The 66,460-nt window shown below is 40.1% G+C and overlaps 1 protein-coding gene across 1 annotated transcript; it reads left to right on the forward strand.

Moving 5' to 3' along the window:
- Window positions 1–11,845: 11,845 nt before the first annotated feature.
- On the forward strand, window positions 11,846–50,256 carry prkx (protein kinase X-linked). Its single transcript, XM_036541023.1, has 9 exons — window positions 11,846–12,683; window positions 28,724–28,892; window positions 29,621–29,884; window positions 33,431–33,550; window positions 40,344–40,439; window positions 43,453–43,510; window positions 47,911–47,988; window positions 49,228–49,377; window positions 50,061–50,256. The coding sequence occupies exons 1-8, from the start codon at window positions 12,515–12,517 to the stop codon at window positions 49,351–49,353; spliced, it is 1,080 nt and encodes a 359-aa protein (XP_036396916.1). The 5' UTR covers window positions 11,846–12,514; the 3' UTR covers window positions 49,354–49,377; window positions 50,061–50,256.
- Window positions 50,257–66,460: the final 16,204 nt, after the last annotated feature.

A 66,460-nucleotide genomic window follows, 5' to 3' on the forward strand; every position in this document is an offset into this window, starting at 1 on the left:
TAACTATTCCCAGTACAAACTGCTGTTGATCAAGGCTAATAATCCTCCACCCACTCAAACATATGCGCACTGTCACTGCCACACAACCCAGGAAAACTTCATCTCTGGCCTCCTCTCATCACAAGCAGACTCCACTCTTGCCTTGGAATCTGTAACAATAACCACGGGAACATGACCAGTTTCTGCTCAGTTGTGTAAATCATGGCACTGTTGCATTGTCAAGACGACAGGATTAGAATAGAAGGCCGTAGCTAGTCATCTTGGCTACAAGCTTCCTTGGTTTGCTTGTTGACTTGCTTGTTTGCTTGCTTGCTTGTTTCTATTTCTGCTGGCTCCATTGTCCTTTCTTTTAAAATATTCAGAGCTCTTCACAGCAGCAGTTTGTGAATGAAGCAAATCATTCAATAAACCAATTCAAAATCCAGATTTTAAATCATCTCTTACAGTCACATCATCAATTTGCACATGAATGGAAAAATGTGAGCACACATGCAAACATGCAAACCATGAAGTACAAAAAAATATAAAAACACAGTGGAGGGAATACAATGAGCACAGGAACCAGGAAGCACAGCAAACCATAAGCATACAATGAAGAATTCAGAAAATGTTAAAATTTTGCATAAAACCAATAATAAAAACATTTCTTCCATATGAAAAATACCTAGCTTGCTAATGGTATAGCAGGTTGTCAAAGTCATAGACAGGTGCACTGTCCTGATTACCTACAGCTGTCAAATGTAGCACCTCCCCACAGCAGGTATTTGAAACTAGCCATGTTGTTTGATGACAAACTTGGAGATATAAGACACATTCATTCATGAACATTCAACTAAGTTAATGTGACATAGCCTCCCTAACATGCTCATTGGTCATATGTGCATGGGCACATGTACACAAATACCAACAAATAATGTCTCCTGTCAAATGGTGTTCTGTAATAACAAATCCCCATGTGCCCTATAGGTAGGCCTACTAGGCGTTTCTGATGTTAGTGAATTGGTGATAAAATATCAGGATTTCTTTGAAAACAGTGGCTGATTGTGGACACAAAAGGAAATATTTTTACCCCTCTCTGTTGTAATGGCAAAGGTGGACCTGACAGTTCACAGAGGGCAAGGTTGCGGCATGAGCAAATTTCTCTGCCTCTCTTCTAGATGGTATGGGGTTGTCAAACAAAGTAGTCTGTATCACATTATCAACGTGTTCAGCTGAACACAATGCTGATTTATGATGCCGGCTCTTTTTTTTCAGTACTTTTGTATTCCTGAAGTGACTGTGTGTTTGTTATAGCAATATAAAATGCATAGTCTAACAAAAACAATTGGGTGAGCCGAGCACAGCACTCGCACAGCACTCGCACAGCCCTCTTAAGTCTGAATTGGCCCTTCAGAGAACACCCCTAGATGCCTCGTAATTTCCACAATTGCAGTTAGTAGCTTTTAACATAATGCCAATACATTCCACTATAACATGTTGATAGGATAGTAATGCTAGTCAGATGCATTTTGTTTACACAATCCACTTTCCATGACACGCATTTCATGATGCATAGAAAATGGTGCCAATGTGCTGAAAAGGAGGTGATGTGTGTAGACTGGGTGGGCATTTTTGACAAGGGTTTTTCAGGTAACTCATACCTGGATCACAGGGACTACTACCTTCACTCCCCCTGCTTTTTTTAAACTATGTTTTGTAGACTGCCTATTTTTAATAAAAATACAAATCTGAATGTATGTCAATGCCAGCTTGAGCTGGTAGGCAATAGCACCGGTCCAGACTGGTCCTTGAGGTAACACAACATTACACACACTAGTTTTGCACATTCCTACTTGCGTGTTTTATGCATTCATCTATTCTTAGATTACATTGAGGTAGGTCAACTAGCTTTATTTATTCCTTATACAATACATCTTTGAGGCTAGAGACTGCAGCAATGTGAAAAATGTTTGTATTTTAAATACAAGAGCTGTTGCATTCTTCATGAAGGATTTAAACAGAAGTCTGAGTTACATTGAAGGAGGAGGACTCAGGTGCTCTCTCACAAAAGGACTAATTAATTTCTAACAAACAGGTGTCTTGAGTTTCTCACAGACCTCAGTAATGTGTTTATAACATTTGAACCATTATTAACGAACCAAAACTACAGACACAACCCTCAGGGGAACTTGAAATTCCCTTTTTGTGTGTTTCTAATAAATGTTTGAAAGATGAGGGTACATAGGATGTAAGCACTCCATCTGGCATTTGAATATTACTGTCTATGTACGTGTCAATCTGCAATCTCTCTTCCTAACGCAGATACTGCTGTGGGTTCCAAGAAATCCCAAGGATGTCAGTTGTAATTGCATTAATTATTACAGGGGCTGTCTGTGTTTGGCAAAAAGGAGTGGGTTTTGTTTTTCAGTTTTGAAAGAAATGATTTACCCCTGAGAACATCACTGACATGCCATATTCATACGGGACTAGCAGTAGAAAATCATCTTAATTAACTCAAATATGTCCCTTGGTATTCAGTAAGCATGGGCAAGTGCAGCAACTACAGCAACAAGAAGCAGCGAGACAGCCATAGTAAAGAAAGACCCAATGGTAACACGACACAAGAGCCAATTCAAAAGCAAACAATTGACAGAAGCTGAAGAGGAGCAACTACTAAGGCATGGAAAGAACGCAAGTGCTTGTTTGATTCATCTGTAAAGGCATACCATAGCAAACACTGGAGGAACAGTATGTGGAAAGGAGCAGCCAGCCATCTTGGTGAAATAGAAGTGAATAGAATGAATCATTTTATATGTCCCTGGGTTTATATTCTGCAATTAAAATCTCTGAGCTGGCTAACAAGAAAATGACATGCTTCATAATACTGGCAATAGCAAGTGCAGCCATTTGCTGAATTGGTGAGACATACTACAAGCTCCCTGATTTCAAAAATTAGGTTGTATATAAGCATTGATTCTAAGGACTCTACAGTAGCCAAAAAATATTCTGTGCGATTGCAGTAACATCTTTAATGTAAATTTAAGTGAATTGATGGAATCAAATGAACTGATTTGAACGGTATTGTGTTTTGGGTAACTATTTTGAGATATGCTCTCTGGAAATGCATTTCAAATAACATCTTATTAATAAGAATATTTATGTTGATAATAACATATCAACACAGTGTACACTTGCAAGGTAAAAATTATGAAGGTGAATAATGTGTTCAATGAAACAAACAGGTGACTTGAGCACAAGTGTATAAGGTAAAAGTCAAAGGTTATGTCTTCATCGTTGTTTGTCTGTGAATAGGTCTACTGTAAAATATATGAATGAATTTCAATGAAATTTTGTGAAATTGTTGACTGTGGGACAAGAAAGAAATTATTTGATTTTAGGCACCCAATATTACGACTTCTAAGGACAGTGGAGGTGTGCACAATACTGAGCGCTAATTTTTGTTAAACAAGGAACATACTATATTGAATACTTTTCCCTTAACATATAGCATAGATATAGCACATATAGTATAAGTTATAGCATAGTTGACAGTGATGAGCAGCTTTACTCACTCTTTTGTTCCAGTTATTATTCAAGGAGAAGTTAAACTGCAGACACATTTGGATATTGTATGTGTCTACAGCACAGCGGGGTTGTACTAATTCTTTGGCTCTAATTGGAACTTAACTTGAGTTTCATGTCACAGGGGTGGGGGGGAAACTTGTAATTATGCTATTTCAGAAACCCCCTGCTGTTCCTAAATGTGCTCCAACCTAGACTTGCATCATTTTTCTTGGAGGTAGGGCACAAGCCAGCTTATGTAGATAGGCATACGGAGAACCTTAAGAATTAAGACTTCAATGGAGTTGATACTGGTGATAAGAATTTAAGACAAGGGTATTTTATGAGAGTAACTAAATTTCAATGAATGCAACATGAAAAATGCAAAATAGTAAGAAAAACTAAACAGAATGCTGGAGTATATAGCATAAACTATTGAGTACAAATCCAAGGAGTATAAATAGTCTTTGACCATATTCAGCATACTGACACCAGGTTTGGTCAGCACACTTTAAAAACATATAGAAGAAGCTCTGGAAAAAAAGACAATCTGAACAGGGCAATAAGACTGGTCTTGCATATTAAATAGTGCTTAAAACTGTTTAGTCAAAAGGAGTTTGGGGGAATGGGAGTCATTAACATCATAAAATGAATTAATAAAGTAGACAGGGTAAGCTTTCTCAAATCAATTTCTAACAGCCGAGCGCATAGAGGGAAATGAAGTTCACAGGAAATTTATAACTTTCAGATGTGTTTCTTCAGATATCTTTAAGGCACGGAATATCTTGCCAGCATTACTGTTTTGAAACCCATTCATCCTTCGAGACACCTTTCACTTTTAGAGTGTAGTTCTTTCAATACAGATATGCTGCAAATGGAATCTACTTATTAATTTAATTATTAACTTAACTTATTAATTTATTAACTTAATTATTGTTTTATGGATGTCTGAAAGTGTATTATTACAGATTTTGCTTACTTACGTACTTACTATTATTGATAGATATCACATTATGAATCAACATGGGCCAAATGGAAGCAGTGTGATATAACAGTAAAATACAAGGATGACATGTTGAACCATTTCAAGGCTGCTTGTACATTTCCCCAGTGGGCCACTTATTGTGCACCTTTGGGATAGGTACTTAACCCAGATTGCGTCAATTAAGATTTTGCTGTATAAATGAATAATATGTTTAAATTGTAAGCCGTGTAAGTTGCTGTGGATAAGAGCATGTGCCAAGCAGCTAATATAATGTCTATAATAGTCTGTACTTACATTCTCCTTGTGAAGAAATATCAACAATTACACATTTATCCTGGGTGTCAGATGACTACTGAAGACTGAAAGGTCAGTTATAGAATGTTGTCAATTTTTTTCAAGCTGAAAAAGTTTAATGGCTGTTTCCTGTTGATGGTTTGCGATTGATTTTTATTTTAAACAAGCTTTTCTTAACTTTGATTGATTTAACCACTCTGTACTGTATGTGTTTTGTTGTTTGCCAAAATCAATCCAATCAGCAATCTATGAATTCTAATATATTTGTCATTAAATGGGTTGTTATTAAACAGACATTAAACAATCATACAAATGAAACTGAAAAAAAAAAAATCCATTCCAAAATTGCAGTTTCAAAAATATTTGCTGGGGGGCGACAGCAACCTTATCATGGATGGCCCTGATGGGGAAATCAACACACATCAACTTAATAGACAATACGACATAATGTGATAATGGAAATAGCATGGGGCTGACATTCTTAATAAGCTCAACGCACCATGTACACTCACCACAAAACATTCATCTACAAGCAAGTGTCAAAGTACGATTCATTTCAGCCATTTCAAGAGGTCCGGGGGTTTAGAATTTAAACTGATACTGATACTGTTTTACTTTCCCATGCATAAATATGGCTGACTGAATCATTTTCACATGATAATGTTATAATAATGATAAAAAATCTGATTGAGACTGTCTAATCTTCATGTGATTCGTCCCATTAGTATTTGCATTTTGAAAGTGGACAGTATAGTGAACCCACTCAGCAGCTGCTGGGAGGTGTTAACATGTGCTCCTCTCTATATTCGGAAGTTATAACAGCTGATATCCAGGGAAAGCGTTCCTAGTGCTTCCATGCTTCCCACAGCAGCCTTTTTATAAACCTCAGCCTATCTGGCCCAAGGTTGTATATCATTTTTTTTTTTTTTACTGTGTGTTCTTTCTTCAAGTCCCCTACTGCTCCAAGCTTCTATGTATCAATCCAGCAGCATATTGCTGAGCTACCTGCATCTGTTTATGGCTTCACAGCATAAATAACTTTACAGCAGGATTGTTATTCACTGTAGAGCGCTATTATTCTGTGTCCACAGGGGTGAGGATTTACGGTTCGTTACAGTGAACAGTGGTTTAAGGAAACAGCTTTGGAAAATAACATTCCAGTGGTCATACAGGTTTCTTTTTGCTAGAGCACATGTGCTACCTTAGAAGGAACCATCAGTAAGTGTCTTTCACTTGATTGAATACCATAAGCCACTCCTAGCACTGCTCCTGGGCTCTTACTGGACTTCAGTACAAGAACACAACATTCAAAATGGGGTGGAGGCATAAGCACTAGTTCTGTAGGTTCAAAGAAGCACAGACATCCCCTATATTTTTGGGGTGGATTCTGTTTTATGATACTACCGCCGAAAAACACATGGTAACAAATATAAATACATAGCATACAGATTTGATGTCACAGAAGACATGAGGTGAGGCAATGAAGGTGGGGTGGAGGTGGGGGTTTGGCTCAGGTGTCACTGACTGTATACTTTTAATCATTGATTGGTTTGTGCTGATATAAAAAATTGGCTTGTGATTTTAACAGAATGGCAAATTGTGGCAATCTGTTTTAACTTTAGATTTTAGATTTATACATATATATTATACATATAAAGGAGAGAGAGAGAGTTTTCAACTTTATTAAATATTGGGACACATTTTTAAAAAGTGTTAAAATAGTCTTTTCTATAGTTTTATGGGCAGTATGACCTGCTTGTACAATACCATAGCTAAATCAATTTAGAATTATAACCAGACAGCAATGAGGATGTGAAAAAACATGCAAGGAAGGTGAAAGGTCATGACGTTAACCGCTGGAATTTTAAGAGGAAGAAATTAATTTTGTCTAGCAAGAGTGATATGTCAGGATGGCAAAAATTCAAGTGACTGTTCTCACAGATGTACAATAAAAAACTTTTATTTTCACAATCTAGTTTGTATTAGCTAAGGGCATCTGTTACAGCATGTAATGTGACTCAGGTGAGAAGGAAGTGTTCTCCTTTTTCTGTATTACTATGCATGATCATGTGTCTGTTAAATTTTTCATCACGTGAAAGCAGCACACATCAACATACTCCCTTCAATTCCTGATCTGGACTGCTATATTGAGTAAAGGTCAATGGTTAATGTTGTAGAGTCTTTCCAAATAATAACTTTTTGGTCTCTTCCTTGGATTACATAGATGTTAAGGTCACATGTCAAACTAAAGATATCCATAACGCCTTGGTCACATGGTTGACAGCCAAGAGCAGACACTATTTTAGGAGTTTAGGAGCCCACTGGCTAAAATTATTATCCATTTGGCACACAACACTACAACTCTCTTGAAGTTTTGCATTGTCATACTGAATCTAATATTTGGTCTGTACAGAATGCACTTTGCCTTTAGCTTTGTGCAATACAATTAAGTTATAATTTATTTTAATACTTTCACAATGTTACAACTTGGATATTGAAACCTGTGCACAAAACCCAAAAAAGGAAACTTCAGATTCACTCAACCTCCGGGACAATGTGTATTGCTACTGGTTTGGATCCGGACATTAATTAGATAGTAATAACTTTTATAGAAGTACAAATTAATGATCTTTAATGTGTGTGTTTCTGAGAAAGAGTGAGTGGTATGAGAGGACTAGAGAAAAATACTGCGGCATCAGATACAGTTATTCAATCACTCGTTTCCAGTTACGTCACATAAATCCTGCCTGTAAAAGAAAACAAGCACAGAAAAGGCAACATTATCAAAGCTTTTTTTCCATTTAAAAGACTGAGGATGAATAGAAGATCTTTTATGTTCTCTATATGATGTACATGCTGTTCTGTTCTGAATAGAAAATGGAAGCACTACATTTTCATCTAGGAGTGGCTTTCCCGCTTCCCTAGGGGGAGAGCATCTCTTATGTCCCTGAATGACCTAACCCAAAATGGATGAACATTTTTGGAATGAATGAATGAATGAATGAATGAAAATAATATAGCAACTCAATGCTATGAAATTAACAGAACAATAATTTCTTCCATGAAACACACACAAATGCTTACATGATTTATTTACTGTACATGCATAGTATTCTTGTGCTACAGTCTTTGGCTAAATGTCAAATACCACAGCTATACTTCGATTAACAGCAAATTGGGCTTTTACATGTTGTGTTCTGTTGTAGTAGATTTTAATGTATTTATAAATTGAAATCCCACAAGAAATAACAATGTTTCTACAAGTGTATTGGTTGTGTTTTACAGAATTAAATATTCCAATACGCATTAAATACAACTCTAAACTCAATTACTTCTCACTCCACTGGTGAACAGGTTGAGGGACTGCTGTTCTATTAGGAATGTAACTACCAGTATTGTTCTGTTTGAGCCAGCTGAGTAAAGTGCTTCCATTTTCAACACCCCCGCTCTAATGTGATCTATTCTACTGAAATACCTAAATCCTCATGGATTATAAAGCACATATCCCTCCTGAGTACTTGGATGCTGTTTCTGGTACATTTAAATCATTTTTATGACCAGTTCAGTCTTAAACCTCTGGCATCTTTCCTGAAAATCTGCAGTTGACTTGAATGATGGTAAATGAACAAAACTACAGTGGTCACAAATGTGGATCACTGCTTTGCTGAAGTGAGATTCTTTGAAATGTTACAGACTTGCCTTAACAGTTTCTGACTGTATAATCCCAACCTAGGAGTGCTGTCAAGCTTTCTTAAAGCATGATTGTCTCTCATGGGGTTTGAATAAACCAAATAAATATCCAGTGTTGATTTTACTTGTTTACATTAATTCACACATGACAATGTCTTCAGCCTGAGAAACCAAATTCCAGCATACCATAATTAGAAGAGCAAATGTTTGCCCAAAATACCCCCAGTGGCAGCTGGAAGCAGACAATAAGAAAGTATGACATTCTGTTGTTTATGTTTGACAGGAAGTTACTGAGCAAGTCATTGACCAGGCACTCAATATCAATGGCAATGCAGTGTGGAAATGTAAAAATAAACATGTTAATATTGTGTATGATCATTTGGTAAACCTGATGCTGATTATTTATCTCAGATGTAATATCAAGCAAAGCAGACATAATTATTTACTGAATTAGCTTGAGATTCTGTTCTTCAAATTTATTGAGCCACAACCATCCAGCTTGCATCCTATTTAATGTTGAAGTTATCTATATCTCAGATTTTCTGCAGGTCCCCTCTGGTGTCTGTAAGCCATGCCCCAGAGTGTGAGCATCAAGTGCTGTCACCTGAAGACTAGCAACAGCTGATCACAAAGTGTATTTTAAGAGAGGTCCGCTATTCCTGTCCCAACAACACACAAAACAAAATAATAACGTTCCTTTAATGTACATGATAGGTTATGGTGATTGTTCATGATTAATGATAGCTGGATATTCTTTTAACTGTTATAGACTACTGTTTTTACCGTGACTGGATATTGTATTATTTTCAGAAATCATGCTGAAAGGGGAAGGGAAATTATAGTTTTCTACAGTACATCACTTTTCAATCAATATGTCCTTACATGTACTTATTACTTATCTCCCAATATTTCAAGAAATGTTCACTGACCAAACATTTTTTTACATAGACCTGAAATCAAACTCTGATCTAATGCCCCTTCTTAAATCTAGCCAACAAAACAAATGCCATGTAAACAAAAGAAAGAAATACTGTATCAACTGAAATTAAAGAAAAAGCCACAGGAGGAGATTGCTTTCTCATATTAGTTTTTGAACATTTTGGGGTAACTTTCTGCTTGTACACAACGGATCAAGTATCAATGAAGAATTATCTTCTAATAACAACCTATCAAGCAGTCATGTTGTAAATTTTCTATCAGACTGATTTTTCTCTTTCTGTATACAGGCAAGGATATCCCATGTGCCCGGTTTTCCCCATAGCTAGTGAACCCTCTGCTGAAAAAAGGAAGCTTTGTCTGCACCAGAAATAACAGGAGCAACAAGATGTATGGATGTAATTCTTTGCTGCTGATCTGGTTTTATATCTGGAAAACATTGACAATTTCATTTCCCAACCAAGAAGTGTTCATTATTCTCCAAAGTCTCTGGATGTAACATTTATGAAAGTAAATCTGAAATAATGGTTATTACTATTTAATCTCAAATGTATTACTGGCAATGCCATCAATGATCACTTTATACTACTCATTTCAATCTTATTAGGGAACTGTAAATATACATTGCACACCTACACAGCTATGAAAACCTGCTGTGCAATTGTTTCATCACTAGAGACCCTATACGTAAGTTTAACAGCATAGAAACAGATAGTTAATGAAATTTATGGAAGGGAACCTTCCATATCTTTCTGGGAATGCTGGAACATAGAGATAATTTGGTCTGAACAGAAAAGCTGTCTATCTTCATGAATTATGCAAATTACCCACCATCCTTTTTTGCTGACTCATATTTTTGCTCTCTTTCACTCCCCAACTTTTCTCTGATCAGAAAGAGAAATGGAGGAATGTTTTAAATGTCATGAATGTTGATTCAGTCGACCTTTAATTGATCTGCCCTCAAATTCTATTTTTATTTGTTTGGTGCACATGCTGCTTGGTTTTACATAGCAACTTTTCCATTCACATCAAATAATGGCAACAGAAATTCAACAAACACAAAGAGTTTTTATTTGATTTGTGGAAAACACAACCTTGCTGGATGAATTCAAAAGTAGCATCGGGACATCACAAGGCCACTTTCGCGATAAGTCTCATTCACAACTGGCACCTTTTTTGAACGGCTTATTACAAGTTGAACCTAGATTCACACTGGGCAAATTGTAAGTGAACTGAAATGATGAACCCACCAAGTTCAATATGGAACATCCTGTTATGTTGGTTTTGGCTTGTTTTCATTTGCCTCCTGGTATGATTATATTACTCTCAGTGGTTTTCACTCTTGTTCAAATGAGGAAATCAAACAAACTAGGTGTGAAAGAGATCAAGACCTTTGTGGAGCTTATCCATCTATATGTGACTGCTAAGTCATGGCAGCTAGTGCTGTTACAACAAATAACCGGTTATAAATGGAAAAAAATAAAGATCATCAGCGTGTGAAAAGCAATTATATATAGCAGTATGACTAGGCAAACAGGTAAAAATCGAGGAAACTAACCTAATGGAGTACAATGATCTGGAATTTTTTTAATACGCTTACCACATTAATGACAACCATAGTAGATTAATTGTAGTGTAATTGCATGTTGCTTAATATTTATCTTTTAAATAAATCATTGTCATCAAATGACTGATGTGGTACATGGATTGACGGTGTGGTTTATGGAACATAATTACATTAGCTCATGAATCCTAGTCATTCCCGTTACCTAATATTAACTTTGTACCACCACAAATCATTAAAAGAAAAGTGAAAATTTTCACGGACAAATGGTCTGCTGTTGTGCCAAGACCAAAACAAAGGCAGAACGTCCTTGGTCTGTGACTCCAAATTGTGGGACAACAAGCATTATTCACCAAGACCCTTAATTCCTGCTCAAACATCATGTTAAAAGCTCCCTTGGTGAATGCGCTTGTAACTTTTAAAAGTGAATCTCAGTTTTCCCATTTTGTTACGGTCACCAAATCCTTTCACCAAACTGAAAGCATTCGCGTTTCATTCTTAAATTGTCTGAGGGCTCAAAACGTCACATTCCTCCTTGGTGTATTGCATGACCTTAGAGCACACTGTTTTCCTTTGTGCTTCTCCTTTTCGTTCACACACGTGATAGGTTTCCTAGTTTTTTCCACTGTCAACTCCCAAGGTGTGGTACAGAGACCGCCGCGTCTCGTAAGCATAGCGAGGAACTGCACAGGAAAAGCGGGTTCTTCCACCGGCTATTCCTGCGCAGCTCCACCCTTTCAGTCAAACCATTGGCCGCCTCCCCCAGTCAAATACCTCGGTTATTGGTTTGTTTTCCTGTCATTTACAGTTGAACTTTTTTTTGTCTCTGCCTTCCTTGTCTAGTTAGCCTGCTACATGTAAAGCAGTTTGAAATCTTAGCTGCCTAACTAAAGGAAAAGCCGGAGGGGGGATATTGCGGAGAAGTAAATAATTGAAACGTTTCAAATAGCATAGTGGGACTGACACCATTTGCTAGTTACTGTAAAAGCGACAAGAACAACCACAGTGCTCCCGTAGGCTCCTCGAGGTATCAGACGGGCGAGTGCACTGTGTGTGGATTCGCCCGATTAGGAAGTTCAGATAGCTAGCTTACTCGCCTAGCCTCCAGACTGTGTGTTTCGTTTATTTTCTTTTATTCTTTGCTCGCCAGTTATTGACTTTTGTGGTAACTATTTTCACACAGCTGACCAACTAGTCAGCTAGCCGGCTAATCACTGAAGCTAGGTGTCGTTTCACACAAACGCCTTGGGGATGGTAGCTAGCTAAGTTAGCTGCCAGCCAAACGAAATGCAGTTCAGTAGGGGAGGACAACGGGGAAGATGAGTCGTTGGCGTTGCGGTCCAAACAAAGAAAGGCGACGCGAGATTGACAGAATCAATGTATGATACACCCGCAAGGTTTTTTTTGTTTTGTTTTGGTGGGCAAACACCCGTGTGTTCAGATAATAACCAGCAAGTACAGAGTTTGAGGTGAAGTAGCATAGGTTGACGCACCACCGGCGGAACATGGCAACAAAAGCCAAGTCTGGAGTGAACAATGAGAGCGGTTCATTTCGGGAGGGTGCCAACGCTGACAGCAGCACGGGTAGTCCCACACTGGCCGGTGCCGCATCACTGTCACTGACCAACAATAGGACCTATTCACTGGATGACCTGGACACCGTCGCTACGGTTGGTGAGTAGTAAAGCAGTTTGCATTTGATTTCTAACTTGCCTTCCAAACGAGAACAGCAATACAAGTTGGTAAATGATGAATAAGATAGGTGGCTAACTGCGTCCTCATTTGGGTAGCCTGCTATATACAGTGTGTAAGTTTTCGACCCAGTTCGTCTTAGATTGGTGTCTGAGCTGTATCGTTGGTACCTAATGAGGTTTTAACTGACTCGCTAAGAGTTCCTTTGCATCTAGTCTACCTTAATTCCTTCAAGGTGGGGGTTAGCTAATGTAGATAGATCTATAGTGAGATAACTGTCAGTTCTAAGTTTACCTCAAGCATCCCGTAGAGTTATTTTAGTTGGGATATTAACGTTAACCTGCTAACCAACTGTTTCCTTTCACTTTAAAGAAAGCAGTTGCTAGCTATCTCCTGAACATGCTGCAGGTGGAGGCAACCAAATTAGTTAGCTACCTGGCTAGCAAAATACACAGGTAGGTAGCTGCCCTCCGCCAGAGCCTTTCTTACCAATTGCTGTCTTCACATCTAGCTAGCTGCTGCTAGTGTAAAACTAGCTAGCTAATTCTTTGGGAAACTAAAATCTGTACTTAGTGAAATAGAGATTAATATCTGTCATAGTTGTTAATTGCAGACCGTTTCCTTATATTAACATTTACATTTACTTTAATTCATTTGGCATTTTATCCAAAGCGACTTACAAGTTAGGTAGAGTACAGGACAAGCAAAAAAAAAAAAAAACATATTAAACACAATCATGATTTGTCTGAAAAAAGTGTATGAAACAAGGGTCCTTGCCAACAGTCTTGTAAAATCTTTCTTTTGCTCTGGCCTTGGTTTATATGTTGCTAAAATAGTCCCTTTTTCCTCTCAGAAGTGCATATACATAATTGAACATGGTTCAATCCTTCCTTTTACCTCCAGTGGTTTAGAAGCAGATGCTAGAAATAGAAAAAAAATGTCATATGACCACATGCTCTCCTTGGAGGTTGTGTAAATTCGTATTGCTTAAAATGTTCACACATTTTAATTAGTCTTACCAAAGGTGTGTTGGCACTTTGTTGGATGTGTGAGAAATGGAGTATTTCTGGATGAAATGCATTGCTTGGAGGCTGAGGAGAGGAGAACGGAAGTGGCAGGCAATAAAGGCAAAAGTGTGAAGTTGTCAGTACGTGTGAATTGACTCTCAACGCTTTACTTTCATTGCAAGGGCAGTAGTCGTGGCCGTGGTCATTAGTGTCAACTCTTCAGGGTCAAAAATCAGATCTACTGACATCTATAAAGAAAAGTGATGTGCTACGTATCCAAGTATCCTTGTCTTTGAAAATAATGAGTGCTTTAGAAGGTTTTTGGTCAGACAAGATCCCACTGCCATATCATTTCATTCATAAAATCAGCCAGCAAGTGGCATTTGATGATTTGTCAGCATCGGTCCTGATGCAGCCTGTCATGACTTATAATTATTTCTGTGGTTTTATTGTTGACAAACTTATATTCCCTAATGTGCTTCAGGTCACATAGGTAACTTCCTGTTTACAAAAAACACTGAAAACACAGGAGAAGGAAAGACATTTTTAGGAGTGATACCTCAAGAGCTCCCCCAAAACTGTAAAGAAATCTGAAATGAGAGGAAAGGAAATTCTCCTGGTCTGTCAGGTGGTTTATCTCAATCTCTATTGGTGTTGGTCCAAAAAGTCAAAGCTCACTTGGTGCTCAGCTCATAGGCTTAACTATTATCTTAGTTTGTTTTAACATGTTCCTAAATCGGATCAAGTGCAGGTAGTTCCCAGAATTTCCGGTGTTGCGATGTCTGATGACATACACTCAATCTACCTGTGCAGTAAAAATTACAGCTTCTTGTATTATCGACCTACTGTCCAAATGGTGACCACAGATGGCCTTGGATCTGTGTCTGAACAGTTTATTAGGTGAGATGCAAGTTCAACATGTAGGATCAACTGTACAACGCTAAAAATACACAAAAGCAGCGAGGATATGTCTACGGTACATTCATTCCATGGCATGAACTTTTCTTCAAATCACAAACATTAACTCTTAACTAATCAGTTTTTGTAGTCTGTCGAACCACCTCATTTAATTAACATATGTGTCTGATTGGCTGAAAACTGGGAAGCACTCAAGGTTCAAATAGAAAGAGCGTTCATCCTTAGGCTAAAGCCTTTTTCGCAGCTGTTGCGGTATTCCTGCTGTCATACCGAGTAAGTAAATTGAAGATGATGGTCTTCCATGAATCGTCTATGATGAAGTCTCCTGAATGAGCTTTCTGTTCTGTCAGCTCGGTGTAAATATTTAATGCTGTTAGTTCAGCTGTACTACACAGAGAGGCTGCATAGACATGGGTTAGATGCCAACTGTTAACTGAGTTACTTGGGTACTGCAGTAGTGCAGAGGCATGACATAAAGCTAACCATTTGCGCTATGTCATGTTTACATTTTTTTGCCATGTCAAATGTTTTCAACATGTTTGCAGATTACTTAGTTTCATAGAGGGCTTTTTTTTGTAAAAGCCATTTTATGAAATCTTCTCCACAGGTAATACATATCTACTTCTATGGCTCACATAAATCAACCTGTAATTACATGTTTCAAAAGCTTGTAATCCCGCAGTTCTCCATGGTTTGAATGAAATCCAGAAGACTGGATCAAAATGGAGCTTGTTCAGAATACAGTACATCTGGGGTGATAGACACTCAATTTAGGATATCAGAGGGATTTCCTTTTCGCTTTATTATCATTACATAATATTTCTATTAGCAAGATACTCAAATTTAAAGGGTTTTTACAAATGTTACTACTCTTAGCCACAAATTATTCAAACTAATGTTGAGATTATTTGGAATCTATAATGTAAATATATCTATTTATTTGCATGCTATTTTTTGTTTCAGGGAAAAGATCATTTTCCCTGCAGAAAATTACATTTCATGCCATGCTACCACTGAAAGGATGAACCATTATAGGCCTGCCATAGAAATCCAATTTGCTGGATCTTTAGTGGGATAGAGGGGATTACTGCCCATTACAAATCAGTTAAGCTCTTATCTGGATGCTTTTATTATTTGAATTGTCCCTAAAATGATAAGGAAAGAACACATTTTCCTGAACACTGGCAGGGCATTCTAAATAAACACATAAGAGTTTTTGTTCTCCTACATTTTAAACTAAAATCACAAACATTTGTTAAGAGGACAAGCAAATGATATCCGTTAACAATCAATTGTGGTGGATGGTACTATCCACACATAACCCACTGATTGGTTACCATATTCCAGATCAAGTGCATGTATGAAAAGTACAATATCTGGCACAATCATTGAATGCATATTGTCATGACTTTTAATATTGAAAACATAATTGTGAACTGAAAGAAATTGGCATTAGGGCCCAGTTGTGCGTTTGATAAATACCCATATCTAATTTGTAAAATAAAATTTTACATTAATTTTTTTGTAAATGCTTTTGCCGTGTTTGCCTGTTCACATTTGTTGGCACCCTTGTTTGTTTTATGCAATAATTGGCAATTGTTTGTTGTATAAACACATTTACAACATAAAACACTGTTTTAGTAGCCAGAAAGTTTGTTTAAATATCTCTGCCACCCCCAGTGTTAGCCCAAGCGTCATATATTAATTTTAATACCCACAAGTGAATTACATAGCCAATAATAGCACCAAGTTACGTGTGATATGTGCATGTGTGGTCTGAATATAAAAATCTATAACTGCATATCCATATCCATAACTGCAATGTGTGGTAATGTAGGCCTGGCTATTAATTTATAGAAGTGTATCGTGAAAGGGACATACATTTATTATATGTTTGCAAAATTCATATTTAACATATTTAGCTGTCTTTGTCACCTCAAAACCATAGAACCCTCTGAAGTCTCAGATGAATAATTTTACCAGTAATAGGAATCACTTTGTACAGTTTTTATAGTGACCTGAGCAGATTTTTGTGAGTTCATCTATTTTTGCTTAAATACAGAAGTCACTTTCATATCATGGGTCTCCAAGCAGCAGTTTAATTTTCAAACCATTTATCAATTGTATGCAGTTTTACTGTCAGCAGCATTCCGCTTTAGTTGTACATGGTTCGATGTACATCTATATGCTAATTTTCCTGGATCTGACAAGTATCTGTCTAGTGTCCTCTAGCTGCCCTCATATTAGTTTGAGGAAGCATATTTCATGAGAAAGATGTATGGCAGTATGTCAAGTGAAACCCTACAGTTCTAATGAGTCTGTTTAGGACTGATATACAGAGCTTTTGATATTCACATTGAGAAAGTGGGTTTCTGTGAATTTCAACTTCAAATGATGGGGCATTCTGATGATTTATTCAGCCTGTAAAATGTGTTTTGGTGTCTGTAGCTCTGCATGCGGTCAGAGAGTTGCCCAAAGGACGCAATGACAGTATGCCTATGGGCAAGTACAGAAACAGCAGGCATGCAGTCTCTCAGGAATAGTAATAACTTTTTGGTTAGGAAATTGGAATTGCAATTCTTGGGAAATGTGTAGCAGTTGTCTGCATATTTAAATTAGCTGGTATATCATTTGAACAGTCTGTAACAATGTTGCATTGAATTTTTGAGAATAATCTTAATTCACTGTAAAGTTACTGCACTGTTAGGAATAAATAATTTTGGTAACAGTATTCAGAATTTCCCCCTTTGCTGTAGCTGTATTAATAATTGAGTATTTCATAGCTCAAGGTTAAAATCAAATTGCATTTCAACAGTCTTTGAAATTGTGAACCGTACAATATTTTGAACATGAGGTCTTTCATGTAGCCTAATCATATGATCATTCCCGGTTGTTTTATGATCAGACTCATTATATTTTCATTTTTATTTGCATTGCATGCCCTCAATAAGCCATCACCAAAATTCCTAACCACTTACAGTTTTACAATGTTTGTGTTAGTGACAGTTAGGGTTGTGCCAATGGACGATGACATTTGACATTGGTGACGTAGTGCTCAGTTGCCAGTGTTACATTCTCAACAGCTTTAAGGAAAAAAAATCTTTTTAACAAGTCACCTCTCCATTTTTTATGGTATTGGCTTATCTGGTATTGCCATACAAAAATTTTCACTCCTACAGTGTGCCTCTATTCAGAGTTAGTGAAGTGTGCTGTTAATGGTATGTATGGCATCATTGTAAAATATGTGAAAATGTCCGCTCCCTTGAGCATAGTTTGAACTTTGCACTTTATTATACAGTTCTGGAATGATGCAGCCTTGGTGGACCATTTCCTATCCGAGAGCTTATTTTGTCAACCAAAAGTTTTTGCCCTGATCCCATTCCTGCCAGTCCATCGGGTGATGAACTCCCAAGTAAATGTGTTATTTTGCCATCTTTTGCAGATACTTGCCTCTTGGAAAGATCACAGATAACACCAAGATCTTTGTTATTACAAACTAACATGTTTAGGTAATAGCTGCTCATTTCCCAAAACTTTTTAGTCATGTTATTTACATTACAAAATTGCTATTCAAACCAAAAGTTATTTCCATTCAGCATACATGATTTGTATCACATCTTACTGTTTTTGCTTATGTTTATCTTGTCTTATACATAACTCCTCTGGTACTCAGAAGTTCTATATCATGACATTGTTTGATTGAAATGGAACTGGAAATGCATACAGGACTGAAATTGTGCAAGGAATATTTTGGTTGCATGCACCCTTTGATCATGTCCAGTATGGCTAAGGAAAGGTTGTTATTGTGCATGTGTTCTTTTTCTGAGAAAGCCTCCTGGCGTAAACCTAATTTGGAATTGAATCATGCATAGACCCTAGGTAATGTTATTTAAATGAAGTCATTATCAAATGCAGTTTGTGGACCATGTCCTCATGGACCTTCTACAGCAAACTTTTTGGGACTTACAGAGATTTTTCATACTTACTGTATCTGTAGGCCTTATTCTGGGGGTACTGGGCACTAAGGAATGGTTGCTATGTCATGCTGCTTAGCTTGCATTCATATCAGTAACTATATTAACAGGTTCTAACATGACATTTTATCAGCCATTTCTAGCTTTTTGACACATGTTTTAGATGTATGTTATCATGCCAAACTCTACTACCTCACCAAATGTGCATGGGTTAATTATAAAAGCCTTGACCATCAGTACCTGTATTTTCAATAAGTCTATTAAAGCACCCCTAAACTGAGGCAAAAAATCAGAGAAAGAAATGTAGCCCACATTTTAAGTGAATTGCGCTCTCATGTCAGCGCATAGGCTTAAAATAAGTGTACTGAATTGAACAACATTTGTAGAAGATCCACACTCAACATCCTTAGACAATATTTTCAATAATATTAAAGCTAACTATACAAATGTTTTGGCATACTGCCTTCATCAGTGAAATTGTATTTTTTCCTAGGTTGGCAGTTGTTTTCCACATATAATAGCTTGTAATACATCAGCTTGCATTAGGTATTGTAGGTCTTAAACCTTCTTACACACACAAAAGCAGCTAAAACAGATTGCTAAACTGAGGCTCAGTGGTTTGTGAATGAACAAACTGAATTTTGTATTGCCTCTCATCCCTTTCAAGGCTCTTAAAGTGCTTTATGGTAACGAAGGTCACGCACACACCTGGTGTAAAATAAAACAATCTTCAGCTTCCCCTCACAACTTCACTGAAAGAAAACAAGGAACTACACGACAAAGACAATAACAAACTGAAAGACCCCAATGAAAAGTCTAACTGCATTTTTCAACTTAGCTTTCACTTTCACATATACACAGCTCCCTTTCTATGCCTTATAGTTAGTCCTCCATTTGTCTTAAATCTGTGTTGTGTGGATGAAAACGAGGACCCCAGTGGTGGGTTTTCTTCAACGTGATTCCCTGTATACATACCAAAACTAATTGGGGGAAAAATACACACACATGCAGTTTTGCATAGTGCTCTGACTTCCTTCATGAGCAGATTGTAAGTTAAGTGATACTGATACTGCGCAGTGCTCTTGAGCTTAGTACGTAACCTGAATATCCCTGTAAAATACACCTGCAATGATCAGTATGTAAAATGTAAACAGTTTAGGCCAATTGGACCTTGACAAGTCTGTGTAGAAAGGAAATAGCTGATTTTTGAAGGGTTTGTTTTAGCTTTGAACCCATGCCCTGTGATTCACCATCTTTTAGCCATCCACTAACAAAGATACAGTTTGATACACTCTTCGGGTTTGTTTACATATTCCAAAGTGTCACCTAGGAGACAAAGGATTTTATCATATTTGAATGAACAAAACAGTCAAATCCTTGTTGTTGTTGTCATAAAAAACACTCAATTTCAAATATGTTGTCAGCATTATATGTTGGCAGTGAAGTGAAAGACAGCGTGCAGTCTGAGACATTGAGTCGATACTCAGCTACTGTAGGAGGATAAAACTGTTTAGCAGAGAGAGGTTGATAAGTGTAAAGTGAAAAATGCAGTGTTATTTATCCGATTCTGTGGTGCACTGAACCTGTTCTATGAAATCTGTCGGTGTAGTGTTTTGTTGTGTTGAGTGAAACGCTCATCAAATGAGTTTATCTGCAAATCACAGGACTCAAGCTCACGCAAATCAGCTGAGGAATTTAGTAGATTGGAATTCCATGAAAATATTGTTTCCTCTCTACTTCCCCTGTGTTCCTAGCTCTTACTTATTGCGTATGGACCTGCTGTTTCTGAGTGTGTGAATCATTTCCTGGGTGTGGATGCTTGAACTTTTTTTTTTTTTTTTAACAGTTGACTGACGCGTTTCTGTGAAGTGCGAAATGAGTGAACTAAGTTCACGCAAACCCTGTAGTTTTGTGGCAGCTTGCTTATCATATAGTTGTACTTGATGAGGTCTGCGAATGAGCAAATGTAGTTTGGTTCCATTACAGCTCCACTGGAATTTTATAGAACACATTGCGAAGTCAAATGTGTTGGAATTTCTCAGAAATCCTGAGTTTACTTTATCTGGTTTCCTAAGTAACCTAGTAATGTATTTATCAGGATATACTCAAGTTGCCCGGATGTAACTCATTGCAACCAAACACATTCCTTTATTTAAACAGTATCCTCTACAGTGTAGGATGTATCCTATACAGTAAGTATACAAAATGGAAAAGTTGGGGCTAATTCCATGTCCTTTCAGTCAATAAGCTGACTGAATTGAAACAGAATTGACCCCACCCCCGTTTTGTCCTTGCAATGATGCAAAGACAGTGTGGTGAACAGGTATTTATTATAACTGGAAACTGTATTCTAGGTATTCAGGGTCCAAAATTAACACCTGCCAGAATGCAAATGCAGGTGGGTTTTCTTTTTGGCGAGTTGCAGTGTCACTAGCTCTTCTGGCAGGTGTTCTTTTGTGTAAAAAAAAAAAAACAAAACAAAACAAAAAAAAAGCCTAATAATAAATGAATGAATAACAAAAATGACCGTGGCCTACTATTTTAGCCAAAGAACACCTTGTAAGATGCAAAATATCTGAGTACTCATCTTGCTTGTTTCTTCTTGTGCTGTAAGTCAGTGGTAGGAACCCTCTGTCATTTTCCAGGTGTGAAATCTTGTTGGTCTTTTCTCTACAATCGCTGGTTGTCTAATTACAAGCTACATTTGACGTTTGAGCTGAGTTCTGGTCTCAGAGGTGGTTTCCCTTTGCCATGTCTATCACATTTTCTGATGGCTTGCTCTACTGTCGGTTTAAGAATGTGGAGACACCAACTACACTGAGTAAATAGACGGCAGATGAACGAAGACCATGTTCTCTATGGTACATGCCATCGGGAAAAAAGGGAAGACTCCTCTCTGATTTTGAGTGGCTGTGCGAGTTCATTTTACTCCAGATTCTAAACAACCAATTCAGTTCTTTCTGTACTTGGATAACGTCTGGCCAGCTAACTAACTAGTAGTAGTAGCAAACGCTACTATAATTTAGCTGTCAGCTTTAGCTGTACTGTTGTCTTTCTGGGTAGCTGTTTTAGCTAATGATATGCAATGTGCTCACCATAGATATGTGGACCTTGCAGGATCCAGTTAAAATGTAGCATGATTTGCAATTAATTATTTTGACTGATGTTTTTTTTTTTTTTTCCCCATTTGGACCAAAAAGTTAATTTTGAGCCATGGATATTACTCTATAATCCAAACACATTCTGTGTGCTGACTCTTTCCAAGGTCTATGTTAGTTCCAGGGCCTGGACACTTGATTTAGGTCACTAAAGTGTTTGTGTGTGTTCATTGGCAGGCCTCATAAATAGAGCTGTGACCCAGGGGCTAGTACTGGTGTGAGAATAGCTGTAGTATCCTGTTACTAGCCTAGATGAAAGAGCAACAGGCTCCCTGTATAGATGTTAGTTGCTGCAGCAAAGGGATTCTAAGGTTCACAACACAATCCTGTGTAAGGGGCCAATTTAATCTCCCACTGATATGTTTCATTTTATCATCAGTTCAGACTGTAAATTACACACCTCTGCATGAAAGTCACTTGACATTTGCTAGGTTGCCCTTGCAACTCATACAGTGTGAAGATAAGCTATAGAAGAATATATTCCTAAAGATTTTTTTTTAAGTATTCAAATTGTTGCAATATTATGAAATTTGCAGATTTTTTAAAGAGGCGGTGTTTTAGTGTGGATTGAATTGAAATGGTAGTTTTAACCCCTGGTATAAGCATGTTTAATGACAACTTTATATCTTAAACTAATGGTTTATGAAAACTTTAGTTTTAGCAGGTCAGTGATGTGACATAAATCTTTCCAGTGATGTAACAAAAGGAATCCAACGCTTTTAAATCTTCACTTGGGTTATGCCAATACTGACCTTAATTATAAAATTTAGAAAATTCTTACTGTGTAGAAGAGGTGTGTGTGAACATGTGTGTGATTTCATTATTTACTGATCCTGCTAAGCTGCCAAAGGAGGTTGAGCACTCCAGTAGTCCTTTATCAAGCAAATCCCAGTTTCACAGTTTAATTTCACATGAAACGACAGGATCATAATCAAGATCGTGACTGACCATCCTTTCATTGAAAAGATGGCACTAAAATTGGCAGGTAGATTTAATATGTTTCTGATCAATCTCTGCTGATTTGTTTTTACTCTTACAAACATGAACAATAACCTCCACTCCACACTTGACTGCAGGCCCTAATGAATCATGCAAGATATTGAAGGAGAGCGAGAGATAAGGTATCCTCAATGCATATCAGCGAGACTAATTGACTCGATAGGACTCTTAGGCAGATAAAGAGCAATCCAGGGAGCACGGAGTCGTGGAGCCGTGCTGCATTCCGGAACACACAAAATAACATATCAGCCTGAGCTGTGTCACAAAAGGCCATGAATTAAGTTCTGCGAGAGGTTCAGCTATTAATTATATTTAACGATGAGCAGTTTCATCAGGGAGTAAGCTCAGTCATGTGTGCAGTAAAAAAAGAAAGTTTATGGAGTGGGGTTGTGCCAGTATCCCTAGAGCATGGGTCCCCAAACAGAGATGGCTGGCCTGGAATCCTAGCACGGTGTCACAGGGTCGTCAGCAAGCATTCAGCATTAATTTTTGTTTATTTGTCAGCTTTGCATTAACTGCAAAAAAAAACAAATGTCCCTCTTGAAAATGGCCATTTCGCTCTTTCCTCAAAGTGCACAAAGTGTGTCAAATATTTGTATGGTTGGAAGAACAAATGAGTACAGCTGTAGAGAACAGCTAGCACTTAACTCAGGTTAACCAGGAAAGCTCCAACTCTTGTCACTGGTGTGTGTCTTCAGTGTAACTTTTGTTACTACTGTTTTTCCATGCAAAACCGTTATGAATGACTTCCTTTGAAATATTTGAGTCATCCTTTTCCTTTTTACAGCAGTCTACATGTCAGAAGTGCTATATAAATGTGATGTAATTGTTGGAAAAGGGGACAGGAAGGGACAGGAAGATACGGACTGTGAAACGTTGGGAACTTCTCAGAGATGAGTGCTGTCCTACTTCTACAGCACAGGTGGAGGCTGCCTGCACCAAATGCTCTTGTGCAATGAAGAGGGCCAGCGGCCCTCTCTCAGCTCTCCTTTCGAGTGCTCTGTCACACTGCGTCTTATCTTCTAATATCAATAATCTGCAGGAGGAAAATGAGTAATTCTAGCAAACACCGCAGGAATTGGAATTTCACAGTGCGTTGTTTCAAAACGTAATTTGTGTAGCCACGCTGGAGGCCTTCCAAATGTTCAAGGTGTCCTTGTTCTCACGGCGGGGATGGGCCCCAGTCTCGTTTGATCGCACATCGTGATGGATCTTCGCCCGAGCTGAGATGAGACAGACGGACTCTTTGCTGAAGCTGAACTGTGAGGCACATGCAGTAATATCTGCATTTCATTTTGTACCGGGCCGCCCAGTTTGGTCAAGTGTGTGCGTGCCCTCTAGGCACTAAGCAACCTGTGGCAACTGTGTGAGATGACACAGCTGGCAAGTAGCAGCTTTGCTGTGTGATTGCAGTGGCATGTACCTCCATCACCCTCGCCGTGCCTCATCAGTGGACCGGAAGGTCACTCCAGGGTTGCGGCCTGAGCATCGGCAGTAATTGTGTCCGAAATTGTTTGACTTGTAGCTCGTGGCAGACGTCGTGCCAGGTGAGACCTGCAGTTCCGGTGGATTCGTTTTGTCAAAATCTCCTCTCCTCTGAGACATCACGAACATTGTGGTGTGAAAAGAGGGTGAGAAAGCTTCTTTTTTTTTTTTTTTTTTTTGCTGTTGACTCATCATGATACACAGGACCAGGTCTTTTTCTGTAGACACCCCTCAAAGCCTGCACGTTACATCTTGCACCAGGGTTCTGGCATGCCAGTTTTCACTGTTTGGATGTTTACAACACTATGGTAACCTGTCAGTTCACCTAAAAGGACCTGTTGTTGTATTTTGCATTCTGCCCTACGTATCTGCCGTGTTTGAATTTCAAATCAGCTGCACCACAATATTTTAAATGAATCAGAGACACAGAAGTCTTTATAAACAGAATAGTCTGAAAGTCGTTGACCATTTCTAAAACATTTGATTCGAAAACTGTTTCACTTTATTCATTTGATTGTAGATTTGTACTTTGATTGCATGGTAATTGTGCTTTTTTAAATTTGATGTGCTGATTTGTCATCTTTGATTTGATATCTTGAACATATCCAGGCAGAGTGTTACAATGGTCCTGTGAGTGTAGAATTGCCATTCACATTTGTTTGGGTGGACCCCCCTTGCAACTGTGTGAACCAAAACTTGGTAAGCAGAAGTCAAATGCTTCCAGAGAGGGAGCATTGAGCCTCTCTTATGCCATTGTATTAATCTATAAGTACTAACCCGCAACATTGCAGAAATATACAATTAGTTAAGTAATGGGACTGAAATTCTTTACACATAAAAATTTGACACCTCAATGACTTGGCTATTACTGTTGCAGTTTGAGCCTAAATAAGTAGACTACTCAGCTGAGAAAAGTGATTCGGACTATGAAATGAAATGAGGGGAAAGATACTGATAAAATGAGAGGACTCTCATTGCTTTCACAGAGTATTTACTGCTCTGTTTGTTCTTCATGCAGTGTGAACAACACACATTGAGAGTTTAGTGGTATCTGGTGCCAGGAGCTACAGTTTTAATAGTTTATGGTGACAAGTTCAGCACTTTTATAATTTGTGTTGCAGGCTACAGGTTATTTTATATATAAAATTCAGTATATATGTATTATAATGTATTAAATTGTTATTTCCTGTTTGGTATTGGTATAATTTGGTGGGTATTTTCGTCTCTGGGATATATCATGCACAAATACAGTAGCTAATGATTCATTTGCCCTAACATGTCAATCCAACCAGTTGAGTCTCATACCACTGGTGATTGAGAGTTCCTACTTCCTGCTTCCTCCCTATAAAACTCTTCAAGACATATGCATAATGAAACCAAGAAGCCAACATTCAAACCACTTTTAATGCACTGAGTCACTATCAGATCCTGCACCTTCAGTTCAGTGTGATTAACACTTTATGAGAAAGAATTTCATTTTTTCCTCTGTATCATTTGTTCAATGGAACTGAGTGACACTGAGTAACAAGTGAAATGATCTGATCATCCCAGAAAGTTGTGGTAATGAACAGTGCCTTCAAGGTAATGCCTCGTATCTTATTTCATGATATAGACCTATTGCTCTGATGGTATATTTTATGAATGTTTATTTGTGTATCTATTTGACATTAGCTACAGTACTTGAGGCCATGTCTTTATTAGCTTAGCCACAGACATGTCAGCTCTGCAGGGGAATATTTTACAGTGAAATTATGCATGAGCCGCATACACTTATATTAGTCATAATATATGCTTATCATATTAAAAAGGTCATAAGCACAGAAGAAACACCTCTAGAATTGCCATACACAACTGTATGGTATAATGGCATTTTTCCGTGTCTATGCACAGATGGCAGCCACATGTTGTTGTATTACAGGTATTGAATAGCAACGGAATGGACCCCAGTGCACTTTGTGTAAAGGGAAAAGTGAGCCTGGGCTCATTAATCATGCATGAACTGAACTGCCGTTTGTAACACTGACCTTCTTTGGATACTTAAATTTGACCCCTGAAAAAATAAACAGTATCATACATTACCTTTGTATTCCTCTCAGTTTAAGGTTGCAAACACATACCATAATAGCCATATTTATGCTATCGTAGATGTAGGTTGATATTAGCTTATACTGATATCACTGTTTTAAATGGCAGAGATATTTTTGCATGTTTGTGACACTGCCATATCGTTGGTTTATTACTTGCATTTATGAGTAACCTGGTACGTTTGTATGCTGAGAGCACTGTCAGTAGAGATACCTGCTTTGAGTGACACCCCTACAGATGTGTATTGTATTGACCTGAATGTGGCAGAAAAGTTTGTAAGGACCCTAGGGAAGTTATGGTTAATTGTGTCTTGTATTGCAGCGCTCTGCAGGTTTGATATATACCCTTCTGACCTGTAACTTGGCACATGGCATATCTGTCATCCCTGTCCTTTAGTTAAGCATGACTCTTCTCAGATATGATTAAAGTTGAGTTGAGAAGCTACATGTGCTTTGCAGACATGCTTGTGAAGGATAATTAAACTTCCCACAGAGATAGGCTGGCCATTGTCATAAAATTGTATGGATGTGAAGGTGTGAGGGCCCAGGGCACTGCTCCTCTTGGTGGATCACATTGAAGCAAAAAGGAACAAAGGGGCTCAAACATAACAGCTTGTCAATCTGTGCCGGCACTCAGGGCCTTCTGTGCCTTACCGCTTTAATGAAACGTGAACAATAAAGTTTAACTGAGACGTTTAACACGACACAGTATTCCGTCAAGAGTGAGTAGAGAGGTGTTTAATGACTGGAGATGAATTCACACTTTACCTTCCCCCTCTGGTCTGGCCAAGGAGTTTAGGAGTTTAGCATTATTGTGGAATAGTGCGCGTTTAGTTTGTGAAAGGTAATATTAGCCAAGTTGACCGATCTGCTGTTATGTAAAGAATATATTGTGCATGTAACTTAACATTTTATTTGTTTTTGTTCAACGTTTCATGTTGAAATATCTTCTTTGTACTGTGCATGCTGTATTTCTTTTGAAAGATACTGTTCATATTAATTTATGAAGCACAGTCCAATTCAAACGTTTTGTCCCATTTAGTATTTTAAAATGATGATGCAGAAAGTGAGAAATGCCATTGTGATATCTTTTTTCTCCCCACATATCATGACTCTTGTATATTACATCTCCAGAAAAAATGCTTTCAGCTTACAAAAACAGGAGGTTACTCACATGTGCTTACTCTTTGTGTCAGTAGAAACTCTTGCAAAAATTGGTCTGCCATTAAAATGATTGATATCAAAATGAATCCAGGTTACACTAAACCACATGGGTGTGATTTTGTCTCACAAATTGGACAAATATTACTCCAAAGCAAACCTAACCAATTCTTCCTAAATTCTTTCATGTGACTTAGTCATTTGTTTTTCTCATCAGCTATTTCAAAGAGAGCTCATTTGTCATCTCTGTGAAGTCACAGAAAATCCGCTAAATGTATTTCTTCTTACATGGAGCAGCATTGCAATGTAAGAACTGCGCAAATGTTATTAATTTATGTCACCATGAAGATTATATTATTATCCAGGCCGGGTAGAATTTCTGCAGCATGTGATGACATTGGGGGGGGGCTATCAAAAGAACTGTTGCAAACGCAACACACCAGCAGCCTTACAGTGACCTGATCACTACACACTACACACTACACACTGCTTGCTGCATTTGGCAGAGAGAAGAAAACTGGAATCACATGTAAGTATTCCACAGTGTAAGATCTGGAAAGGTTGCTAAAGCAATCCCAGACACACAAAACCTGCATACTTTTGGCCCAGTGTAAAAAGCCAAGTTGCAGGTGAAGACCCATCCAAGTTGCTTGGAACATGATACTGTTCAACTGCTGTTGTGTCAGAAAGGCCACCAGTTGAAAACATCAGGGTCTTTGTCACTGTTGACTATAATGGGAAATGGTGGCTTGGCTGTATTATGGAGGTTTACCATGACACGTCTGAAATACAAGTAGGCCTGAGCTTCCTGCATCCAGTTGGACTAGGTAGCTCATTCTTGTATCCAAGACGGTGTTATTCTAGTCATTTCTAGACCGTATTTTGGCCTTTTAACAGCAACAAGAAGACTGTATCATATGTCATAAGAAAACATGAAAGAGTCAAACAGGTTGTGCAATAGGACAGTAAAAAGGATGAGTTCACCAGAATCCTGACATAATGTCCACTTGATAGTTTACTTTTTCAGACTGCTGCTTATTTTTTCTTTCTTTCAGTGAAATGTGATATTAGGCACTACAGATCACACTGTTTGAAGAAACCCCATGTATTTCTTGGCTGGATCTATACCTAATCCTCTCCTCTGGTCTCTTGAATTTTAACTCCTTTAGCTTTGCTGTATAGTATGACATATCAGGTGTTAGGTAGCTAAATGTAAGTCACGTTTGTCTGTTGCAGGGACTGGTACGTTTGGCCGAGTGTTCCTGGTCAAGGACAAGAAGACCAGGGGCTACTTTGCACTGAAGGCAATGAAGATTCCGGATGTCATTCGGCTAAAGCAGGAGCAGCATGTTCACAATGAAAAGGCAGTTCTGACCGAGGTCAACCACCCGTTCCTCATCAGGCTGTGAGTGTGCGCTCTGTGCTGTTCTCTTACTGGGAGAACACTGTTCATTTGCTTAGAACACACCCCCGTTTTAAACACGCAAACTCAGCTGAATCATTTCCGGTCGATGTAGTAGAATATCAGCAGCACATAATAGCTGTATTCCCTGCGCAATCAAACATTAACTAACGTAATTTGTAGAGCGCAGTGGTTAAGCCTGTGTGTATTTGTGGAGCACCTCGCCACTCAGTCCCGGTCATGCAGGGCCACAGTGCCTGCAGGCTGTCGTCCCAGCCACAAAAGTCTAATCATTGTCTCAACTGAACCGGCTTAGTTGCCTTTCCCTGCGCGGGGGATGTTACCGGTTTGAAGAGAGGCAGAGAACCTGCTCCATTGTGGCCCTCCTGGGCAGCAGCTGAGTGGCTCTGGTCTGGGTGGTTGAGCACTGGATTACAGAAGAATGGGTCAGAATTGATGAGAATCGAGGAGGTGCTGGAAGGGAGGTAGAGACTAAGTGGCAACATGTATTCAACCTGATTCTCCACTAGTGTCGCTACAAAAGCCCGGAAGAGAGTCAGACAGATAATGGAGGTATTTTACATTTTATTTCATCAACTCACAATATGAGCCAGAATTTCAGAGATGACAGGTCCATCCGGCACAGCTAGACATTTTGAAAGTCTCTGTTTTCAAATTCATGCCCGCCTGTCACGTTTTAGGTTGACTGATTCTCTGGTTCCGCTTCCCAGATTTTGGACGCACCACGACGAGCTCTTCCTGTACATGCTGATGGACTATGTGCCTGGAGGCGAGCTCTTCAGCTACCTGCGCAACAGGGGCAGGTTTAATAACGCCACCGGACTCTTCTATTCTGCCGAGATCGTGTGTGCCATCGAATACCTGCACTCCAAGGAGATTGTTTACAGAGACTTGAAGCCTGAAAACATACTGCTGGACAGTGAGGGCCACATCAAGCTCACGGACTTTGGCTTTGCTAAAAAACTTGTTGACAGGTACAGATCACCCTCCTCATTTCATTTAAGGTACACAAAATGGATGCCAAATGAAAATGCTAAGAAGGTGCCGGTGCCTCTATATTTTGTGTCTTCTGACGGAGAATGGTTAGTTGCAGAGGTTTTTTTTTTTCTTCTAGCTGAAGAAACCTTCTGTTGAAATGGCATAGTTTCTCCAGCTGTCTTTATTGGCAACCCCTGAAATGTCCCGGCTTCAGATCAGTGATCTGAATGCAGGGCATTCTGAAACGAGAATCTCTGATTGTCTGATGAGGTCGAGACAGACATGGTAACGCTTGAGGACACAGCCTTAGAAAACCTTGACAGTCTGTCATACTGACAAGGTACCTGGAGATGTACATGGCTAAAAGTGAAACCGAGTTTTGGCTCCTCATCTATTTCCTCTCCATCACTACTTTTCACTCCCAACATGAAATAAAAATGAAGTTATTGATTTGTAATCAGAAAGAAATAACACCTGACTACTTATTTTCTCATTTTATTTGAATAGCAGAGACTGTAAGCCAAACAAAATGGCACAAGCAGGAAAATTGTATTAACACCTTGTCTGAAAGGTTTAAGGTTGAAACTCTCTTTCACTACAACACACTGCAGTGACTATTTTTTATACAGAAAACAATCAATCTGACCACTCTGAAATGTAAACTTAATGGCTTACATTTATATTTCCCCTGTGCTAGAGAGAGAAAAAATACATTTGCAGCAGATATCTCTCAGATGCACAAGTGACCCACTTATATAAATGGAAGGAAAGGAAATTGCAACAAATGCTGTTGGAAGACAACTACTCAGACATTAATGGTCCTTTGGTTGTAGTTTCAAGAAAAGAGCCCAAACACAGCATCTGTAGTGGTGTATACACAGTGCCATCTACTGGATAGATTGTGTAGTGTCTCATCTTTTCTGTTTTTTTTGTGTGTGTGTGTGTGTGTGTGTGTGTGTGTGTGTGTGTGTGTGTGTGTGTGTGTGTGGGGGGGGGGGGGGGGTAGGTTGTTTATTAAAACCAGTAGGTTTTAAAGTGTCTCCTTTTTCATGAATCTGTGTCTCCTTGAAATGACACCAACAGAGCTGTCATTATTTTGTTTGGATTTGTAAAGAGGAACAAGGCATCTCTGTCACATGTTTTGACAGTTTTAGAGCTGAGTGGCATTTTATTTGAGTCTGCTGCGTGTAGGTGTTTGTAGCATCTGTAGTTCAAAGATGAGTTATCATGTGGCGTGATTCTTTAGGGTGTAAACCTGTCCCCGGCTGATGAAAAAGTAATACAAATGGAAAGTTATGGAGTTCCCTGGCAGTATTACCTCGTTTAACAGGTGGGCTGCTTTAAGTGTTTCAAATCACAGTACAACGTGGAACTGAGCAGAGCTCAAGAGCTTAACTGCACTCATGACCACCGGTTGTTGGGTTAGATCCTGGATAGTTCCGCTGTTCCCTTGTACAGGATTATTTAGTGGGATTACCTTGAAAAACCCAGACATGTTTGTATCTGAGTTTCACTAGGTTATGTTTGGAAGCACAAGGGAATATTAGCCCAAACGCAAAAATAGATTGTTTGAAATTAATCAAGGTCAGTCACACAAAAGGCTTGTCTCATACTGAGGCCCACCTGGTTTCTGTGGAATTAAAGACCTGTGTATTTATATTTCTGAGCAGTAGAAACAAGAAGTAAGAAGTGTGAGAGAACTTGTGATCCCTGCCTTGCCTTCGCAACAGAAAGCGCCGGTGTCACAAAGGCCCGAGTCGATGTTTTCGCAGCCTTAAAGGGCTGCAAACAAGAGAGGAAGCCGCGACTCGCTGACAACTGGGAGCCGGGCGTGTACAGTACCATGGAATCAAGAGGTCCCCGGGAGCTTAGCACTTTACAATAGCACTGAGTCGAGAGTTCCCTGGGAACCCGGCAGCGCGTCATTGACTCCTGCTGCCCCGCGCCACAAACTGTATCTCCACCTCAGTCGGCGGAAGAGATCACAGAGCGGATTAGCTTGCGTGCCAGGGGACACTTTATCCGGAGACACAGAGAGGAAGAAGGAGTGCACGACTCGGGGACCGGCACCAATGCTCGCACACACACCGGCGAGCAACCGGCACATCAGACCTGCGCCGCCACTTAATCATCCCCCAGGCGCCACGGAGCACCGCAAAGGCAGCCGGGTCTGGAGTGGGAACGGGACCGAACCCCGCGTCGGAAGAAACGGACAGGGCTCGTCTGAAGAGGCTCATCGATCAGAGAAGCAGGGTCCCGGAGGAGAACAGGCTGTTTTTGCAGCAAATGGAGTGTTGATCCATCGCGGCACCCTGGGCATTAACAGTTTCAGATGTGCTTGGCTGTTCCAAGCAAATTAAACACTTCTTCTTCCAAGTTACTGTTCATACCACTGCCAGTGGGTGTGATGAAGTTTTAATTATATCTACCCTAAATTTAAGCTTTAACCCACGCTTGGCACCATAGTCAGCGCTGTTGATGGATCAATATTTTATAGAACCATGTACACTGTGATACGTAATAAGCCTAAAACACCTCCGTGGCAGTGAATTTGCATCTTTAGGTTGATTTGCATCGCTAAACACTCATATCTCTGTTATACAGACAAACATCTCGTGCCACCACAAAAATGTTTCTTTAGGCACTAAATTGTTTGGACCAAAAACAAACCATTTGAAAAAAAAAACGTGCCAGTGGAGTCGGGGAGCAGTGAGTCCCACCATCTGTCCGTCCAGCGGTGGGCATTCGAAACTGCCATCACCACAGCAACAGTCACGACAGACAGAGCCGCCAATCAACGGAGCGCCTGAACCCAGCGCGGAAGCGGTACAAGGGTGGAGCTCCAAGCCGAGAGATGAATGCACAAAGAGATCGCCCTCATAGCCGGGGGCATGGGCGCTCCAGCTGGGAAGCCTGCCCCGGCTCCTTTACATACGACGCGGGAAACTAATATTTATGAAGCTGAAATGATTCTGGCACAGAGCGGGGCAACAGCGCGTAGAGGCTTCTCTCTGGAGAAACGCTGTGAATAATCACGACACCGATTGCCAAAGTTAATTTGCCAAATTGGTTAATGCAGATGCAGTTGAAAGGGTCACCGTATGGTTTCCTCCGCTCAGACCTTGTCCCACAGGGCACTGGGCAAGCTGCACTGCACTCAGTCAGGCTACCTCATGTAGTGAATAGTATTTTGATGCTAGTATCGGTTTTCTGTATTGAGAGCTACTGCTGTGACAACATCATCTTGTATTGTAACAGTCTCTGGTGTAGCATAGCGTAAGTGTAGCATAGTGGTAAGCAGCAGGGCTCGTAACCAAAACCTAGATCCTTGGGCCAGGTACTTAACCCAGAATTGCCTTAGTAAATATCCAGCTGTATAAATGGATGGCATGTAAAAAATTGTAATCTATGTAAGTCGGTCTGGATAAGAGCCTCTGCTAAATGCCAGTAATGTAATGTAATTCCTCTGTGATAGGGTTGTTCTGTTGTAACACAGCTGTGCCGCCGCAGTGACAGGCCACATCTGTCTGTGTGCCCTGCAGAACCTGGACTCTGTGCGGGACCCCGGAGTACCTGGCCCCAGAGGTGATCCAGAGCAAAGGGCACGGCCGGGCAGTGGACTGGTGGGCCCTGGGGGTCCTGATCTTCGAGATGCTGGCCGGGTAAGTTACCCCCTGTCACTTCTGCCAGGTAATAGGCAGTATGTCTCTCACACTCAAGTATTCAGTATGCAGCAAGCACTCAGTGCCAGAACAGTAAAGATTCTGCCTGCTGAAATCAAGCAAACTGGCCAATATTGGCCATGCCAGCATGTCTCCACTGCCGAGCGTGCTTTCTCCATGCACGCTCCAGAGGCAGGAGAGGGCCCAGACAGCGCTAATAAATGCATCCCAGGCTGGCAGGGTGTTCCCCAGGGAAGCTGCTCCTAGGCGTAGTGGAGTTTCAGCTGAAGAGAGAGGCTTCTCACAGTCCTGTGAAGCCCTGTGCCCTCATCCACAGTTCAGTTCTTACAAGACATAGCAACATGGCACACACATCTCCCTCCACCCTAAAACCACAGTCTAATATGCTGTTAATTATATGTAAAATATTTCAAACCCATCTTTATTCCACAGAACTAAGGTAAAAACCATTCCACTAATGTCATTTCCACAGATTGTCGCTTCTAAATGAACTGTTACAGTTAACATTAGAGTACTGTGGAGAGGGCACTGGCTCATTAAAGATCTCATATACAGGTTGCGAATCTCAGCCCTCTGCAGTTCTCTGTGTATGTTTTTTGTCTGTGGAGAGCATTTTGTTGTGAGGTTGCTTTGGCTGAAAGCAGAGCTGCAGTACCCTTCCCTAAGGTCAGCACACGTGTTGTGTCCTCTCTCAACTTTTTTATCCTGCATCTTTTTCCTCTGCCTTTCAGCCGGCTGGCTGCAGGCAGGAGTCGCAGCTCTGAATCACCGCTGAGCTCTGCTTTATTCCTGCATATGGCTGTCCGCTATTATCTTTTTCACCCTTAAATAAGCAGTCTCTTGCAATTTCCTTTTTTTGGGTGATAATTTTGAATGGCCCTGCATGAGTTTCCAAGTTTCTGGGAACCATCAGGAAGCTAGGGGAAAGGATGCACAGTTTCTGCTTTTTTTTTTTCCCCTCAAATGTCCTCGTAACCTTGTTGCTGCAAAGTGCTTCATAGTGTCCCCTTATTGGGTGCTCAAACCCAAGCACTTCTTAAATCTGCAGGGCTTTGTCAAGGTCAGCCAAAGAATGAAAATCACACAACACCTCTATGCTGATATGTCATCCCAACAGGAAGATTCACTGAGCTCTCAAACCAGCGCCGAACCCATATGGGTATTTAAAGTCCAATAAGAAATATTCATGAGGCCAGCACAACTAATGGCAGATAATCCAGCAGATGTGTGCTTTTAACTGACACTGAAATTCCCAGGAATACGGATAATGAAAAATCCTCAAATAGGTGCACATCAGGAAAGGCGCATGAAGCTGTCTTACTAAACAGATCAGAAGTATACAGATTGAGTGAAAAAAACTGCTTCAAAAAATGATCACATCGATTTCAAGAAACACTTAAATTTCGCAGACCAACTGTAAAGGGGAGAGTCAACTGGGAGTCAAAAGGCCAAAATCAAGTAGGAATAAAGGAGAACAATTTAAAGCGCATTATTGGCTTCATGAGAGCCAAATCTGCTAAGTCATAGAAAGCCATTTGTCTTCTCGTGTTTAACAGGGATATGATATATATTGGTTTAGCGCAATTTCCGATTCTGGAGCAGCTTAAAACACAGCAGAAGAACCATTAAAGACTGAAGGCTGATATATCAGCCGGGTCTCCAATCACACACCATTTTATTTTCCTCGATGCTGCACACAGATATTGAGCCTCTGTTTGTTCTGCTGAAACCTGGCGCAACATCTCCACCATGTGGTGGTCTGCCTGTCTCACCAGCGCACTGCCTGGAAGTGGATTAGACAGGTTATTTGAAGTCCCAGAGGTACCATGGGGACTTCGCAAAGAATATTGCGCTGCTGGACATTTTGGTCAGCGCTTAATGCATTGCGCATAATGGCTTCCCCAACGTCGAATGTGTACCTCTGTTCTATTTCTGCACTAGACCCAAAGGAGCGTGATTTCTAAAGGATGACCGATTGCTGACAGCACTGTTGGACGCTGCAGCTTTGAACATTTGCAGTTTGTCTGAGCGCACTCGGTCAACATCGTTCAGAGAAGCGATTTATTTTATGCATTATTTCAAATTTCACTAACAATCTGTCAAGGAGGCTCAAATGCAGTGATTGCCACCTTTTGGGTTGTGTACAGCCTGAACGCAGTGACGAGTGAACAGTGGTAATCAGGGCCTGGGGTTGGCGGTGTGGGCCGATTGCCACTAGAGAGCACTAGAGTTTACTGCAGTTATGAAGTGGAGCAGCTTTGAGGGGTTTGGTTCTGTAACAGATCTTTCTGTCTGGATTGTGTATAGAGGAAGTCAGAGCTGAGTGGGTGGTGCATTCCCCACTCTGTGTGTCTCTAATTTACTAAACAGAAACGCGCAGTGTGTGACCCATAGTGACGTTATCAGCAAGTAAAAGGAACAGTGGCACAGTCTCTGCTGCATATGCAAATTATTGTATATAGTATATAGTTTCTAGTGCTAGTTTTCTGTAATTGTAAACAGAATAGTTACACTGTTTTCCTATAATTGTTTGTAGCATTTATAATTGCAATAAATTCTATCCAAAATAAAGATCAGCCATACAATAAGCGACCTTTATTCCCTCCAGATTGGTTGCGGATGTTTGGAGAAATGTGCTTATCAGGATGCCAGTGGTAATTGGTTTGGGAGAGAAGTGCTTGCTCAGAGAAAGGCCATGGTACAGTGGGTGCAAAGCTCTCTCTGGTTTTCTGTAATGTTACTGTTTATTCCTCTCTGCATTCTCCACGGAGAGGGACTTACATGGGTTTTGCAGTTTCACCCCAGAGGTATCTAATTAAACAGCCTTCAGATTACAGCAAAGCCATTCCAAGGCCTGTCCTCCTACCGATGGCTAACAAGCTATGGACATTGCAGCCACCCCAAATTTGTCTTCTGTTTAAAATAAGTTGTTTCTTCTGTGCTCTGTGAGACTGAAATGTTTGGCCAGCGGGGGCAGCCTTGAGCAAGTGTGGCATTATGCTGGAATGTGGGGATCCTGCTGTGTGGTTAATATACCAGTACAACTAATCAGCCATTAATTGGCTATACTGCTTTTAACTACGCATATGGTTTGAAGCCGAACTGTGCTTGTCTGCCAGGACTGAACCAATACTTGAGGCAATGAAGAGAATGTCAAAGCTGTTATGGGCCTCTACCTGTGGTTGAGCCAAGCACACATCCTTCATGTATTTGTTGCCGCGTAAAGTGAAATGGGAGCCTAACCCCTGGCCTCCAAGAGGGGGTTGCTTAACATCCAGCCACTGGAGGCTAGGAAATGCAGTGCTCGTACAAATCCCCTGACACCCTTGACCTCTGAAATTGAAAGTCACCTCTTCTGAGGTAGGAGACGGCTTTTTAGATTTCTGCCATCATTTATACATGTCACCACAAGAACCACACACAGTGGATGTTTCACTCACTACATCTTGTTAGACATAAAATGGAAGCACCTACATTACACAGAACAAACAGAGCTCCACTGCCTCATAATCTGCTAGGGTTTTGATGCAGTGAAATTTTGATGGCTGAATTTAGCCTGCTACTTAAAGGCTCATTTCTTGATATGGTTGCTGTCTGGCTAATTAATAGTACAAAAGGTCTAATTCAAGGCCAGGGTCTTGATTGAGAGTGCAGCAGCCGTGTCCTCATTTGGGATTTAAACCTTTTAACCCCTTGGTCCTCTCCCCTACCCCCCGCCCCACGTGGTGCGTTGATGATTCTGACTCTGGTCCCAGCAGGCCCAGGGGCTCTGCGGTCGCCCTCCTGCTCTGTGTGTACCTTTCACAGGGCCCGAGGGGTCCTCTGACCCCTCTCCACCCGAGCGCGGCCCATGTGTGCAGGCGGCGGGGCAGGCTGTTATCGTTGGCCTGCGTTCCCGCTCGGCAAACGCTCAAACAGGAAGGAAGTTTGGCTTTCCACCGTTTACTCTGCCCCACAAGCAAATAAGACGTCCCCATCAGACAAACGAGCGGCGCTTCTGCACCAGTGTGAGAACTATCAACTGGAGGCGGGAGGAGGCGGAGGCTCTTGGCCCATCTGCAACACTGCCGTGCAAAACCACGCTATACTGTGTCTGGAGCATCACTTGTTGGGACAGCAAACACAAATGGTGGGAAATTAGATAATGAAAACACATTCAATCGATTTCAATGCCTGCATTGTTTAACACTGCATTGCTTCACTTGTCTGTTTATGCTAGTTGTCTAGATTTAACTTGCGTACTTGCAGGATTCTGAGTGAATGAACTACAAGAATAGGGAGGCTGTCTTGACCTCATTCTGCTTCAGATAAGTGTATGTAGAGTTTTCCTACATCCTTAGATAGACAGAAAATACTATCCACCCTGTGGAAACATAAATCAGGCACTCTTTGAAGTGTCCTCTGCAAAAGTGAATGTCCTTTGCCCCCATGGACTGAACCACTTAGGTTGCTCACGAGCCAAGACAAATGTTCCTTTGAGTCTGGAGGCCTTAGGAGCTTTACGATTGCGTGCTTATTTTGTCAAAGGTCTTGCGCACTTTCCTTTTGAAAAAATGTAGCAAGGACTTCTGAAAAAGACCCCTCTCGGTCTCTATGAAGTGATGTGAATTCTCTGCTCCAGTCAAGAACCCTGCCGTATTACATAATGACCTGCATCTGGGTCACCTGCAAGCTTTCTGAAAGAGCCCAGATGTAAAGTGTTTTCCTCGACCACTCAACCTCGAGGTAGACGCATGGTGCCATAATTGAAATACCGTGTTCATTCTTAACTTGACCGACTGCAAGTCACTGCACAATTTAAGCTCGTCTGACTAATATACGTCCATTCTGTGAAAATTTAATGGACACAGCTGCATATTTTACAGTGAGAAAAGGATGTTTCACAGATTGCAGCAAACCTGATAATCATGCATCGTTGGTGCTTTTAGGTAAAGTTTGCGACTGTCCAGTCCAGTTTTGAGGGGTCTAAGTGTTTATGAGCCTATTTTTCCTAATGGTAGAATATCCACGCAACCAGCTGTTAATTCACCCTCTCGCAGCTCCGTCTGAGTGGAATCTTGGCGGGGCCTCAGGTGTTATATAAACCCACGGCCGCTGTTACATAACGCCAAAGTGCCGTTACCCCATCTGTTATGAACCGCCGTACGGAAGCCCATTAGCGGTAACCAGGGCAACCTCGCCCCCGCGCCCACTGTCATCATCCGGAGCGAATACAGGCGACAGTGCCCAGACTGCGCTGGCGGGCCCTGGACGACCCAGCTCGGGGGAGGATCAGACACACTTGACGGGTAGCCTGCCTTCTGTCCACGGCCCCTGCACTTTCCCCTTTTCAAGTCATGTGCTCTGGCCATCTTTCAGTCTGTGACATAGTGCGCAGAATCACAGGGATTTGGCCTCCCAGGGGAATCGCTGTGCTCCCAGGCCCTGTGTGCACCATTGGGCTTGCCCTGGCCAGCCAATTACAATACAATACCAAGGCACGCAAGGCCTCAGATTCATTCAGCTCAAAGCAAATCATGTCTGCTTGAACAGAGGTCTGCTTTTTTTCATGTTCTTTTCTTTTCAGTTCCACTTCCAGACTTCCTGCAGGCTGCAAGGACAATTATGACATTCTGTGTCTTGGAGTTTTCTAATTGTTATAAAAATATGGTGCTCTAAAACTGTGATGAGGCTTTCACAAAAAAGTCTTATGTTTACTTTCAGACATTCAAAGCTAAATGAAAATGTTTAGAAAGCTCGCACAATTTTCCAGCCTCACAATTTTGTTGTGCACCATGGTTAGAATGTGTAATTGTAATGACACATTAGTGTATTTTTGCCCCTTAGTTACATTTCATCAACATGAAAAAAAAAACGCCTCACAAATTCCATTTCGTTTGGAGGGATTAATGTACTTTTTCAGATTTCATAGTCTGTCAGAGGATGAGGAATGTGCACTTGCCAGTTTAGACACAACACTCAGGACATCCAGCATGCCCACGCTTGAGTATCACTGTTTAAATTTCCCCTTAGAAACTGCAAACGATTGACTTCTACAATTTCAAGTCTGGCTGGGTAGATCTGTCTGAAGCTACTCCAGCATGCAGGCTGTAGAGTTTCCAACACCCTTTGTATCTGGTCAGACCAGACACCATCCTATTTTATCAGCTTACCATTTGCAGCCTTATATAATCCCCTTCCACTGATGTGTTATGCAGGTAATCGCTTGTCCAGTCGCGGACGATGCTGGGGAATCATTTAGCGCAACCCTTCGTGCCATCAAACTGTGGCGCAGGGAGGCGTTGCATCTGAGTGAGGTAGCAGAAGAGGAGTTCAGGGTGCAAAGGGAGGTCATGAGAGAGGAAGCAAAATGAAGTCGTGGGGGTGGGGGGGTGCTGTTATACCATCGTGCGACTTGCTGTCCTCGGGTATGTGCTGTGGCAGTCGACCTCAGCCCCTAGTAATTGCAGTTCATCGTGTAGTCATAAAGCCATTTCCCCCAGGGCTGTTTAAAAGGGGATACTCCTCTTATCCACGATCGCAGATTTTTTTTAAGACAGTCTTTACAGTTGACAGGACTCCAAGTGCCATTTTGTAAAAGCTGGGATTCAGGCCCTGCATTCCAGCGCCTTTCATGTGAAAGAGCAGTTTTGAAATTCAATTGTTTTCAGTTGTCTCACAGAGCCTGACACCATAATGTGGAACCAGGCATTCTAATCTTGTCAAAAACATATCACTTTAGACATGATGATGAATTGCTTTTTCTTTTTTTTCTTTCCTCCTTATTCCCCAGGTATCCTCCGTTTTTTGACGACAATCCATTTGGCATCTATCAGAAGATCCTTGCTGGAAAGCTGGACTTCCCCCGGCATCTGGATTTCTACGTAAAGTAAGGAAAGGGACTCTGAAAACTTAGACATGAGATGCAATTAGTTTGATTTCAAGAGGCCTCCCTCTTAACAGTATGATATTGTTTGTGGCACAGAGTTATTACGTGCTATTATTCCTTTTCGAGCAGAAAAGCCTAACACCATGCTTCTGTCAGTTTAATGCTTAAAGCATGTATGTCTACAAGTGGTGAAATCTTTCACCTGATTGGTAAATTAGTGCCCTCACCCAGATTTCCCTTAGGATACTTTTCCATGTAAAATTCCATATCATTGGCTCTCTTGACTTGACCCTTTAAAACGGACTGTTACTGTCAATGAGTCTCAGGTCTTGGTGTATGGTTGGGAAGTGACATTCAGAACCACATGCTAAATTCTCGACCTCACAGTGTATTACTTTGTCTTTCCCTGGAGAAATATTCACTTGCTTTGTGATCAAAGAAACCATTTTTTTCTGTACATTTTGTAACAACCCCTAATGTTCACAAAGCAAAAAAAAAAATGTCTCCTGTTACTTGTACATTTTTCCATCAGAAGGCATTTCACCAGAATATGTGCAGAGATCCCCTTGTGTTTCATTTCAGGTGCTTGTGAGTGCATTGGACAACACAAAGTCAGTGTAAAAGGGTTAGCAAAAGAATTAATAGTTTCCTGCTCAAGTATAAGTCTGTTAGCTTGTAAGAGATGAAGTAGGAAACAGGCATGCACCACCATAGCATGTTTAGCTGTTTTACATCTGTTCTTAAACCATTAGACTCATGGCAAACAGCAGCTGGTTTGATTCAGGAATGCAAGCAGATTACAGGCTTTAAGGTGTTTTTGCACACTAAATCAGGAACTAGAACGGGTGCCCTGCAAAGGTTAAGAGCAGCCTCAGCGCTCACTTTTATGACCCGACACGCAGACATCTCAAACTTTAGTGGCTACAAGTTTCGCTTTCGGCCCAGTATGCACATGGAGAAACAGAACTCGGACTGTCTAAGGAGGACATGTTCATATATTATGGGAGCGAGATTAAGGTCACTGGGTCTTCAATAACCTCGGATTTGTTAATCTACTTCTTTGGCCCACCTACTACTTTGACTGCCTTGGCCCTTAATCATCACGAATCCCACTTGTCAGGCCACCCTTGGTTATTTACAAGTAAACATTAGGATTATAATGGCCATTGCAATAGGTTAAATGTTTAAATTTACAGACTACTAGGTCCAGTCTCATTTGTCATTTGAATGTCTTTTGGAGATTTGGTGGCGTAATCCAATCCCCTTACTGGTGCACTTGTTAATGTTGGAGACCATATTATATGTGAACCACATAACACCAGTACAGTTGGCTTGTCCCATATACAGCATTTTAGCTTCCTGCCTTTCATCACCTGCAGCTGAATCTGTTAGGCAGTGTCAGAGTCTGTGCACAGTGCTATGTAAGCTGCTGATGCAATAGAATAAGGGGTGTGTGTGTATATCACCCCAGCCCAAAAGCAGGAGGGACGCCTCGGTCTCCAGATACATGAGGCTCATTTATTGAAGCGAGGCAGCAGCAAGTCTGATGGGTGGAAACTGAGGGCAGTGTCTCTGAGCCCAAACACTAAAAACAATAATGGATGAAAAAGCTACTACAGCCTGGGGGCTTCACAGGTACAGGAACTAACAAATCATGCACCACGCGATCCTTCCCACGCTTGAGTGTGATGTGTCGCCCCATCATGTTGCCAGTGGTGTTGTAGTTCATGCTGACATTAGAACGCCACAGGAGCACAGTATCAGAGCGATTTCATTGTTTGTATGGTAGTATGCCAGTGTTGCAACAGTTATATTGTATTTGATTCATGTACTCTGTGTGAAGCGTAAATACGTTTACACAGCATGGAATTGCCTTAAGTAGATGGTGTGAAAATTTTAATATTAATATTTCCATTACTTCCATTACTTCACAACTGTAAAGGCCTTTCTATAACTGCTGCTCATGAACAAGTTACCTAATTATGATTTAGACTGAAACACTCCTGTAGGCCTAATTGTAACATATTGTTGAATAAACTCCCAGGGTGAGTGTTGACTCTACAAGTGTTGAGACCAGACGCTGTAAATTCAAGAAACCATCTGGAATGCAGGAGACACTGAAACAGAAAAGACTGCAAGGTGTTCAATGTCACAATTAACTATTGAATAAATGTGTAAAAAGTCAGCCCTCACATGCTCCCGACATCCCTGTCCATCAGGGCTGTGGGCTGGTGGTGGTTTGACAGAGGGTACCATGTTGTCATTACCTCCAGCATACCAGCGCTCAGTCAGTGCTGTTTTATGAGGAAAATAAAATGGAGCTCAGATCGTTGAAGTGTGCTGTGAGGGGCTGCTAAACTTGGTGCTATGTGAGGAGCTGCTAAACATCATTTTCAGGGTTTCTTCCATGTTGTGGGGACAGGTAGTGAACCACACTTTTGACTGTGTCCATCAGAAAGCTGTAGGTTTTACTGTGGCCATGATGAAAAGTGATGATAGCAAGCCACCTCTCGCCATGGAGAAAAGAAGTTATACACGTATGTACTGTGCAGGGCACACTTGTGCCTGAGTGCCAAACAATCTGCTTCCTCCGGGAATTTAAAAAAATTAAGACAAGTGCCTATGGATACTACTTCCTAGCACCAGTACTATGGATAATAGTAGGGTAAAATGCTTATGGTACAAAAATCCCTTGGTAGAGAAATTCAGTTGTGCACACTAATTGGCCTCATTTGTCCTCTGCACTCTCCCCCACCTCTAATGAATGGGGGATGAAATCATATTCCTTAGTCTCCTCTGATATTCCGTCCATACAGTGGTCAGTGATTGTAGGCCTCTTATCAAATCTGAATGGCTCACCTCTGTTAGTCCCTATCCGCTCTAGCTCTGTGATGTGGGCCCCTAACGCGGAGCAGAACTTCACAGGCCATCTGCTCTGATGCGGATGATAGCAGTGATAAATACCAGTTTTTATTTGGCAAGATGTGATGTGTTCCACACTCTCTTTCTCCAGAGACCTCATCAAGAAGTTCCTGGTCATCGACAGAGCGAGACGTCTGGGGAATATGAAGGTGAGCAGAGAAAACTAAAGACTTTTTTCTCCCTGATTTTTTTCATGCCTGGAAAGCCATCATCACAACCTCTGAAGACTACAGCTCATTGCTGTAGTCTGTGACACATTTCTCTGTGTGCTGCCGATTGAGCGTCCTTTTCTTTTTCTATGTTCGATGTCAGCACTATTAGAAGCATCCAGTTGGTGTTTTGTTAATGCCTTGTTATGTTGACAGTCAAAACAGTATATTTGCACTTAAGTTGAAAAAGGTTTAATCTATCCTGTGTGTCATCCCTCCCACTTGCAGAATGCTTTCTTGATGGAAGGTCAGTGTAAAAAAAAAAACACTCAAACCTTAGCTTAGTTTGACCATGGTGGTATGTCAAGGTTGGTTGTCCCCTGTAGTTTAGTAAAGTATAGCCTTTCCCCTTTGTGTGACTGCTGTCTCTCAGTTGAGACCTGCTGTTTACTGAAGCTGGGGAGAAAAAGGTGGGGGGTTTTGCAGCTGAGCCAAAGTCTTTATTGGCTTTACAAGGTGAAACCTGCTGTCACAGGCCCAAGAGCAAAGTCTTGTGTTCACTAGTATGACCATTAACGAGCTCCATTTCTGACGGAGGTTGAGTATCGTTAACCTTTCCCAGAAGTGTATTGGCCCTATTGGAACAACACAAAGCCACCAAGGGCTACATTTTATTTTCTGGGTTCAACCATTTACAAAGTATATCCATAAATACTTCCAGGAGCAACTTCAGGCAGAGGTGGCCATTAAATAGCTCTTCTAGTGGTCAGAGTATCAATAGTCACATGCTCTCCACCCTATACATATGAAGTATAAATATAATACTGGTGGTGATACGATAGATAGATAGATAGATAGATAGACAGACATACATACATAGATACATAGATAGATGGACACAGATGGATAGAGTTAGGAATTTCAACAGTTGCTTTCTGCTTTAAACCTGTTTATTTTTCTTCCGCTTCATTTTTTCTGTTTATAATTGACCAGAATTTTCCTCATAAATGAGATTGTGTACACAAAGGCCTACCATGTAGACTTTATAAGGTCTTGCAAATCAGTCAGAATCATTCCAAGTAGCCTTTGGGTGGTATGGCATTAACAACAGTTGTACAACATTTAATTGGTAATGTATAATAGCCAAGCTCGTGGCACAGCTTTTCATGACTATGATTTTATTTATTTTATTTGATGTCTGCATTGATGTCAAGTTTAATTGAATTTGCTCGGGCCTATTTCTTAAATGTGAATGCCAAGGCATTTTATATCCCTGTGTTAGTACCTGTATTTAATGTGTGTTCACTATTCTTCCTCCTGCAAATATTTTATTGTATTCCTGGGACATTGGGAAATAATAAAGTACTTGTTCCTTGTTCCATGAAGAATTGAATCTGGACTAGCAAAAAATTTGGATAAGGCAGTTGTTGTAGAATTGTGTTACTGCATCAAGAAGTTATACAATTCTGTGTTCATCTGTTTTCATCTATGTTCTTCTCTATGTTCAACTCATTTACGGTGGAAAAAAATATTTAAGTGAGATTGCTCTCATCACCTGATTTTCAAGGCATTGTGTCCGGAGCATAAACAGTTAATGTAGAGAAACTTTTGCAATTGACAAACCCATGACTGGATGACCCAAAAAAAAGCTACAGTTACCCTTGTTGTGGTAGACCGAGTGAGTTACAGCATGCCAGTTTTGCCTGCTGACTGGGCAACAGTCATGTCCCCAAAGAGGAGGATGTCATTCCATAGAGTGATGCTGTGTCTGTTATGTACCCAGCTGCTTGAAGAACAGCAGAGGTCAGCTGCAGTGTTTATCTTGGTCGTAACACACCAAAAAGGTCCTTTCCAAATCCTCATTTTCAGCAGAGAACGTTTAGAGGTTGGAAATGTGTGGGATTTGAATGTTAGAGTAATCACATGGGACGTGTTAAATGTGAACCATGTGCTGCTATGAATCCTCGTCATTGATTCTGTGTGGGTTTCTTACATCACACACTGGCATCATTTGTGACATCATCTCTTTTTCCTGAGAGCCCGCTTACTCAGGAAGCTAACAGAGATGAAAGGATGCTGCCCAGATTGCAGTGTGTTGGCAGCTCTACAGTCTGTAGTGAAATTTAAGAGACCGAGCCAATGAAACGGAGCCACTTCTTTAACAGACAGATTACAGCACAATGCTACAACACCTTCTGAAGTAGGTCGTCTTCAGTCTCATGGCCCCTGGCTGAAACCCCTTTGACAGTAATAGGCTTGAGGACAGAGGCTTAGTGGTAGCATTTGTTTCCAGTTAGTGGAGCACATCAAGGCGTTTTCACCAGGGGAGGCTTCACCCTGGAGTGGCCTGCACACTTTCTTGGCTGATGCAGTCTTACCAGTTGCTGGCATCTGCTTTGTGTCCCCTGTCATTGCTGGGGGTGTCCCAGCATTTGCAATAAGCTTTTGTAATGACATGCCAACATGTCAAGAGAAAAATACAAAACTGTAGCTGCAGCAGCCTATAAACCTCACTGGAATTGTTTTAACTCGCTGCGTCATAAGTGTACCATTCTAACTAGGCACTTTATTTTGGTTGTAATATACCTTTGTGTTAGGAACCCCAACAAACCTCCATGTTTTATGGGCATTATAATGAGTGTTATTTGTAATCCCAATGGCAGTTTCTTCTTGGTGCCAGTGTGCCAAGGGACTGCAGCCCAGCCAGCAGCAACCTAGATAACAGGAGCCAAGCAATTTTACTTCAAAATCCCTGAAGCAGACAGAGGAAGTCTGCATTCTTTTTTTAACCACAACACATTCACAGATTTGAGTGTGTCGGAGCATATATTTTGCTTCGTTATTTCAAATTCACAGCGAGTTCCTGATGGATGCCAACACACTGAAAAGATCCCCAATCTCCGTGGGTCTCCACATCTGGTGGCGGACCCTTGTTTGTGTCTGCCCGAGTGTTGTCTTATCCTGTCACTAGGAAAGGAGTCCTCTGCCAAGTTGAGAGAGACAGCATCATGCTTCTTTCTCAGAGATCACATCTCAGAGTGCATGCAGTGCTCCAAATGCGAGATAACAGCTGTGTTTGTACAGATTGCTGTGGGGGCAGCACTCCTAGCCCTCTCCACTACAGTTAGACTCTGCGGGTCACTGGCGGGAACCATTGATTCAGAACAGTGATGCATCGCTGCATTTCTACACCGAATGCACTTTTACACTCTCATGGTGTATTTGCTCTTGTCACAGAATGAGCTCTTCAAAAGGTTGAAAGTTGTCTAACACAAGTCTCATAAGTCTCTAGAGGACTGGAGATAGGTGCAGGAATGCCGCTAAGGGAATAAAAATCTGGAATTTTATCATGCTTCATGTTTACTTTGTTTCCTTCAGCATGTGTCAAAGACCTGTGTGCCTTCAGGTAGTTTCTGTTCCAGCAAGAAAAATGTCATAGTTTTACAGTGATGTGCTAAATATGTCACCTATGGGTAAAAAGTAAATGCTATGTGACAGGTTCTTTTGCTCTCTATGATTATTTTTTATGTGTTTTACTGCACACCTCTCTCTTTCCTGCAGAAATGTAATCAGCACAAATCATATTCTGGGGCACTTTTTGATTGTCCTTTAAACAGAGCTCTCATATTATTTTGAGAGAAAGGGGAAGGAATTTTCTGAATTAATGATTTGTGAAGTACTCAAATTTCTTCTGCGGTTTCACTCATTAAGATCAGAGAGGCCTTTTCAGAGGCTTTTAGCACTAATAAAATTCAATGCAAGCCCATTGTTCTCTCTGCTAATTTTCCCTGCTCACAAGTGTAATGTGGTCATCACCAGACCAAGGCTAAAAATAAAACCCCTTTTCAGAGACGAGATGGGTGTAGATGGGTAGACAGCTATCAACGGTTAATGGAAAAGAACGAGAAAGCTAGGAGGCTACTTTATCGTAGTTCAAGTCGCGCCTCTCTCCCGTGATCAGTCCTCTGGAAACACAGGCAGGAATTGGCCGTAGTGGCAAGGCTTTGTGGAAATTCGGAAGGTGAGCGAAGGGACACGCTCGTGAATGAGATTCCCATGAAAGCCCTTTGTGTTTTTCCCTGAAACGAACAGCAGGCCTTTTGTTAGGCCGGCTTCTCAGACCGCACGTGACCTTCCGAAAGCTGTCTCGTATTTTGGTCATCTTGTCCAAGGAAACCAGCCAGCATATGAATGTTTTTGAGGTAAATGTTACAGTATGAAAATGAGCTAAATTAAGAACACAGCGATGAAATAATTTATTGATCTGGCCTTGTCAGACAAGGTTGGCACACCAATGTGTACAAGTCAAGTAAAATTAGGAATTAAGAATCAGTAGTGTCAGCATTAGCAAATCAAATAAATCAAATCTGTCAACAGCAGTGTTTTTTTTTTCTGTGCAGAATGGAGCAGAGGATGTGAAAAAGCACAGATGGTTCAAATCAATAGACTGGGATATTGTGCCCCAAAGAAAGCTGAAGGTGAGTCCTATCGTCTCACGCGCACTACAGCATAAACTGACCCCTGGAGTTACCCGGTTTACCATGCGTTAACATGAAGAGGAGAACCAGCAGTAAACCAACAGCCCCATGAAGTCAGCTGTCTCTGAACGGCGCTCTTGTGTATCTGCCCCCGGAGCACATGTGGATTAACAAGGTTATTAAAAACACAGCGGAACAAATAAGCCCTCATTGTTTCTTTTTTCTTTCATTTACGCTTCTGTTACTCAATATATGTTTATGTTCGGAGCATAACTCCGCTCCTTTTGGCAAGGGTGAGCCATTAAACACAAGCTTTTATTTATTCGCCTGCAGTAGAAGAGCTGCGATTTGCGGTCTTTATTTCATTGTTAGCTTGTCATTCTCTTTTAATTATCCCAGTACTCTCTTTAAACTACATAGCATTTTGCTGTATGTATTTTAAAAGATTACATTGCTGTGTTAACTATCCCATTAATTCATTTCTGTACATTGTATGGCCTTAGATTGACACACACACATCTCAGATGAGTATGTGGGCCTGAGGGTTGTGGATTCAAAGCTATGATGGGATAGTTGAAGCACTCTTAGGCAGGTTATAGAACATGTTGGTCAGTGTTCTTTTATATAGTTTAGACCAACAGTGTATGTGTGTGTATGTTTAAAATACCTAAGTGTTAGTAAAATTATAAAATATGTGAATCTCTTCAGAGGAGGGCATCAGATAAAGAAAAAAAATTGGAGTGTAATGTTTGGAATGTAATGTTTTTAAAAACTGGAAATCAAACGCATTGCCAAAGTTACCACAGCTGAAAAGCCCACCAGGTTAGTATCTAAATGCTGAAAAAGAGGAAATTAATAAAATTGTTTGATTTGAATCAGTATGAAGAAACATACTAAATACTTCCAGATGTCCAACTCAGGACAAAAACAGGAGGAGGTGCATTAACGCTGAATCATTGAAGCCGTATAAAGGAGAGTCCACCATTACAATGCTGTGACCCTCCCCTGCCTCCCATTTAGGCCTATGTTGTACATGTTGTATATATTGTACATCATATTTGTACATACCATTTGATCATAGTACTTTTGTTGTATGTAATATGAGAAAGGTGTGTAGAACTTAACTGAATGGTAAAAATGTACAAACAGTCCTCTTTGAAACCGGATTTGAAGACTTGGTTTTTGGTATCTTGAATAGAGACTGCCAACTTTATCTCCCTCTTCCTGTTGTTGTCCCAGCCTCCAATAGTTCCCAAAGTCTCTCATGAGGGGGATACATCCAACTTCGATGCCTACCCTGAAGAGGAATGGAAGAAGGACACACCGGTTCCTCCTAAGGACCTGGAGATCTTCAAGAATTTCTAAGAAGGGTTGGGAAACAAGCTGCTGGTAAATACAAAAAACTCTCCTTGTCCAGGAAAGGGTGTGTGTAGGAAATGTAGTTAGATTTTATTATATCATGTAGAGGAGGTATGCACTTGTAGCTCATGGATGTTTGATCAGTTCCCTGGGTCCTGACCGAGTGTAGATCCCAGGCCAAAGCCTTGAAATATTAGAGCCTTAGAGCTGGTTTGTACTGAAGCTCGTAAGTGGCTGCAGTACAGCTCTCTGTCTGTCTCACTGTCGAACAGCCCAGATCTGTTACATCCTATAACCAGCACAAAATAAGTTCCACTGCAATCCTCCAGCTGTGTAAAAGGTCCTGTGTCTGTTAAAAATGTAATTTCCATTTTACTGGAGAACTGAAAGGCAGACATTGCTGGGGATGAGTTGATATTTGATTTTCCGGTTTAAACCAACACATATTGTTGGGAACCATTATGGAGTATAGGTTTTAGTCAGAGTGTGCTGGACATATGACCACAGAATTGTGGTTGTGAATTCATAGTGTGAGGTGGTTTATCCAGTCAGATCCAACAGAGGCCCAGAATGTGCTTGACGTTGAACCTGTGAGAAGGAACTACACATGGCACAAGGCGTGTAAACACAATAAAACCAATGTTGTATGTTTGTCTGCTTCTAAAAAAAGTGTTACCAGTATAATTCTGTTCGTGTTTTCTTTTTGTTAACAGTTGGAGAGCAGTGTCTAATGGATGAACTTGAAGTGAAGAGTGGTCAGCCAGTGGTCTTATCCTTACAAGGCTACGCACATTATGCAAGCATCAAAAGTCCTCCTGCAACTGAAAGACATTTTCACTCTCAGTGCGTGTGAAACCACAACAATCAGGTGTTTTTTTTTTTTTTTTTTATTAGGCTTATCTTTTCAGATGATTTTACTTACTGTTGGAAACAATTATGTAACATTACCTCTGAGATTGCATTGAACTTTACAACAATATGTACATACTTGAGGGGGGATGGCATGCAAGTACACGGATAATGGCCTGAGGCCTGACTAATAATTGTGTACTTTAACTCGTTCATATTCAGTTTTATGTTAGACAGAATGTTTCCCAACATAAACCTTTGTGTTTGAGCTAAATAATTATTTGCAGGTCTATGTGGCAACAGGGTACTGAATCCTCATCACGCAAGTCCTGTTTCAGTCATAGTGTGGCGTGTACACGTTTGTGTCGAATTTAACCATTTGCTGTGAAAGGTGGCCTTACGTCATATGAATATATGGAAATGTGCTTTAAAGGCTACAGGCAAAAAACTGAAACACACACTTTTGTATAATACACAAACAAGATATGTGTAGATGACAAGTGAACAGTGATGTAAAATGATTTTTTTTTTTTTTTTAGGAATACATGATATCCAGTTCTTCCTTTTTGTTAAGTGCATTGAGCTGCAGTCTCTCCAGAGCGGTGCTGTGTTCTGTATCTGTAATCGTTTAACTGGATGGTATCTTCTAGGCTTTTTGTTCTCCGGGTTTAATAAGGCTATCACTGACTAATTATAAATAATGAGGTCCAATAAACAACTAACCAGGTGTTACTCATTTAAAAAGGTTGTGTCAAGCACCCGAGGCATCCAGAAGGCCTGTCGGGGATCAAGGTGAAGATGTTTCCGCCACTCATATCTAGTTACCAATGAAAAAGGCTTTAAATGGCTGTTTCTTCCAGAGGAGCACAAACACAACATAACTCGGTGTATGGGCTTGTTTCATCCTTTAGTCCAGTGATTTACATCACAGTGCATGTTTTATGTTGTCTTTGTTTTGTTTTGTTTTTTTTTAATCATTAATTTTGTGCGAAATAATTTGATGTAATTGAGCATTGATTTATTCACATGCTCCAATTTTCCTGTATTTGGCCTTCACTTTTCTGTAAAGCGACAAAATTTTATTTATATTTTAGTAAAAAAAAGAAGAAACCTTCTTTGTACTGAACTCAATGTTGATAAGAAACTAATATAAGGACATTTTGTACCCATTTACCAATGCCTTATTTTTATTATTTTATTGTTATTTTTATTTCTTATTAAATTATGTTGTGTGAAATGTGCAGTATTGATCACTTCTATGACTGTTAGGAAAAAACAACCCAACTATAGCATTAAAAACATATCCTCAAATGTGTTTGGCCTGTTCCTGGTCTTTTTTTTCCATTAAGGATTTGTGTGAAAATTCTACATGTGTAGTTTACATACTTTTTTAATACAACATTGCCAAAGGGAAAGGAGCCTGAGAAGGGGGTATTCAGCTGCTACAATTCAGCTGCCCTTTAAATTCTCTTGGTCTTACAAAATACAGTGTGTCTTTTTAATATATAGCAGTTATGGCTGTCATTGTTTTTTGTCCAAGGATTTGTAAACTAAATTCTTGCCAAGTTTCATAATAGTGGTTGACAGTTTGGTAAATTGTAAAATTTTGAACAATTGATAAAATATGTGAAGTTCCTGCAGGATTTTTATGTTTTTTTTTTTTTTTTTTTTATGCTGACTCGCTAAACATTTTTGAATTTTTCTTAGATTAACAAAGAATGACTTTATTTCAAAGGTGTGTGTATGCATGTATGCGTGTGTATAAAATAGTGTCATATTTGCTTTTTGTTAACATGCAAGGTGTCTAAGAGATTTCACTGTTCTTTGGAAGAGTAACAGTTTTCCACAGACTTGCAGCATTGGTGGTTAAATCTCCTGCTCCGTGTGCCCTGTATGTCTAAAGTAATGGACAGTGTGTGCATTGAACTCACTCATGTTTTTGCTTCAGGCATCCAGATTGCCCTTTTTAAGCTTTCCTGGTCACTTCATCTTGGCCATTAACCAGAAAAAAACATGGTATATTTCAGTCTAAGGGCCAGTGACAAAGAGCAGCCACCAGCACTTTCCGCATAAATGTGCCTTAATTAGAATGACCCCCGTCAGCACTGGCACCGGTCCAGGGGCTGTCCCCTTGTCAAACTTCACTAAAGACTAAATCAACACCCTTTGAGAAGGTCTACCACCAGCTTTCCGAAATGTATTACAGACTCCAATGTTTTACAGCAGTAGTATGTGGCCACAGAATTTTTACTTTTGGTCTATGTAAAACAAATATGTTCTCTTATGTAAAATGCATAGGACAATATATTAAATTAATCTTTTCAAAAGCCTTATTATGGTAAGCATACAATTATGTAATTGTCACACCTTGTTCATCAGCTACGTTACTATATTTCATTTCTCAATGTTACCTGAAGTGTAGACTCGGTTACTGCAGTGGGCTTTGCCTTTCCCTTTAGATAACATTTAGATTTAGATCGGTTTCTTTTGTAGTTGCTCATAGAGTATAATATTTTGGCCAATTGCTGAAAGTTAACAAAAAAAAACCCTGCTTAAATCCTAATTATGACAACACTGCGGTTAGTTCCTAAGACAATTTAATTGTTACAGAATTGTTGCAGAAGTTTGGCTCACATGATTTTTGGCTCACATGAATTTGATTTTTCTCTGTAGAAACTGCAATTTATTTAGAAACAATTGGTTTTCTCATAAAGGTCACCAGTATCATGATGTCCCTGTCTGGCTTCATAGGACTTTCCCCTGGAAATTCGTTGGTCTGCTTGGTGCTTGTGGAGGCTGTGAATGTCGGCAGAATTGAATCAGTTGGGCTGATAACCAATTAAACCGTTAGGGAGCATAAAATTCTTCAGTGCAGAGTTTATTCAATATGCCAATAAATTCTGAAAGAACCTTGAAGTCTGTCCTTGAGTCCTTGCCTGTGCTTATTGTGAGTCACCAGACCTCCAAAGTTTGAAAGTGTTTCCGTCTGTGTGCAATTTGTTTATGGGGGCCTTTCACTCTGCTCTTAATATAATTGAGTTTTGAAGAAGTACGCATGCCAACAAGGTAACGTGATGGGAGGAAATTTAAAAGATTTTACCTTTTCTTTTAAGATGTAATTCTTCCTAAACAAAAACATTTTTCATTAAATATTTTTACGTATACGTACGTACCTCATATGAAATTTTTACGAATGCACCATTTGAGTCAGGGCATCAAGAAGCATCCCACAGAACTGCATCTCTAATGAGAGTACCAGCGACTGATGAAGAGTACCAGCGACTGATGAAGTTGCCGTGATCATTTAATTTCAGGAATTCATGATCATCTGAGTAACGTTCTACCTCTGTGAATCCATTGCTGTGAGTGTTTGACAGGAGACCTGGTGTATAAGTGCATGAGTGTCCAAAGGGCCCATCAGCCTGTCATGTGGCCAGAGCTTTTCTGTAAAGGCAGTTTGCTCTGAGGTAAAGACCATGTAAATTGTAGCTGTGACTGATCAAAGACACAGAGCCGGCCAGTCTGAGCGGTCTCCACAGCAACCCTGAGGGGGAAATGTCACAGTGCCCACTGCGTCACGGACGATAAGACTATTTCAGTGACATCACTGTGAGGCACAGACAGGTGATGAAAGCCACTGTGCTGGAAGGTTCTTTTGAAGTAGGAGCATGGGGTGGGATTCAGGAGGCTCTGTGACTGTTCAAACAAGCTTCGCAAAAAAATAAAAAGGTCTTGATTGACATGTGCGACACATAAGTAGCGTGTTGTTTACCCTCTGACTAATGATATTTCTTTTCTGGGGAATACATTGTCAAGTGCCCTTTTAATTTTCCATGATATGCCTAAGGTAACAGAGCTGGGTTTATTAGATTGTGCGTGCAGCTGCCTTTATGTTGTAGCATATACTAGGGGCCTCTTTGATCTATTTTTAATGTATTTCATTTTATAAATTTAATGCAAGTGTCAGCCTAATTGGTTCTAAAAATGATGGAACTAGCTTATTGTGGTTGTACAGGCAGGGACTCTCCATTCTGTAGCATTAACAACCCTTGATATTGTCTTATCTTTTTTTTTTAGTTTGTTCTAACCATTTCTTATAAAGTAAATACAGACCTCTGTTTGGACAGGATACTTTACCAGGGTATCAAATGACCATTTTTTTCTTGTTAAGTACTTTTCCAGTGACATCCAGCCTGTCATTGAAACCTTTTCCGTATCCAAGAAATTAGCACATACTACAGTGTTAACCACTCCACTCCTTTAATTTGTCAAAGCAGGGAAACGCCTAACAAGCAGCTCCTGGACTGTACATGTTGAAATGCACCCATTTATAATCTTGGTGAATCCCTGTACTTAATGGAGTGTCAAACATTTGCAATATATTTCTTCTTCAATCCATAATACCATCAAAGTCTATGAGAAAAGGAACAAACCTGGGACAAGAAATGGTGAAAATGGAAATTAAATGAACCGTCTACAGGGAGCAGGAGATTTCCCCCTGCATGTGTGGATACCTGCAGGTTAGTTTTGAAAGCTAACTCTGGCATGTGTGTAAAGGCGAGTCTGGTACACATCCTCCTCCTATACTCTCGTCTTCCACTCCTGATGAACCAGCTTAGGTTGTCCATTAAGTAGCTCCAGTGTTTTAGCTGAAGGAACAATTGGGTGAAGACACATTCTGTGTCTGCACCCCGGCAATGTGCCACACTGCACTGCAGCCCTGTGGAGAAATTCCCACCTCTCTTTTACTACAATAATTTAATCCACCTCACCCCTTTTTGAACATGATTCACACCACAGGTTTTATGACCCAAAGCCCGAGATGGGTACTCTCTCTGAGGTGTTAAAAGTGTATCAAAGAGGCAGATTTACTGGGTTGCCTGTTAAGAGACAGAAGTAATTTCACAGAAAAAAATACTTTAAAAATGTGTTTTCACACTTATCTATACAGCAACTTAAATTAGTTTTCCCTAAACCGTGGCTGTTGGCACAGAGGAGCACCAGGATAAAACCCTGTCTAAATTGATGGTGCCTTCCCCTGATTTACAGAAGTTTGGATATTATATTAAACATGTTTTGCCATCACTGCTGAGTGTAAAAACACACCTGATTTATATTTGGAGCATTAATTTAAAACAGGGCTTGTTTTTGGAGGAAATCCTAGAATCTCCCTCTTACTTTTATACGTTGATTATGTATCCACCTGCATTCAGTGAATCTGTTCAAGCTTTGGCGCAGATAACACCATAAATAAGATGTTCTGCATTCAACAAGCTTGCCCAATATTTCTCACAGCTCACCAGGAACAGATCCATCTCGCAGCCCCAGCATGTCACTAGAGGAAATCCTCATACTGTGAGCTTCAAAGCTATGAAGTGACTGCAAGCATGTACCGCTAATGGCATTTTGTATAACCATGCCATGGTACAATCAACACAGGTCAATCACTGATACAGGCAATCCCATTTCAAGATCCCTCTTTATTAAAAAAAACTAAACACTATTTGTTTTACAACCCCACAACCTGATTTGAAAGGCAAGAGAGGCCTGGGTGGTGAGAATGAGAGAGAGTTCATTGCAGTGAAGTAAAAAAAAAAAAAAAAAAAAAAAAATCTGAAATCTTTTTTTTCCCCATTGGGCAGCTTTAGCTTTAGTTTGCTGTCCTGTCTTTTTTATTTTAGTGTGCTGTGTTCACTTAATGAACTTTCAAGGGTGAGCTGAAGAAGATTTGTCCTATATATTTTATGATTTCTTGTTCACCCTGTAATGAATCACGACTGTGATTTACAATTTGTTAGTCTCCATGTCCTGTCATTCCTGGACTATTTCACAGTGGTGAATACTGAATATCTATGCTGTTCTTCATATGTTAAATTCACATGCATTTGCAGTAGTAATATCTCATGAATTTGACCTAATTTTTATTTATCTGGGCTTTTTGTGAAAACATAAGTTTTTGCAAGAGTTCAGGAGCATAATTCACTTTACAAACACTTAAAATACTGTGTCTCAATTTCCAATGAACCAGTTTACAGAGTGGGTATCAGGAATGCATTTTGTCCAAAAACCAGGGGCTGCAAGCATTCCTGTTTTAATCTCTGAAGTCTCTGTTTGTCTGGTCTTTACTTATGATAGGAAGGCAGAGGTATGTGACCTGTGAAGGGAGATAAGAAACTTGATACTGGTAAGAATAATTTTTCCTTGGCTGCATAGATGACATCTCTGACCCTCACCGGATTGAAGTAATTGGATTTTTTTTTTTATCATTTGCACCCCTGGACTCAAAAGTGGCATTCCCTTTTTAAATGTAAATTTCTGAAATATGGCCTGAAATTGCCTTTATGTCAGAGAACCCTTAGTAGTGTAAAGTTCTCAAATGTAGATGGTGTTGACAGCAAGAGAAGTTTAATTTAATTTGGAGGTCATGCTGTTCTCTTGGAATAAATTCATAAACACAAAGCAAATGCATAAGACAACAAGATGCCAACAACAAGATGACACACGCTATTCAATAAGCATAGCATAAACTGCCTGCCTCAAGATCTTTAACGATTGAATGTAATTAATAAAACTACAGTATTAGAAACTTCTCTTTGAGTGTTTTGCAAAGTGGTCCGCTGGGGAAGTCTCCTCCCATGAGATGGCCACAGATGACTAGAGATATTTCCAATCTTGCTTTTGGACCTTAATGGGAGTATGCACAGAGCTGCAATGACATAGTTAGGAACCTTTCAGCAAGCTTTAAAATTCAATAGTCATGATAACAATATAATATCCCCACTTACAATTAACTTAATGGCTGCCTGTCGCCAGTGAGCTGGATTCAAGTTATCATTTAGTGATTTTGGAATACATTTAGCAGGAGTTCTGTGTTCTGTAAACCTGACTGCCAAGAGCTCTGACTGTATATGCAAACAGAAATAAGAGACAGCAGAATTTGTCTCCCCCCAACTATACACTATTTTCTAGAGAAAGTATGAATGAACCCTCACCTTAATTCCTCAGACAGCTTATCTCCTCATCTCAAAGATGACATCAATTACAGCAGTTGCCCAATCATTGTACTTCTTATTTGTACGTCAGGAAGACTGTTCCTTGCTTGCCAATCAACATCACTTCCAGCAGCAATTAGGTTTTCCCAGGCAGCAACCCAGTGGTGCTCAGATACTGCTGTTTGAAAAAGGAATGCTCCATATTGTTACAGCAACTGGCTTACTGAGTAGCTACAAGCATATTGATGTGCATTTCCATCCTCACTCCAGGCAAAATTGTCACCCAAAATTTGGTACCAGTGGGACAGTGGCAAACAGATATCCACTGATATTTATATTACAGCAGTTCAGCCAAGGCCCAACAACCAAGATGCATTATTGACCTAACCAGCAGTTTACATCAGCACACATCTTAGCACTGTGTTAATTACAGGGCCCCATCAGTTCTGTATACATTAAGATATTCTATATTAAATACAGAGAGGAAAAAAACATTAAATGGTTACTGCCAAAGAGTGAGTCGTTTTAGGGGTTAGTTAGTTTTCTGAACCATGCCTGCAGTCTTTTAAATCATATGTTAATCATTAGCAGGGCTCTCAGAAGGATATCCAAATTATGATTGCAAAATGTTGCGGGGAGTGGTTAGCAGAGTGCCTCTGAACGCATCACCAGCACCCATATTCTTCATTCATCCTTATTGGATGTTTTTCTGTGATTTGAGACCACAGTTTTCATATTGGTCAGTTTTACACACATATCACACATGCCATATCACACATTCTAATCTACTGTTATTGCTACTGTTTCTTTCATGAGCAGTTTGATCCTTTAAGAAGAATCAATGCTAAACTCCTTACATTCTCAGTTCTGCATAAGTGATATAACTGATATTGTTCCATTCAAATTCATGGCACTGTTTCTTTCTACTTTAATTCTGCCTGTTTTAACAATATTTCATCTATTTAAAGACTTCAGAAACACAGTTCGTAAAACTGTACTATGGAGATTATGTACGTCAAACATTTCAGGCCCTACCATGTCAGTATGAATCACATATTGGGTGACTTTAAATTAAACAGTTTGATTATTGCACATTGAATTCAACCACTGAACAACTGCTGAAGTTAAAAGCTATATGTTATATGGAGACATTTGGAAAGGGCAGGAAGGTGCATTAAGTACTCATGACAGTGGTTTTATGACTTTAATTAGATGTGTTAAAAACATCCTGGAGACTGATTAGAGGAGTCTGTCTCTAGGCGTCTGTCTGGGCGGGACTAATGGCCCTGCCACATGCTTTAGAATGTTAGGTGGTTTGGTGATTTAGTTCTACTTTACCTAGAAAAAAGCTCCTTGATTGCTTATGGTAAGTATGAGCTAGGGGTAGCTCTTTGTATGCAGTTTCCATGTGTGGTGGGAATGGAGTAATAAATTGTGCTTATGCAGTTACAGTGCTGTCCCACATATTCAGTGGTCTAGCATGGAAAGGGCAATGCAGAGGGAAAGTGTTTCTGATTCATGATGTTTTGAGGATCTAATTGTTAATGTCACTGTTCTCATGACAATGGCATATACAATGCATAGATGTATAGATGCAGCACACAGGGATAATTAGCTGAATAACTGATTCATTTTAATCTAAGATGCATTTAGTTATTTCATCTTAAACGAAAACATTATTAAATGATGTGGAGAGCTAACTTGTTCCATGAACCTCTGCTAAATTGGAAGCAATCAGACAGTAGTTTAAGGGTTTGTATACAATATCAACGAAAGCTGCTTGCAGACATGCTATTATTTTGCACAGTTCATTTTTCAGTTGCCTACAGCAGTTTCTTTGATCTACAACATGTCATTTTTTGTCATTTGTTTACACATTTTCCATTTTTTTTTTTCAGATTCCTCCTAAACATTCCTAATTAAACGGGTATGTATGAAACACAAAAGAGCCTTCCATCAGCATTGAAAATACCAACAAATGCAGGCCCTCTGTGGACACCTGTTTCTGATTACTGTAAACTGCACAATGCCAGAGCTCCTCCAACTTTGGCTCTGGTTATGCTGGCCCATAATCTAGCGTGTATTAAGAAGAAATTGAGTGAGTTCGTGTGTGTCAGAAGGAAAAACAACAAAGTAAAATATCCATGATCATTCAGTAAACCTATTTTCTTTATTAATATCATGCAATGCCAGTGTGCTAGGTTCAGCATCCAGTGTAAAACTAGTATAACTTATAGAACCTAACCCACCCTAGAATGACTTAGGTAACACTTGTAATCCTGTTGCATGGGATATTAATACTATGACATGTACCATACAGCTGATATTGTTCAGTATCCAACAATCTAAGCAAACATTTGTCAAGAGATTCACTTCTGCCTAAATGAAACTGAACAGGAAGTTCCAAGCCTGTGTTTGCTCTACTTCATTTCCATGAAGTAATTTTGAAATAAAACAATTTCATGACTCATGATTTTTTTTTTTTTTTTTTTTGTAAAATTAGATACATCTGGCATTTCTTTTTTTATTTAATAAAAATATATAACAAGTATACCAACCTGTAAAAAGAACTGTATTGCATCATACAGGAAAATACTAGAAACCATTTAATACATACAGTATGAAAGCAAATAAACTGTCAAATGAAATAAAATGTCAAATAAAGACAAATAAATGTATGTAGAAAAGAGTACAAGAATAATGAACAATGAATAACAAATAGTACAAGAACAAAAATTTTATTTGTTTATTTATTTATTAAACATATTTATACATTTATGTATTATGCGATTATGTGTGTGTATGTGTATGCACATTTGTGCATTTCATTTATTTTCTCACTTTTTTATTCACATGTGTTCACTTATTTATTTGTGTCATCCTATCTATATGTAAGTTGCTTCAAGTGAATTAATGTTTACTTAATCATTCACTTGCTAAATAACGTAAAAGTAATAGTACTTGGTGACTTGTATAACATTACTGAGCTTTTCAATACAATTAAAGGTGACATTTTAATACTTTCAGATCAAGTAATGATGCATCATGAGACTGTTGACACAGCAATCGTGGATTCCTGTATCTCACTCAATTAACTGAATTCTAGCTTGAGGTACATTGGGGCAATTATAATTCCAGTTCACATCCATACTCACACATCTGCACAACTGCAACATTTGCTGCATTTTTCGTTTACTGCATTTCATTCATTTTTCATTCATTTTCATTTTTCATTTCACTGTTACTCTGTATTTCATTTTAAAAATGTACTCCTTAATGTATTTAGCAGTGAGGAATTGCTAGAACAGCTATAACAGCAGCTATGTGTTGTATTCATGCTCACTCTATTCAGTCTGCATGATCTCCTTCTATGTCAACTGACCTTTCGTTTTGTTCATTTTTTGTCCGATTACTGCATGACAGTTGCTTTGATTACAGGAATTAAACTTTTGTACATTAACATTTTGTTTGTGATCCATCCCCAATTCATATTTGAGGCTATTTGTGCTGGAAAAGAATTATCGCTAGTTTTGAGCCTTTCTCTCTCTGGAGGAAGTGACATTTCCTCTCTATGTATGTGGTAAGAGTAAAATGTATGTGCATGTTAATGAATGTTCCTTTAACCTCATTAAGCTTTCCAGTTGGTGTCAAAAGACGCTTGGAATTCATAATTTGTCCTATTCATCATGATAAAGAGATCTAATTTATCACTAAATTAAGCATATAGAATTTAGGACATAACAGTAAGGCACGGAACAGATTGCTGAACATGACAGTAAAATGAGGAACAGATTGTAGAATTTGACATGTGGGCAGGTGTGTGTGTGTGTGTGTGTGTGTGTGTGTGTGTGTGTGTGCGTGCATGCGCGGGGGAGGGAGGGTAAAGAGAAGGAATGCAACGTACTGTAGGGCAAGAGAAAGACATTGAGAACGAGAGAGATGTGATGAATGAGCTGGTAATGTGAAATATGGAGACATTAATCCTCCGTCAAGACTTCCTTCACTACTGCTTACTGCATATCATTCCGTGACACCCACTGCAACGGTATCTTATTCATCAGAGTGCCGTCTGTCCTGACACGTCTTCAGCTAAAACAGGATACACTTTGGTTTTGTTGGACCTGTGTGCATGCCCTCTTTGAACCCATCTGTATTCTACTCAGAGCACACATTCCAAATCCCTCACCTACGACTAACTTGAGGGCATTTTGCTTTTAGGAAAATATATAAATAAATGAAATCAATCACACCTTCGCCTCAGGGATTCTTAAATCTGGTATTACGATGTCAGTCTGTTTTAATTTGGCCTTAATTGCTTTCTGGCATTGAGTGAGAACAGGTGGTGGAGGGTTATAAAACAATAATTAAAGCTCCTAAAATGAAAGAATTCATATTCAGCTGGTATTTAATGCCATCACTGTACTACAGTACAGAGCATTTGTTCATTCATGTTTCATTTCAGATCCCATCTTCATCCACTGTTTAGTTGTTACTGTACCTGTAGACAAATCAGAAACAACTGTCCAGTCCCACAATCTTCAGAATAATACCATGCAGTTGAAAGGACACTGAAAGGTTAGTGAAAGGACAGCCTTGGTGAAAAAGATCTTGGATATCCATCTCACTGGAGAGCGTGGGCATGGTTTCACTGTTAGTGACTTGAATACGCATGAACAATCTAATAAAGTAAATGGTCTCTCCATTTGTTCCTCAATACTCAATTTTTTAATTCCCTCCACAATTTAAACAGAAACACATCATTCCATTTGCTCCCTTCAATTGACAGAAAGTTCAACCTTTCAAACTTATGCAATCTAGTGAGCTTTAATTAATATGTGTAATTAGTCAAAGTAGATATAAAATAAATGCATGAGGCCTATGGTACCGTGTAATGAAGGCATTCAGAATTCCGGTGGGCATGCCAGGAGAGATCAGGCTTGAAGGCAGTTGCACTGTGGAAGGGAGTTTTAATATTACTAACTGGCATTCAGCCAGTTTGAAATTGAAACTGAGAGCATGGCTGAATGCTCTAAAGGGGTTGAACTTCGAGCATCTACTTAAAAGATCGAAACACAAGAGGTCCTAAAGCTCTGTGTGCTTCTCTTTGCATCAGGATTGAATTCAACTGACTTTTAATCAAAAACAGAATCATTAGAAATCATCTTGATACCATAATTTAATGCAGTTGTTTGTGTGATTTTTGTTAAAATATTTCAGTTCGGTCTGATGGCTGTCATCACATTGTTTCTCTTCTCCAACCCAAGTACTTAAAAAAAAAAAATGTGAAAATAAAATACAGTTCTTGCATATTTTCTCAATTTATAAACTGGGACTTTGATGTTAGACAAAGATAACAGTTTTTCATCCATCAGGTCAATAAGGGACTGTTGGACCTTTTTTACCAGGTAATGTTTGAATGTTGTGCTGGACCAGCAGATCAGGACACAGCATCTTGGTTCTGGTACACTAACTCCTGTAAGTTCTGACTGTAAGTTCTTTCATGCCATTGTTCTCAAGACTGGGGATCAGTATTAATACACAAATTTAAACACATAGGAATAAGCACTCCAGTTCCACAAAGCTTGGGCGTCTCTTTGATATTGTACAACATGTTAACACATGATGTACCATACCCTCGTCACTCAGGTTCTTGCGGCTTTGACATCCTCAATTAGGGATCAGTGTAGAGAGATTTTCATTGCAGTTTCCTGCAAACCCCATGAATGTTAGTCAAAGAGTTGCTTTAAAGGGATGATTCTGGTAGATGACTAGTGCACCTCACTGAATGAAAACAAAAGGCAAGGTCATAACTGGTCACTATACATCCCATCTTTATAAATTATCTCAGGTAGCTTTCCCTTTGATGATCTGTTGAACACCACAATGGATCTATGTGTCTGTGGGTGGCATATCATTGTGTGGAGCTGTTTGACACAACAAGGAATAATAACACCAGATCTTTGGTAGTACTCTTCTATACAATGGGGCAAGAGTCCAGTTTACTAAAATTGGACTAAAATATACTCATATCCCCTGTTCGGGAAGGAAGAATGCTAATCTTTCAAACTGTTTTTCAGTGATGGGCAAATGAACCAAATGGACACACTAGTGAGCTTTCAGAGCTGTATTTTGACACTCTGAAAGTACTGTGCTGTTTTCAAAATGCCTTCTTTGATTTCTCCCAGATGTGCCCCCAACAGCTAGTTGTGATTCAGTTGTCACGCTTGATGCAAAAGCCCTGCAAATGTTTATAAACGTAATAGTAAAATGTTTAAGGGGGGAAGGGAGAACTTGCATGTCTCCTACCTGAACACTGTCTTTCAGTTTTACCTGGCTCAAGAGTATGATGAGGTTGTGGTCTCTGATTGACCACACTTACCTCCCGGCAGAGGCTGAGAGGGCTCCAGCTGCTGGGGGTTAGTCTGAAGGTCAGACTGCTCTATGGCATTGTCCTCTTCATTGTTTTTGCATTCCCTGGTGGTATGCCAGTAACCACATCCCCGTAGAGGGCCTGGAGAGAAAAAGAACAATCCCCAGGCTACTTTTTGAAAGCAAGTTTTTTCAATTACCTGTAGGTTCTGTCATTGCTTTGTTGCTAGCTTTTCCCCCCCAAGGATACTAGAATAAGGCACATTCCGTCCCATTAACACGGGAACCATGAGTGTTACCACCAGACACCCTTTAGATCATGCAGATCGGGTATTGTGATATGTCCTCCTCCGTGCTGGAAAGTGAGATGGCCGCTGTTTAGTGAATTTGTTTTCCAGTGAACCCAGGCTTCAGGAGGGTGATCATACTATACAAGCTGAGCAGAGCATAGGTTCCCTTGAGTTTCACTTGTTGTCAGTGATTCTGTTTCTGACAGGAGGAGAAGAGATGTTAGGGGGATCTTTTGAATAGATCTCCATTAGCATCTGATTCACTTGGCATTCAACATTTAAGGATCTTTTACTCAGCATCCATGCACCAGGGTCGCCTCCATCAATCTCAATCAATGGATCATGGCTCCAGCTCCCTTCAGCTTGGCTTCATTGTGTTTAACATAGGGCTTCATTGGGTCTTTGAAAGCATGGTTCTCTTTGTCCTTCTACTGCAGAGAAATTCTATAGTGGTGCAGTCTTGTTCCATGAATTTCACCAGGGGATCCACGTTTTCTAGGTTGCCTTGACTAACTGCATTAACAATATAATATGGCTGGGCATAAAGATACTATAGCGGTCCTTCATCATTTGTTTGAGGATACAGTCATCCCAGATTTTGCCAGTTGCAGCCACCTACCAGAAGGAGTAACAGGGGCCAGGTAGGCTATTGTAAGTTTGTAAGTATTGCAGGGCCAAGATTTCACACTCAGCATGCATCTATTTAGGGTCTCCTTCTCAGGTCGTTCGTAATACATTAAAGAATTGGCGTTCATGTTGAAGTTTTTAGGCTAACAGGAATTAAACATTCAGGCTATCTCAAATATCTTGGTGTCCGTTCTCACTCAGTACAGTCCTCTGCAATCAAGATATACCTAAACATTATCTGACACTGTTCTCCAGAGAAAAATGCTCCAGGTGTTGATCTGGCCTGGAGTGATACTTTGTGGGGGGGCAAGCAGCTTTGCTCAGAATGACAGAAATGGGCTGGGTTATCGGTTTTGGGTTATCAGACAGTTCAGTTCTTTACCAAAGCTGGTACTCCTTCAAACGTTCTTTGAGGGAGGTAACAAGGTCATTGTACTGTAAGTGTGTTAGTTGTACAGCTGGAACTGATTGAGAGGTCCAGCCATGTCATGACACTCCTGCAGATAGGACCATGTCAGCGACACATACTGTCCCTCCTGGATCCATCATGTCATTGCCTCACAATGGCGATACTGGCCAACATACAAAGTTAAAACACGGACATCAGCAGATGTAAAACTGCTGAATAGTTTTTGGAGAAGTTTCTAAAGGACATTTTGGCATAGAGATTATAGAAGAAACTTAAACATCAGGCTTTAACACAAAGCTAAATATATGATCCCACAGGCTCCAGTGTTCCAGACACCATCTGCATTTTCCTGTAGCAGTGCTCTGACAACGTCTTTGTTTCTAAACATAAGGTCTTGTTAAATGATTAATGATGGATAGCAGTTGTTGCAATATACTTAGAATTTACTTACTAGAAACAGAATCTAAGATGGAGATAGTGGAGAGCTGTAATACTATTTAAATAGATGAAGAATGAAAGTAAACTACTCATCAAAAACTACAAATCCGAAACAATAGGTTAGCAGTGCAGTTTGCCTCCAAATGTAAATAAATAAAACTGAAAACCTACTGCACTACCTTTGATGAAGGGATTCAGGAAACATTAAGTAGCATTGCTTTGGAATAGTGCTTAACTGGGATTGGGGTATAATCTGCTTTACTATGTGGCTGCTCTTTCAAAGGCTAGTCTGAAAACCTGTGCAAAGGCATAGTGTATCCTCTTGCTAATAGCCTGGACTCATTCCACGTAGCACAGCCCTGGCTTACATTGTGGGCTTTGTCAGGCAGAGCCTGGAAATGTTCATTTTAAGGACATGAAGCTGTGCTGAACCTGATTCAGCAAGCAGACATTGCCTCATGATGGAATGATTCATTCCCCTCTTTTCCCAGGCTGCCTCTAATCCCACACGGTTCCTTCCAGGAGGGACATGACAGATCCTCACTGACACTAGTGACTAATCCCATGGTTCCCTGTGTGCCACGGCTGAATGGGACTCCTGGGGACGGGCCAGGTGAGTCACTGGCCCCACAGATTTCAGATCTTTTGGGAAAGGATCCTTGTGGTGAGACAGGAAAGTAAATGACCTGATTGTGGCAGATTTTCAGTTAGTTTGGGATTCGGACATCCAGGGAAATTGGGATCTTTTTGAAGAGATTTCAGAGATTTTAAAGCACAAATTCTAACCAGTACTAAAGTGAAAGTCTTAAATTAGCCAAATTTTGTTGCATTTATAAACCAAATTAGTGCTAATGAGCACACTGGCGTGTAGAGATCAGAATATCAAAGTTAAATACGATGAGACTAGAAAACAATGCAGCTGGTATCCAGTGCGGTGACCCTGTGTCTGCTGGTTTGAGTTTTGCAGAGGCTGAAGAGATTGGCAGTGGATGCTGCCAAGGCCCTGGAGGTGACACCAGGGAGTGGGCTGAGCTTGCAATCACTTCAGCACAGTATTGTGTGTCTGCAGGACGGTGGAAAGTTGCATTCCCCTCTGCTTACTTCAGGTCCATCCTGCATCTGAGGACTTTATACCCCCT

This window comes from Megalops cyprinoides, chromosome 11, assembly GCF_013368585.1.
Source record: "Megalops cyprinoides isolate fMegCyp1 chromosome 11, fMegCyp1.pri, whole genome shotgun sequence".
NCBI lineage: Eukaryota > Metazoa > Chordata > Actinopteri > Elopiformes > Megalopidae > Megalops > Megalops cyprinoides.

What these genes read in the sequence shown, in the direction of transcription:
- prkx (XM_036541023.1), top strand. Translation starts at nt 12,515, where the DNA reads ATGGCAACAAAAGCCAAGTCTGGAGTGAACAATGAGAGCGGTTCATTT. An exon ending in GCTAAAAAACTTGTTGACAG is followed by an intron (nt 29,885 to 33,430) that starts GTACAGATCACC and finishes TGTGCCCTGCAG; the next exon opens with AACCTGGACTCTGTGCGGGA. An exon ending in ATCTTCGAGATGCTGGCCGG is followed by an intron (nt 33,551 to 40,343) that starts GTAAGTTACCCC and finishes CTTATTCCCCAG; the next exon opens with GTATCCTCCGTTTTTTGACG.